The sequence below is a fragment of the Arachis stenosperma genome, chromosome 7, assembly GCF_014773155.1.
Source record: "Arachis stenosperma cultivar V10309 chromosome 7, arast.V10309.gnm1.PFL2, whole genome shotgun sequence".
Classification (NCBI taxonomy): domain Eukaryota; kingdom Viridiplantae; phylum Streptophyta; class Magnoliopsida; order Fabales; family Fabaceae; genus Arachis; species Arachis stenosperma.
In genome coordinates this window covers 90,661,675-90,715,030 of record NC_080383.1, presented here as the reverse complement: position 1 = coordinate 90,715,030, position 53,356 = coordinate 90,661,675, and the positions used below count along the sequence as shown (strand labels likewise).

The following is a 53,356-nucleotide window of genomic DNA, read 5'->3' as shown; positions in this document are numbered from 1 at the left end:
AGTTGAGCACCACATAAAAATACTAAATCCATCAATTAAAACAAATACAAAATCAAATCACAAAATAAAAATGTCATTTTGTATAATTTTAATATTCAAATCTTTTGTATTATAAATTATTTTAAATAAAATACCTTTTAAATTTACTTTAATTTACACCTATTTAATTTAATTTTACAAAATATAACAAATTTTAATATTTATTATATCATCATTAATTTATCGCTGCATGCGAGTCTCATTCTAGTAATAATAATAATCGTTGCCATAATCCAATCTTCACCGAATACTATGTTGCTCATTCTCATTCTTTTTGCTTTAATTTTATAGTCAATAATGTCATCGTTGATGTTGTATAATTTAGTCATAGAAAATAATTATAGTTTGGGGTGAATCTGATCTAAAATGTTTATAATATGATGGATATAGTATTGCTACTCAATACATTATTTAACCTAAGTCCTTTTAAAACAAAATACTGTGTACACATTGATCATTCAATACAATCAAAATATAATCATAGCAAAAAGTACCTAAATATTTTTTAGTTTTATTTTTTGTTTGACAGAACACAAATATTCTTAGTTATACACCGAAACTCGATGGTTGATACTTAATACTTAATACTGTTTGAAAAGTAGTGAGATTGCTTAAAATATATAAACATCATATAATATACACTTTTCAAACCAAAGCAAAAAGAATTTACTTACATTTTAAAATTAAAAAAGTAATTTCCCAAGCATATAATGTAGGACGGTAAGTTATCGAATCAAACCGAAATTTATTGCAAAATCGAACTGAAATTGACAATAACCGAATAAAAAATCGAAAAAATTTAGTTTTTTTGATTTTTTTTTTCTAATTAAACCGATCGGTTCAGTTTGGTTTTCAGTTGATTCGACAGAAATCGAATCGAATCGAAAAAGTGGCTTAGTAATGTAATGTTTTATGTTTAATTGTTGGAATGAGTTGAAATTGTGTTGAATTTGAATGTAATATAATGTTATTTGAATTTATTGATTGTTTTGAACATCATTTTATTTCACTGAGATTAATTTTTTATTAGTTAGAATTTAAAAATCGAAAAAATTGACCGAACCAAACCGTTTTTGGTTCGATTCAGTTTAATTCGATTGTTGCACAAACAGCAAATCAATTAGTTAGTACTCTATAAAAATCGAATAGATCAGTTTAATTAGTTTTTAGTCCAAAATCAAATCAAACCGAACTGATAACATCTTAACATAATGTTAGTTAGAACTTAGAAGCATTGACCTTTCCCTGCATTAATGAGTTGCCCGCTCTTGGTTTATTTAACTTGAAATGCCACCTATCAAAAACGATTTACCGAGAGAATTATGGATCTATGACTTTTATACACACTTGTCAAATCTCCCTCTCATTTTAGATAATTTGATTTGATTTGATATGACTTACTTTCTCATCCATAAAATTAAAGCACTCTATGTATGGTTAAGGACATTTATTTTTTAAGTTTATGGATCTCTAAGGCATACTTTAAATTTTGAGTATAGATAAATTTATGTTAGTCTAAGTCTACACACTATATAATATTTAAGGGCAATGACTTAAGAGGAAGGTGTGGTTGCCCTTCATGTGGGGTGTGGTTCCAGGTTGGTAAAGCTGGTAACTCACGTGCTAATAATATTAACGACCTTCATCGTATTCAATAATGTAATATATACTAATTAATAAGTTGAAAAATTTTCAAATATATGAACCACATATGTTTGTTTTTCTATTCTTTAATATATATCTACATCATTCATCTGCCTAGTCGCTTTCTTTGAGCAGAATGAGTTAATAGCTTCAATACAAAATTTGAATTTTGATAGAGGTTGAAGGAGATTTAAGATTTGAATTGGTTGATTTATTTATGGATGTCAGCAGAGTTTAAGAGGAGTTTTGATACTATGATAAAATTGTGAAAGAATAAGAAAATAAGAGAGGAAGAATATTATATTTTATATTTCTTGATTGATTGAATTGAACTGAAGTGTATTGTAAATTATAAGGGTAAAACTAAATATACATAGAGTATTGTCCTATGAAAGATAAAAATAAATAAAGATAAGATAAAGATAAGATAAGATAATAAATACTAAAATTGTAATTAAATTTTTGTATTTTGTTGAGTTGAATTTATAGGTCGTGAGACGTCTTTATTGTTGTCATGGACTAAAATAAAAGAGTGATTTAATAGATAGACAAACATTTCACTTGCATTTTATATTAACAATTTAGCTTCTTTTAGTTAATACAAAAACTTATCTTACATTGCAGACGAAACATTATTAGTAGACTTTTTTCAAGAGATGATTTTTTTTTTTTGTTTCACAAGTACATGTTAGTGGTTAATTGTTGGAAAATTTGCTAATTATTGTAATAAGAAATTTGCATAAATATATATTAGTCCACCACAAATAATTATTATTGTCAAGCATTTTCATAAAGAAATAGAAGTAGAAATTGATAAGATAAAGGTAAAATTAAGATTTAAACTTTTTTTATTTTATTTTCACTCAAACGTAATATTTAATTCTTTTATATTTTATAATATCAAATGTTATTTATATATTATTAATAAATTGAATTACTAACATAGTAATATAAACTCAAATATTTATGAAAAAACTTAAATATACTGCTAAAATTGATTATATTCAATACTCTTTTTTTTCGTTTCCATGTGAATAATACAACCTTTTGGGATAAAATACTAGGACACCAAAATTAGTTTTTATTGAATAATAATAGCAAGTATTCTTTCATACAATAATGAATATATAATGAATGATTCAATTATCTACCAAAAAAAAAAATAATGACTCGATTATATTATTTATCTTTTTCTGATTGTATTTATAAAATATCAACTATAATAAGTGTATATTAAAATCAACCACTAATAAAAAATATATATTATAATATAAAATATATATTAAAAATAAATTAAATTATATATATTTATACATAAAGATATAGTGATTGATTTTAGTATATATAATAATATTTTTGATAAAATATAATATGAGATTCAATTGTAGGTATGTAGCTGTTTAGTGAATTAATGATGGCAATGTATCAAAAAGTGTTTTAATATCATTCTGTTTTAAACATTGAAATCATCACAACAGTCAGTCTAAAACTCTCTTGTTTTACAACAAGATTGAAATATATTTAGCTTTTTTGTAGTTGTTTATTTATTTTTTTGAAAAATATAAGTGGATAAGTATCGAAATTATCCTAAAAATTGTAAAAAATAAAAACTTTAGTAAGTCAATTTTTATCCGTTTAAAAACACAATTAGTTGCAATTATTATGACTTAAGACTCGAGTTAAGTCAGATATTAGTGTTAACGTAACAAAAAATGATTTTCCTCAGCTAGATTCACGTAACAAAAAATGATCTATAGATTCTAAGTTTCTAACTAATAATATTATTTTTTTATAAACTATATTTAAATTATAGCAATACATACATATACGTTGTTAAAATGACCATTTTAACCGTAAAGATATTAAATTGCAATGTTTTAGTATTAATTTATTCAGCATAAGGATAAACTTAAAAAAATCGTTAAAAACAATAAATGTTAAAATACTTAAAATCAACTTTGATTACCGCAGTATTGAACTAGCTATTATCGAAAAATGTACATATTATAGCTCAGAAAATTACTAGAAAACCCAAATTCAAAATGCACAATAAATTAATAATAATAATGCTTAGAAGTTAGAAGTGTAGAAGACAAGAGAGAAGGGAGAAGAATAGAACTATTGAAAAAAGCAAAGGCCAGTAACCTAAAAAACTAAAAAAGTGTTAGTGCCAGCTAACACGTGGTTCAAATTTTCAACTTTTGAGAATCCACCACACATCACATAAACAACTATGCATTTTACCGTTCTTTTTTTTTAATCAATAATAGTATATAATAAATATTAAAAATTATTATATTTTATATAATTAAATTAAATGTATAAATTAAAATTAAATTTAAAAAATATTTTATTTAAAATATTTTATAGTATAAAAGTTTTAGATATTATAATTGTATGTATAAAATAATATTTTTATTTGATAGTTTGATTTTTATATTTATTTTAGTTGATGAATTTACTCTTTTTACGTAGTATTTGTCTTCTTAGTTGTTGTTAGAGTTTTTACTTTTTTTTTTGTGTAGGTTCTTGTAAATACATGTTCTTTATGAATTGTTGAGTTATATGCACTTTTTATTATGTTGTTTGTTCCATATTTGCAAGTATATTCTTCTTTTGAAGATGTATTTTGAATTTGTATGGTTTTCTTTCTCTTTAATCTTTTGATGGGTATGTGATATTCGTTTAATAATATTAGTGTTGGCGAAATTGGTTCGTATAATCAATGAATAATTTAAATTAACAATAAAAATAATGTCTAAAATAACTAAAATAAATAATTTTTTTAATATTATCATTTTATTTGTTGTAATGGGTGTTATGTTCAGTGTTTTTTATTGGAACAAATGTCTTTCGTAATAGTCTATTGTTGAAAACTTTTTTTAAGATTAAAATCATTTACATTGACTTTAAATATAAGTGTGGTTGCACAAATTTTTCAATTGGAGTACTGTTTCAATGTCATTACTTTTCTGGAGTGCCATTAGGTTTGAGCAGTTGTACCCAATATTTTTTTGATTCGCCATCAAATAGTACAAAAGTTGTTGTACAACTTTTATCTGAAACCTTTAATTGAATTTTGAATCTAAAATAAGTATTGGGTTAGTAATTTGATAGATAGGATTATGAAAAGTATATAGAATTAACTTATTGTTAGATATTGTAGTGTTTGATTACATATGCCAAAATACAATTATATCCTTTTTCATATGCTTTCTTCTTACATTTTTTACATTCAACATAATTATTTTATCTCCATTGAGTATGTTTGAGATGTTGTGTAGTTCGAAAATAAAATTTTTGGGCTAAATTTGATGTTATTTGAAGGAATAGTGATAAGAGACTTATATAAGTAGTTCAAATAGTATAGAATTTGAATATTTATAATGTAAAATTTATTATGATTAATAATATTATTATGACATTTGTAATATGGATGTTTATTACATTAAATGAGTTATTTATAAAAATTAATAAATTAATTATTAGAGTTATAAATTTATTTTATTGTTTACAACGGTAAGATATAATAAATATAAGGATATGAATTTAATGTCTTTGTAAGTTACAAATTTGATTAGATACTATTAATTTCTAATTATTGTCGTTGGTAATTATTGTATTATTTTTTGTATATATATATATATATATATATATATTTTTTTTTTGCTGATTTGGAAATAATAGATGATTTGGCAAAAATTAAGTGGTTGATTCTAAAATTTTGCCAAATAAACAATAATAATGACATGATATTAATAAAAAAAAGATATTTTAAAAATAATATGAGTAAATTTATACATTTACTTTTATATATTAAAAATAAATGCTAATAATTAACTTAAAAAAATATCGCATAGTGTACAGTTTAATACATATAATACAGTGTAGTTGGACTAATTTAGTCACTAATCTTATTAAGTAATTAGTTTATTTTAATTGATGAGCTGAGTTGAAAATATGATGAGGGATGTAATTAAAAAAATTGAATTCGTTACGTGTATATTAAAATTAGTATTAAAAATAAATTAAATTATACATATATTTATACATAAATATATTACTGACTGATTTTAATAGTTATATTGGTGTATGAATAGTATTTTTATAAAAAGATATATTCTTACCAACAAATGCTTGAAGAATTATTACTAAAGATATTCTTAAATAGATTAAATAATAAAATACTAAATAAAACTTTAGATAAAAGATAACATGGCATACATAAATGGACAAAAAGGAAATGGTCATATGATGTTTTTCTTCACCATCACTCAATTGGCTTTTAACTTTTTTGGGTCAAACAAAAATTGAATAGTCCACTAAAGTCTTATTAAATAATTGGTATTAGCATATACTACTATATACTCCACAGAATTATTATTTATTTCAGAAAACTATATTAATTTTTTTTATCCTCGTCCATGTCTTCCATAAAGATTTTTAAACCCAACCCACATCCCGCTCTCACGCTTGTTCCCCAACAAACATTGCAAGGACGCTCTTCTTGTTTGTGGTTTCTGACTTTTTCTGAGCTTTCTCTCTCTCTTCAATGGAGGTGGTGGAGCTTGCACTATAGACACCCAATCAGGTCCTTCTTCATGCATACAAATCCATTGTCTTTCTTGCAACATCTTGAGAATCTTTGTCTTTCAAGAAATGTTACGTTCTTGAACATGTTTGTGTTTCTGGGTGACTGGGTTTGGGAAGGTGGTAATGTTGCTTCAATGCTGATTTGGGTTTTGATGTTTAGTTCTTTATGTCTGATGGGTGTATGATAAAATGCCTCAGTAAGAGAAGGGAAAAAGTAAAGTCTGAGTCTTGATTTCTTTTCTTTTCATTTCTTTTCTTCTCATTTTTTGACTGCAATTTTTCCCATCAAGTGAAGAAAACTACTAATCTGAAGCTGTAGAACCTGTGATGCTGAAAAATAAGATTATATTTGTATATAAACATAGTTATTTCTCTTCTTACAATGTGTGTATTTTTTCTGGAATGTATGCTTTTGCAAATGCAGAGGAAAGTTGTTTGTCACTCTAAAATTGATTTGGGGTTTCTTTTTCTTCTGCTCCAACACTTTACAAATGTAATTTGCACTCTATATTGACCTAGTTCATTCTATTTTTGTAATGTGCACTTCTTCTGCATTTGTATTAGTCATTCTATATCTAACTTAAAGTTTTGCCCCTTTTTCTTCTTTTTTTTTTTCATATTTTTTTTTTCATTTTTACGTTATTCTAAGTTTGATGAGATGATTTGTATTTCAAAATATAAGAGAGTTCTTATATTAACTAATTACTTTATTGACACAAAATCAACAGCATGATGGAAGCTTAAATTAGGCACTGATCTTAATTGTTAACTAGTCTCACCATATTGCATCGATATGCTGTTTTTTTAAATCATTTTTATAACATACCAAATTCAAAATTAACTCTGTTCTGCATTTGAAAAGATGGACCAGGAGACTGCAAAATTATGATGAATTGAAGTGTATTCCTTTGATGCTAGGTTGCTGGTCAACTTTAAAAATCTGATCACTAAAACAGACATATAGATTTTTTTTTGGCTTTCCTGTTTCATAATTTCATTTTTCTGTCACAGGATTCACACATCAAGATTTTGTGTCCATAATTTCCTCTGTTCTACTGAATATTGTCGTCATGAAGAAAGAAAACAATGTAACCAGGAACGTTGGAGACCTCCCTCGTCGATTGACTCGAGCTCAAGCTGCTGCATTTCTTGCATCTGGGCAATTGCCTCCTTCAAAGGGGGTATCACAACAAAAAGAGAAGCAGCATGTAAAAGGCAATCCAAAAAGAGCAGTTTCGGATAATTCATGCCTTCCACGTAAAAAGAGGGCTGCTCTTCAGGATGTGTCTAACATTTTCTGTGAAACTAAAGGCAAGGGCTGTTTGAATGCACCTAAAATTCAGGTTGCTAACTTGCCATGCATCCACCATTTCCTGTTAAAATCTCAACTGTTTGAATTTAACATTTCCCTTACTTATGATGCTAATATATCCCCTGTAACTTATTTTCAGTCTAAGAAAGGCAAGCTGGATAAGGCTGGTCCAAGTGGTGTTTCCAAAGTACTTAAAGAGAAGAGTTTGCCCCACTCAGGGCTTAGACCGGAAGATGCTACGTGCTCAGTTAATAACGCAAACAATGCACTTCTTCTTTTGATTTCTCAAAAGAAAGGTACTCCCCCTTCCCTCTGGCAACAAGACTGCTATAGTAATATGTTGGATCCCGGCATATCATAATATACTTTAGAGTTGGACATGTCTGCCCATTGCTTAAATACACCACCTTAAATCATAAAAGGATAATTGAATCTCTTCATGAGCTTCATAAAGGAAATCATTTTTTAGTTAGTTGATGCACTCTTTTTGTGTGTTGTTTCAGATGTACAAATGGCTGCAGCCGAGAAGAGTGGCGTTTATGAACTTCTAAATGTATCAAAGGGACCAGATATCACTAACATTGATGCGGATTTTGAAGATCCCCAATTGTGCAGCTTCTATGCGACTGATATCTACAAAAACTTGCGTATTGCTGAGGTTTGTGAAATAAATGCCCTGCACTTATAATAAAACAATCTTCTTCTGTCCAATACAGAAATCTTGTTGTCTCTACTAATGACTTGCATTGGAAGTTACAAGAATATCTTCATGTTTATTTTTACTGCCAGCCTTTTCCTGTTAAGGGTTTTAGAATTTATTCTGCATTCCTAATGTAAAAACTTTGCTTTGAATTTGCAATAGATAGTTTGATTTTTGCAGCATCTAGTCAATTGAAGAATTGCTTTAATACTTGGTTTCCAACTCATTTTTGAAAAGTAAAATTTGTTAGTTTTGAACTTTCCATAACATTCTTCTTGTCAGCTGTTTCATAAAATATGTCAAACATTTATTTTTCAGCTATCGAGAAGGCCTTATCCTAACTACATGGAAACAGTACAGCAAGATATAACACAAAGCATGCGTGGGATACTGGTTGATTGGCTTGTAGAGGTTTGTATAACTTTCTAATATCTTTAAGAAGTTCAAACTATCAAGTGTTCACTGAAAATAGGAACTTAGCAGAGTCTGTGAAGTCACTGATGCTGATTCCTTTCTTGCATGCTTGTAGATATTAACTTATTTTGTTTTTATTCTTTCATGTTTTTCTTTTGGTTCAATTTTCCTAGTCGATGCAATATGAATGCTGCTTTTAATTCACATTTAACTTTGTTATCAGGTCTCTGAGGAGTATAAATTGGTCCCGGATACTCTTTACCTCACTGTATATCTCATAGACTGGTTTCTCTCTCAAACTTACATTGAAAGACGACGACTTCAGTTGCTTGGCATAACCTGCATGCTAATTGCCTCGTAAGTTATTCGGGTCAGCGAAGTTGACCTTTTACGTTCTGATTCTGTTAGCATTCCTCTACAAGCATATGCATTCATGTTCGTTGTGTACTTGTATCATAAATTATTGTTGTTTCTATGTTGGTTATTGGTCTTTCAAGGAAATTTAGTGTCTGTTACTTTGTTGACATTAAGATTAGGCTTTCAATTCAACAGTCCATATTTTGTCTAGGTATATCTTTGAAGCATCCCCATATGAAAATGTTTTTGTTTTTGTATGATTAAAGGAAATACGAAGAAATTAATGCCCCACGTATTGAAGAATTCTGCTTCATCACAGACAACACATACACAAAAGAGGAGGTACGCCTTGCTTTTTCAAGTTTGAACTAGTGTGATTAATGGCAAAATACAAAATATACGCTCAAATAGTAAACTGCAATTTCATTCCTATCCCAACAAGAGAACTTAGAATATCAAGCCCATCTACCATATCCTTTGTGGCTTGAATTCAATGTATGTTGTGGAGCCTTATTATCAAAATAACTGGAGTTATTGCATTGATAAATAATCTGAATGGCAGGTACGAAAAATGGAGACTGAAGTGTTGAAGTCCTCATCATATAAACTATTTACTCCCACTACAAAAACTTTCCTCAGGTATTTGTTAACATATTTTTCATTTAAATTTTTTTTTTAAAATAAAATAAAATGTTATGTTGAAACCTCATTCAATTGTCCGTACCCATCCTTGGTTTCGTAGGAGGTTTCTTCGGGCAGCACAAGCTTCTTACGAGGTGAAAGATTCAACTTTGACATGGCTGCTTGGTCTAGAACATGCCACATTGTTTTGATTTGTGCATTACTAATCGCCTGCCTAAAAAATTGCAGAGCCCGAGCTTCGAATTGGAGTACCTGGCAAATTACCTTGCTGAACTAACACTTATGAACTATGGTTTCTTAAATTTCCGTCCTTCTATGATTGCGGCATCTGCTGTATTTCTTGCTAGATGGACTTTAGATCGGTCAAGCCATCCATGGGTATGTGTTTGTCACTGCTATTTCCCTTACTCACATTAAGAAAATCTGACCACCATTTTTCTTTTCAGAATCCAACTCTTCAACACTATGCCTCTTATAAACCATCAGACTTGAAAACCACAGTTCTTGCATTACGGGATCTACAGCTGAATAGCAATGACTGCCCTTTAACCGCCATCCGCACCAAGTATGAGCAAGAGAAGGTATGAAAGATTAGGAATTGAAACTAGCCGAACCTTCTTGGCTTTCGTTTTCATTTCTTATTTATACTTTTTCCTTCACATTATAGATAGATAGAAACAGAAAATGCTAAAAATGAAAATAGAAACAACAGGCTGTATTTCATCTCCTTGTTTCAGGACATCATATATATGAATCATATGTACTAGTAAGTAACTTGCATGGTGTTTCATTATGAAAATTTCTCTCGCAGTTCAAATGTGTAGCGGCTTTGTCATCACCTGAATTGCTTGACACACTGTTCTGAAGCTATAGATAATTTACAAATCAAAGCAAAGGACCCTTAAGGCCTTAACTGTAACAGAGATATGTGCACATCAGAAGGAAAAACACCTTATTTTGTTAGTCAAAAGCCTTCTCAATCAAGACTAATCTAATTCTCCCTCCAAGTTTAGTTCAAGTGTTCCTGTCTATATTCTTTAATATCTTTTTGTATATACATTTGGTGACCTTTTGTTGGGATCCTTGCTTAAGTTGTCTGACATTGAATGAACCCCAAGGTCACAATCACAAGCATGTTGCATAGGCATGTTTTGAAGTAATGTAGCAAAAAAAAGGGGAATGTTTTGAAGTAATGTAGCCAAAAAAGGATTGTTCTTGTTATTATAGTGTAACAATGAGATTCTGAAGCCCTAGTAATTAGGTCCTCTGAAATTTTTGTCATAGTTGAGGATTATGGCTACAGTTCATTTCTGTGTAGGCAATCAAATGATGAAATGCATATTCTTGCAGGTTTAGTAGATAGTAGATACCCGGGTTAATTGAGTTCTTAAATACAGAATTTCATTTTTTAGTTATGTATGATTCTTTTTTTTAAAGGTTGAAAAAAAAACTATTTGAAAATTTTCAAGTTTTTGTTATGTAGGATAAGATTTTCCCTGAAAATTGCATTTCTTTTCGTGCACTATGTAACTATGTTATATGCATTGTGTTTTGATATCAAATTTAAAAATTTGTAGAAAAAGTCAATACAAAAAAAAAAAAAAAGTTCAGTGCACAAGTATTTTGCGTTAACGTATGGCCTAAAGAAAAATCGCACTTAAAGAAGATAATGTATAGAGCTTAACTTGATAATAATATCTTCCGTGGATTCAATTCAAACCATTTTTAAGGTGATTAGATTTTATATATATATATATATATATTATAAATTACAAATTACAACTAAATCAAATGGCATCCCACAATTTACATTTTCCAGTGGTAGACTCTATTTTAGAAGACTTTGACTAATAACTTTTAGACTCATGGTTGGACTAGAGGATTAAGAGAACCTTTAATTCACTTCCTCTTTGTCATCCTAACAAAGGCTTATTTATTTCAACTTTTAAAACCATGATTTTTTTATGGATAACATAACAAGAAACCATTTGTGATATATATATATATATTTGTGGATGTAGTGTGGATGAGTAAATGTAAGTATATAATTATTGTAAAATAATTATCTCTTATTTGGTTAATTAAATATAATAAGCAACTTGGAATCATATATAAGACAATGGTAAACTATGATAACAGAAACATCCAAGTTTAGTAAACTAAAACCGAAGTACAAGGTTATGTGATAAAGTAATAAGGATAGGTAGCTAGGGACAGCAACAACAGGTACGTTCCAAGCAGCATTCACAACTCTCATAGCAGCAGAAGCAGCAACACAGGGTAAACAAACTGAACCAATCAAAATTGAATCACATGTCAAAGAAGGAATTGAAGAACTGAGAAGTAACACAAACCAAAGGATGAAGTAACACACCAAGCATAGAAGATTCCTTTCTCCTCGTGTCGCGTCTGAACATGATCATAATACGACATCTGTTGCTGTGCTGGTGCAGATCCCCCTGTCATGTTCTCAAACACAGTTGAATAAGAAGATGATGATGATGAATAATGCAATTCATTTTGGTCATGTATTTATAATCACAACTGCACAAGCTAAATAATAAACACTTATTATGGTTGTTAGTTAGTTAGTTAGAAGCTTCATTCACTCTCAATTAAGTAACATATATTTAAAAAATTCAGTTCTTTATGTAAAGTAGTTGTGTATTAATGAATGATAAATCATGATCAGGTAGTTGCTTTCTTGTACAATTCAATTCTAACCCTTAATTCCTACCTAAAAAGAAACCTCAACATTCAACCATACAAAAATCAAAATGCAAAATAAACCAATATCCACTATTCTTTCATTCAAATTCATGTCACTTATATTAATATAAGTACAGCTGGACAATAACCGTCCATCATAACTATATCCATATATATATGATACCAAAGTATACACTGTTCCGTGCTTATATTTATTGTTGTCATTTATCAACTGTCATGTTTTTTACACTCCTTCATTCAAAGTTAAAAACCATTCATCAGCAAGAATTCATCATGTGAAGTAACTTTCAAACCCGAGGGATATTTGTGCCGTGAGAAATTCATTATAGAAGATCAATTTTTTATGGAAGTGGAAAAATGTTTCCCACTGCAAATTATATATTTCCCTTGGTCCAACTAGATTTTTGTTTTTTGGGTCAGAAACCAGTTTGTTTTTAACGCACCAATAATTAATAGACTTCCGAATGCTCTGTTCATGGTCCGTTTTAGGTCAATATCAAAGTTCTACAAAGATTCAAAAAAAAAAAAAAGGAATAGCAGCAAAACGTGATCGATTTATTAAATTGGACTTCAAGTATAAATAAACTTGAATTGATCGAGTGTCAGCTCACTCATTTGCTTAAACAAGTGTAGGGGGTTTAAATCCCGCCTTGTATATATAACAATTTATTAGTCAGTGACACACCTATAAATGGAGCTCAGATCCGTCGATTCCTCTTTTTTTGGTGACTGAAATAATCTGCTTAAATAGAAGAACAGTGCATCTATATGCTGATTCCTTTAATTTGTTGGAAGGGGGGCTATTAATTTTTTTTCTCCCAATTTTAAACAAAGTTGGTAATCTATAACATGTATAATAGAATACAAATACTAAGTTTATGATTTGTTCATAACATAAACCATATCATTAATTAACAAACATCATATATACCAATAGAATAATAATCTTAAAATATACTTAAAAAAAAAACAGAATACAAATATACAAACAATCCAAAGCGGAAGTCTATGTAGTCTGTCTATAATATACACTCTGGATCTTATATATTTACTATCATATAACTATATATATAGCTAATTTAGCTAACTAAACTAGATTATATTCTTCTAAGTTGAGCAGTACGGTATACCTGCAATGTTATGTGCACAGATATATAATTAGAGGCATATATAATAACAATAATAAGAATCAAGCTCTCATCATGTTTGGCAAAAGTAATTAACCTTAGTGAGCCAAGCTAAGGGGTCTACTTTATCATGAGTCTTATTCTCTTGCATGATTCAACGAACATCCTAAAAAGAAAATACAAGAAACCAAAGCAGGTGAGAAATGAGTTATTTAATGAGGAAAGAAAATAATGAAACATGGGATATAATATAAGAGGTGGTAATTAGTAATTACTCCCAAGGTACATCGCCAACTAACATCCAATCACCGTCTTTGTCCTCATAAGTTGGCATATAATTATCCATCACCTTATTCTCATTACCTACACATACAAAAACACTCATTTACTCTCATCAATAATACCAATAATCGCGAATGAGTGATAGCTCAAATGACATAGTCTCTCCATACTCAATTAAGAGGTTGCGGATTCGAGTCTCCTATCTTTAGTAAAAAAAAAAAAATTAATACCAATAATCATCATCATCAATGAATCAAATTAAATGAAAACGTACAAATAATGGTTGAGCAGCAAAACATGGTCTCCAATGCCTTGAAGAGCTCTTCATAACTCTCATACACTTCAAGATCCACTTTTCTTAGATATGGTGCTCCGTCCACACCCACCTTCACGCCACACTTTCTGTTTGCCCTCATCACCGGCGGCCACCCCACCATCTGTGCCCTGCACGTGATGTCATCATACTAATTCTCCTAAAATTTTAAATTCATAATAACATACAGTATGAATAATTATATTTTTAACACATTCAAATAATAATTTTTTTACATAGTTTTATATTTTTTTTATTTATCTATTATTTTTTTTAGAAATTACTAAAAATTGTTCATACTATGACATAATATTTTTTTTTAAATTTAAACTGATAAAAAAAATAACATAAATAATTATATCTCAAATAATAATCGTATTTTTTCATCGCTTGCAGCTCTTATCACAGTATCCTAACTTAAAACAAGCTTACTTGGGATGAAGAAGATCAACGGTGTCTTCCTCCGGAAAGCGGCGGCAGCGTTTGGTGGCTCCGGTTTGAGTACCGGGAAGAGAGAGGCTGAGCTTGAAGTCAACGTCCAACATGGCCATTGGCGCTTTGTGTAAGTAAGCCAAGTACTTTTTTTTTCTTCTCTTCTTTTCTTTTGGGGTTTGGAGAAACTAACTATACCTATATATAATCACACATTATTCTTTTCTATTCTTAAAAAGAAAAAATTCCAAGCAGAGAGAGAGAGAGAGAGAAAAAGACGAGTATTCTAATTAGGGCCAACACAAAATCAAAAATCTAATTCCCTGTTCAACCCTAAAAAGGATATAATTGATGGCATAGAAGACTCAATTCATTGATTAGTTTTTCTTATTACAAAACAGTAAAAGTGTAATTGTACTAGTTTTTGTGATTAGTCTTTCTTCTACTATTAGTAAGATATGTTCTGTATTGATTACTTCTATTGTTGAAGAAGCATGGCTAGCTATGGCCTTATATATGCTCTCTATTGATTTATCATATACAAAAAAAAAAGCGGGGAAAATATGAGATGAAAAAGAATATAGTATGAAACAAAGAAATTACCATATGCATGCATTTACCCAAGAAGTATTATGAGGCAAATATATTATGGTGGATGCTCTCATCAAAACGCATAAAAGATTTTTTTGTAAAGACGCTTATGTGTTACATTATTATTAGACGTATTAATGAATTGATTTTTTTTATGTGGCAAATATATTAAAGCACATGTTTTCTTATTCCTTCATTTAAATATGCATTATATTATGGATTAGTTTGTAGCGAGTATAAACAAAAATGATGAACTAATTAATTAAGTATGCCATCTCTTATTTATATTAAGGGAGTCACTCAAATAAAAATGTTTAAAATATCTTTTTTTAAAAACGCTTTTTAATAATTAAAATTTAACTTATATAATTGATTAAATTGTATTATTTTTGTCAAAATTAGACCAAACAAACTGATTTGACCGAAAAATCGATAAACCAAATCTTGAACCAATTTAAATTTATATTTTTTATAAAAATGATTATAATACCCCTATTATAGAAAATGACTTAAAATATTTCTATTATATATTTTAAAAATTTTAAATCCTAATCTTTCTCTTCTCTCTATGCCATCATTAAATTAGAATTTAGAATTTTCAAAATTAATATATATAATAAGAATATTTTAGACATTTTTTATAATAAAAATATTATAGCCATTTTCTATAAAAAAAAAAGAATATCAATTTAGATCGATTCAAGATTTGATTTATCAATTTTTTTGTCAAATCAGTTTGTTTGGTCTAATTTTGACAAAAATAATATAATTTAATCAATTATATAAGTTAAATTTTAATTATTAAAAAGCGTTTTTAAAAAAAGACGTTTTAAGCGTCTTTACGTGAGTGGATCCTTATATTAAAGTTACATAACCAAAATAGAGTTCTTAATTATATATTGGTTAAAAGTATTCTTATAATATATTTCATCCTCATAATAAATATTCTTTTAAGAATAATTATCCTAAAAAAATATTCTACTAAAATAATAATAATAACTTTTATCAAGATAATTCTGAAACGACTATGTGCATCCTTTTGTAGCTTTGTTATGCGTGTGTAGACATATTATAAAAACTTACCCGAAAAATTAATGAACCATATGTTCTAAAATCCGATTACGGAAGTGACCTCATGCAATGAATAATACTACAATAATACATAAAAAAAAAAAAGAACAGTTCCTTTCATTGTATTGTTATTCTTAATTCTTAATTATCGATAAACTAAATTCGTTGGAGAGAGACATTGAGAGCCATGCGTGCACCTTAACGATCGCCATTGTTCGTGCATGTGTTTATGTTTAATTAAAACTTATGTACTATACTAGCTACTCTACAATCTATTAGAGTTAGTTACTTGTGTTTAATTTGTCTATGTATTTTCTTAAATATTTTTTCTTTTTTTTTTTTCTGTTTTTGGGTGAACTTACAAATTATCTGAATCAAATAGTTATATGATTAACTTAGAGGTATCGTTCTTTGCAATCTTAATCATCAAGTGTTCCCCTTGCAAGAAACAAACATGTAGGTCAACTTGTATTATTTCTTTAATTTGAAGATTATTATTATTTGTATAAAATATGTACGCATCAAAAACTATAATTTGACAAAAAAAAATATAATGATTCTATTACACTTTTATTCAATCTTTTTTATTAACCGATGGCAAAATTATTTAAGAAACTTAGAATGATATAACAAACTTATTTAATTCTTTCGTACGTGGATTCCTGATTGTATATTAAGTTAATTATCTAGCTTTGCATTGTTTATTTAGGTCCAGTTTGGGTAAATAAAAAATAAATATAAAATGTATGTCAATGTATATTTTATTGCTGTTTTTTTTTTATTTTTTTTTTACTCTTATTAGAACTGTCTTCTCTTTTATTGAGGTCAAGAACTTGCTATAAAATCACATATGAAAAAAATAAAATTAAAACTGAAATTTCATACCACAGTTAAATACAAATTTAATAATAAAAAATAGAGTGATAAAATGATAAAAAAATACTTAGCAAGAATAAATACAGCCGGTTGTTCAAATGCAATATTGTCTGAAAATTGTGGTGGAGGATCAATACTTCCATCAGATGAATCATTACGTAAAAATTATAAGGTTTGGAATATTGCGTGAGAATGATGGTGGAAGGCCAGTGCTTCGCGTAGACTTTGCGTGAAAATGGTGGTGAATGATCAGTATTTTTCACAGAGTGAAGAAGGAAAGTAGATTTTTTTGTTTTGAAATTAATTTTTTTTAAGTAAGTAGTAGAATGACTTATCAAAAAGTAGAGAAGTCATATATTTCTACTTCTTTACAAAGCTGCAAATTAACTTTTCGCAAAGTTAAAAGCTTTTTCTAAAATAATGCCAAACACGCAGATTATAACTTTTCATAATCCAAAAATAAAAAAGTAGCTTCTGCTACTTCCCAAACGATCTCTTATTCCTCTTAAAGGTTCTGAAAAGGTGAAGTAGTCATCAAACTAATATTATTAGAGATTCAATAATTTAAATATTCAATCGAAGTTTAATAAAAAAATATTTATATATAAAATATATAATTTAAAAAAATAATTTTTATAATTTATTATTTTAAATTAATTAATCATTAAAAGACTATACTATTATTATTGATTTGCTAAAAATAGTTTTACCTTAAATTGAATCCATTAGTAACCAATTATCAATTAACCCAATTGAATTGGCAAATTCAGTTAGATTCTCAGAATCATCCTCTTTTTTAATTTATAAAATTTTGTATTAACCAAATTTATATATACCAAAATAATAATCATTTTAGGGGGTTGGCACATTAATTATGAGTAATATGATGAAAATGATGGGTGGTTGAAAATTTGAAGGTGTAATTTTACTTACTCCTATCATATTGAGCAAGTATTTTGTAACAAAAAGTTTTGGCAGGAGATTAGTTTCCTAAAACTAATCCGTTTTTGTTTTCCATTCCCCCCTCTTGTAGATGAATGACCCATCCGTCTGTAGAATAAATCATGTAGTACAATATAAATATAATTATTTTTTTGGTTTTTCACGGTATTTTCCAACCCGACAGGTCAAGAACTAATTTATCGTGAATCTGATCTTTATTTAAGAGTTTATCGTTGGCGATAAATTGCTACATGCACAAAATGAGATTTGAACTTCTGACACTTGTTTAAGCAGACGAGTGATATATTGATATTTAACACAATAATATCACGAACTATTTTTTTAGTTTAATTAGTTTAATATTTTAAATTTAAAAACTCTAATATTTTTTATTCTTCTCATTTAAATTTAAATAATTAACTGAATAAGCTGAAAATTGTGTGCAAATACAAAATCAAGACTATTAATCACTTTTACTAAAACTAGCATATTATTAACAAATATGAGGCAAAACCTTTACCAAAACGATTAGGAAATATAAAATAAAAGTAAAATATTATTTTGGTTCGTCTAAGTCAAATTTTAATTTAATTTTTAATATTTTAAATGTTTTATTTTAATTTTAAAAAATTTTAAATGGATTCAATGCTATTCTATAGTTAAATATGACTTGAATAATTAATGAAAAACTTTTACATTAATAACGTAACCATTGATAAGTAAAATTTATTTACATACTAAAATTGAACGTTATATTAACTTTTAAATATGCTAACTATTTGTGTCAAATTTAACTGTAGAACATCATTAAACTTATATAAATTTTTTGAAAATAAAATAAAATTTAAAATATGAGCAATGCTAGGAGGCCAGCAACTTTTGTGATTGGTAGTCATCAAATAGCCATCAATAATGATTTAATAGTGTGAGATTGGTGTGAGATTTCATCTAATGGCTCACCTTTCTCTGCTAATTACATGTTGACCAAAAATCAATAAAATTATTGGCCTCCTAGACTTTTTCTTAAAATATAATCTAAACATAGAGACCAAAATAATACTTTACCCAATAAAAAAATTGGTTCCGGCAAAACATTTACCAAAACATTATATATATAATTCATTCTTAGGTTTTACAATTCATGCATCAAACTATATAAAAAAGTTGCTTCCACAAATATAAACAAAATGAAACATAAAATTGTGATCTATGATCATTAAAACGTGTACCACATAATAATAATATATATAAAGTAGAAAACCCTAACTTATTTAATTTGTTTTAATTTTTCACGCCTTCTATAAATCCCTTTAATGATCCTTTTGGTTGCAGACCAAAGCCCTTTGCATCTGATCTCTTCATAATCCTCAGACGCTTGCATGATTCAATAAACATCCTGCATGAATAATATATAGTGAAAATCTAACATATTATTACTTGACAAAAATAAAACATAGTAAAATATTTCTTATGACGTTAATTAATAATTATAGTAAAATATTTTTAAACAATAATAATTGCTTTTTCCTTTTTCAAGGAAGAGACAATAAAAATGATGCTATATTTTCAGTCTCATTTTGATGTTACGAACATTATAATGAAGAATTCACGCATGTCGGCCATGTAAGTGTGGTCCATGAGAATCTTTTGTTTATGTTTGATATTAACATGATAATAATGATATATAAAGTAGAACTTTGGAATTGATTAGATCTATGGACAACTTAATCAACACGTCTATTCAAATAATTTCGTACTGGCAGACATCAAAATGATTTTGCCAAACTTATTCTTCAATTCAATTTCATGGAAGATGTATACTACGGTATCTATCACTTTGTACCTAAGTCACTAAAAAAAATAAATAAATAATATTTAATAAATTTTATATGATTTATTTTTTATTTTAAATATTTTATTTTTTACTTTAAAAGAGAAGTTAGACAATTTAAGCATCATAATAATTAAATGCACCATAGAGCTCACTTTCATAGAATTAGATAAAAATGGCAACTCCTAAATTATTTTTTTTTTTTGGTGAAAATAATAGAGTTAAATAAAAGTATATTAAGAAATTTAGTTATATATATCACTTATATGTAAGTAATCATTCTAAATAATAATATGTGATAACTAGCTATCCAAGTATCTCTATTCTCTCATATATCATGTAATGTAAAATATATTTAAGAATAAGTATAAGAAAATCTTTTTTGGCCCTTATTTTTAGAAAGTTTAAAGTTTATATTAGAATTTAATATTTAAAATTTAGAATATTTAAAAAATAATCACCATTAATATAACTTTTAATTTAGGCATGAAACTAGGGTTAATGGTAAAGTGGACAGTATGCTTCACCGAAAAATTCCCTATATATAATTTACCAATTATATCCAGTCTTACATGACACGCTAGTGACTTTTTGTCTCTCAGAAAAAAAAAAAAAATCAATAGATGCTCCCACTAAATTATGAATCTATCAACACCTACCAAAAGAAAATATGTATGCACATAAATTCCTAAAGCGGTTTTATTTTGTTGGTTGAAAAAAAGATATATATATATATATATATATATATATATATATATATATATATTACTGGAAATATCACAGTAGATGATGGGTGACAATGCAATTACCATAACTAATGGATCATCAGTAGTGCCTAAACTCTTTTTCAGAGTGTCCTTTTTTCCTAAAATTTCAAATTGAGTGATTTAACAGATTATAAAAAATTTGATGGTTTATCATAAATTATCTATCGCAAAAAATTAAGTGAATAAAAATAGCTAAATAAACAGTTATAAATATCATTATAAACTAAGAAGTAATATATGTTTTTTAATTGGCTGGCTGTTGTGTGTAACTGTGTATCCTATTAAAGTAATAAATCTCATCAGTTTGGCATATATATATATATATATATATTAAAAATATTATTTGTACAATAAAATCAGTTACTAAAATTAGTTATCAATATATTTATATATAAATATATATGTGGTTTAATTTATTTTTAATATATATTTATATTATAACATGTATTTTATACTAATAACTGACACGTAATATAATTCTATATATAGCTATTTCTAATGATATTATTCATAATTTTATGAGCACAGTAGACAAAGTTGAAAATAAAAAGAAATTAGTAGAAAGACTTACTCCCAAGGAACATCTCCGACGAGCATCCAGTCACCATCTTTGTCCTCGTAAATCGGAACTTGTTCACAATTCTCCGCATCTGTCAAACCGTTATATTTTTCACCAAACATTAACATCTTGTATGTGTTGCTCCTAATTAAATAAAAACTTACATGCAGTTGTCTTTATATAAAATTTATAATAAAAAATTTAATTAAACTTATCAAATTATCTAATATTCTCAAATATCATCAATTCACACAAAAATAACTGTATATGAATTTTCAGCTCGTAAAAGAGTACTGACCGATTCCATAGGAAGCAAAGAGGTTGTCCAAGGCAAAGGCTAGGTGGGAGTAATCCTTGTGCATGGCAAGATCAATTTTACGCAAGAATGGAGCACCGTCCATGCTAACCTTCACGTACATTTTCGACGACGTCTTCTTCTTCCGGTAAGAGCACACCGGTGGCCACCCCACCACCGCGTTCTTATTATTCCTCTCCGTTGAGGATCCATTTTCCCCACCATCAATCTCCGAAAACACCCTCTTCTTCGATGCTGATGAATCCCCACCGGGAAGACCCAATCTTAGCTCTGTGATTTCAAGTCCAAGACCTTCTTTGGCCATATCTTTTTTGAGGCTTTTTGGTGAACTGAGAGTATATATATGAAAGAAAGAGGGTATTAATTAATTAGGTTGTTGTTTATGACAGGTGAAGTGGTCGGTCACATGAGGAACAAATGAGTGTAGTGTAGGGACATAGTTTGTTCCCTCTTAAAGTCGCCGCACACCAACTTTGATACATTGGACAACATCCTACCGTTATTTCTTCTCTTCTCATTTCCTCACATTTGATCGTGGCCGTTTCATTTGCTGACTCAGGGGCACACCATGTGATTCCCTTCATTCAAGCTAAGCTGCTCTCATTTTTTCGAACAATACTTTTATTAATTATACTATGAAAACTCAGGTGGAGTTAACTTCACGTGAAGTTGATAGTCGAGAGCTGTTAGATGAAAATTTAGTCAAATCATCTAACGGCTCTCAGTTATCAACTTCACGTAAAATCGACTGTACCTGAGTTTCCACCTAATTATATATGTGCACTGCCATCTTTAGTTCTATCAAATGCATTCCCTTCTATTAGGTTATGCTTTAATCAAATTCATTCAACTACATACAATATAATTGATGGAAATTCAAAATAATCTCGCGGCCTATATACCTATACCTTTTATAATAAATATCATTTTCATATTAGCATCTTTTTAATAATTATACACGAATATTTAGTAAAGAATGTTTGGTGTGCAAATATTTAGTAATTCTATTTAAATATTGTTTCAAGCTATGATGCAGACACTGAGTATACGACACAACACACAAATTTAATATATATATATATATATATAATATTTTTAGATAAATTATAAGAATATTTTGATATTTTATTGATATTAAAATATAAATTAATTTTTTAATTATTTTTAATATTTTTTTAATTATATAAAATATTTAAAATATTTTTTTAACAATTAATAATATATATTATTTCTAAATTTATTTTAAGAATATATGATAAAAATAAAGTTGGAGACACTGACACATAATGGTATTTAAGTTAGTTTAAGTGTGTTTAGAAAAGATTTTTTTCATTAAAATACAATTAAATACAAAAAATATGCGTATCGAATAAATATCGATAAATATCATATTTAAAATGTGTCCAATACACGAATACAAAAAATCAGAAAAATATCCATATTCGTAGTTTTCAGAATATATATGATTAGATTGGGTTTCACCTAATTATTATTGTTAATTAGTTAGCATATGTATATATAGCAATGGCATGGCATATATATTAATGTAAGCGAATGTGATGGGATAGAGATACATATAGGGAGCAAAATAATGAAATGGTGCAAGAAGGTAGGACCCAAAGGCAACAAACAAATTTCTATGTGGAATGTGAAAGATCACAGCAAATGATGAGTCAAAGTCGACGATCCCTAGGTCTATGAGGGAACACATTGGGACTCATCAAAGTTACAAACGCGTACGCCAGGTATAGAATTTGCCCAAACATATCATCCAAACCAACAACGTTACACATTCCCACTCCTTCACATACATATAGTACCTACCTACCTAGCTAGCAAAACCTTCAATTTTCATCAATATTACGACTTATTAGGGTTTTTGCTTTAGTTTGTTACCAACACGCTATGAAATTGAATGGTTGTATGTAGCAAAAACGTAACTAGATAGCTAGCTACTTTAACTTCCACCAAACCTATTAGCTAACTAAAGTTTATCAAAGTTTGGAAAAAATTTTAAGTGTACTGCCATATCGGTGTTTGAGTGATTTTTAATAATTTATTTTAATTATAAAAAATATATATAATATTTATAATTAAAATTAACGGTTAAAAATTACTAATATATTAATATGACGGTATACTTAAAAATTCTTCCAAAGTTTGAAATATTGAATATATTATTATTATTGCCAAAGAAATAACTTAAAGTTTCATTTATATTATATTTGTTTTGAAGAGATGTTCCCATAAAGACGCGTAAAATATATTTTTGTAAAGATATGTACATGTCGCATTATTATTTGACGTATTAATGAACCGGTTATTTTTTTTTTGAATTTCTTAACAAATTAGAATAAACCCTTTTTTTTATAACAATAACAATAAACCCAAATTTTTTTAAGGACTTAATTGTATTTTTAAATTTTTAGAGATTTAAATGTCGACAAAACAAAAAGTCTGGAATATATTTATCTTTTTATCAAAAAATTTAAAGATATTTGGTTTATATTGTATAATTCGATCAGATCAAATTGGGTCTAATAATTATAATGCAGATAATTAGATTTATTATTGTTGCTATAATAAACCAATTTTATTCTAATTTATTAAAAAAATAAATTATCAACTGATTTAATAAAAATGTCCAATAATATTATGTGAACGTCTTTAAAAAAAATATTTTTAATGTTTTTATTAAAGTGATTTCTTATTTTAAACATTTGATACCACATGGTAGGTCAAGACATATAATGGGTAGTGCGCCTTTTATTTTATTTTATTTTTTTATCAATATTATGCATTACTACTTATTATTCTCTTCCATTATAACTCCTGTTATTACTCTAATGTGCTCTGTGTACAAGACCGATCGAGTAGGCATATCCTATTATTCACATCGTGGGTTGATTTTTGCACCATGCAAATTTGATACGAATAACATGTGTTTATAATCTATTTTTAAAGTTTATTTTTTCTGACAAAAGACCTTTTTGCAAAAAAAGAAAAAAAAGCTTAAACATGCTCATGGTACTCTTGTAAACCTTGTGTTCAATAAAATAAAGTTTGGTAAGGTTGATGATAAAGCTAATTTAATTAAGCACCTTCACATAATTGTATTGTCAACTTTAATATCTTTTGTCACCGGCAATTTTTCCATGCTTACTTTTATAATTAACGTCGCATTCTTATTACTACAAAAAAGGTAGCCATCAATCAGGTTTGTCTCGGACCAAAAGTGAAATTTTGTGTAAACGCATGCGAATTTGATGAAGATTTGTCTAAGCAAAAGCAGCGAGGTAGCAAGGAATGAATAATTAAAGTTTATTAACATTTAATGAGGACCATTGCTTAATTACCCTTACTATTATAGCACTGTACCTTCTTTAGAATAAAATAAATAAATATACTATATTTAGGAACACTTCAATTTGGCATCATTAATTAATTTGTGTACGTAAAAACATAACCACTTAAACTGTTGTAAAATAAATAAATAAGATATAATAAATATAAAATAAAAAATGTAAATAGAAGATTCTAATATTAATATTTACTAATATAATTATTTTATTATAAAAGTAATTAATATATTTGATAGTATTATATATGTAGTAACTTATACTCAAAAGAGAGAAGAAATAGAATTTTGTACGAGAAAAAAAAACTAAGAATATTTCTATTTAGAGCAATACTAGGGGGCCAGCAATTTTTGTGATTGTTAGCTATCAACTAGCCATCAATAATGATTTGATGGTGTGAGATTGGTGTGAAATTTCATCCAATGGCTCACCTTCCTCTGCTGGTTACATGCTGGCCAAAATTCAATAAAACTGCTGGTCTCTTAAATTTTTCCTTCTATTTATATTACTTTTGTATATGTGTGTAATATTCTTGAGATTGTTTCTCTATTTATAAGAGTATAAAATTTACTTTTCAACTTCATTCAGCATTAGAAATAAAATTCAACCGCCCATATTAATGAACATCTAATTTGATCTTATCACAACATAAACTAAATTTTCAAGTTGAATTAGAGCCACTTAATTTCAATTACAAATTGTCACACTTCATAACTCCAATAAGTAGTAAGTAATATAAAACTAAAGCGCATGTTTAACTGACTAAGTCACTGATTATTTCATTTAATTTATGATTGGAAATCACAAGGCAAGATCCACTGCCCCCAGATACAATAATGTGCTTCAATTGTAAGACGACCTTCCAGATTTCATAAGTCTTAATTAAGTATATATAGCAAGATATTAATTAATTACTAATTAATTTATTTATCATATCTACTTTTCATCATTGTCTTCTTAGTACGAATGAAATCATTAAATGCTTGTCTTCTCTATCACTCTTCTCAAGAACATATAGTATCTGTATATCTTGTACCTAATTGAAACTTAATAATAATAAGATGTAGAATTAGATAGACAACCATGCAACTGCTCAAAACTAACACATGTATAAATGTATTTGAAATCTTTTATATATATTGTTAAATTAGAGAATGATATTATTAAAGGAAATGTCCCTTTCCAACGGAGCATATGTCTCTGGAGAAGGGGGCATGAGATTCAAACCATAGCCCCACACGTGGTGCAACCACATCATTCTTCTAAAGTCATTCGAACATAGAAAATTAACTAATGATTTTTCTCATCAAAGATGGCAGACTCTACTATTTGATTTTTTTTTTCTAAAGCGATTACTCTTATCAAAATTTTATAATACACTGTATTTAATACTTACTGTAACTTAGGTTTAGAAATGTTTTCTAAATACCAAATTTGATTTCTAATTCAAATGTGAGCTACATGCGAGAGAGAATAATGCACTTCGACATCAAGCCTACAAATTAAAACAATCTTAGACTTTCCCCTTAATCCACATGGAACAACCACCAACCTATGATTGATCTTTCTTAATGAATCAGGAAACGTTGGTGCCGTTGTTTTATAATAGGGTAAAGTATTAAATTAGCCTACTTGAACGTAATTTTATTTTAGTTTTTAAAATTTAAAGTGTTTTATTTGAATTTAAAAAAGTTTTATTTAGTTTTAATATAGTTTTACTGTTAAGTCAAAGTTAAATAATTAATGAAATATCCTACATGATAGTAGTACAAGAACAAAGTTGATAATTTAGAGAATAAATACAAGTTTCAATGGCACAAAATTAACCGTGGACGCATCAATATATTTATTTATTAATTTTTTATAATTTAAATGAAATATTTTTCATAGAATTAAGAAAAATGATAAATAAATGTATTGATATATCCACAGTTGATTTTGTGCCTTTAGAGCTTGTATTTATTCTCTAGATTATCAATCTTATTCTTGTATTGCTGTCATATAGGACATTTCGTTAATTATTTAAGTTTGATCTCACGGTGGGACTAAATTGAAGCTAAATGAAATTTTTTTAGATTTAAATAGGACACTTTAAACTTTAAGGACTAAAACAGGATTACGCCTAAACATAAAAGAACCAATTTAATACTTTATCCTTTATAATATAAGAGAGTAGTTTCGATCATTGTAAGATATGAGAAATATTAAGTGGATAAATTATTTTTTATTAGTCTTTTTTTACTTCAATTGATTTTTATTAGTCCAATAAATTATGGGAGTCACTGAGATAAAGACGCTTAAAACGTCTTTAAATAAAGATGTTTTTTAATAATTAAAATTTAATACATATAATTAATTAAACTATATTATTTTTGTCAAAATTATATCAGATAAATTGATTAATTTGACTAAAAAATAATAAATTATACCTGCTTGAAGCGGTCTAAATTAATATTTTTTTATAAAAAATAACTATAATATTTCTATTATAAAAAATGACTAAAATATTATTATTATTATTATTATTATTATTATTATTATTATTATTATTATATAAATTTTAAAAATTCTAAATTTTAATCCTTCTCTTTTTTCTGTGCCGTTATAGAATTAGGATTTATGATTTTCAAAATTTAAAAAATATATATAATATAAATTTTTAATCATTTTCTATAATAGAGTTATTGTAGTTATTTTCTATAAATAAAATAATTTCAGTTCAAGATTTGGTTTATCATTTTTTGACAAAATCAATTTGTCTGATCTAATTTTGACAAAAATAATACGATTTAATCGAATATATATTAAATTTTTATTATTAAAAATATCTTAAAAAAAATATTTTAAACGTCTTTATCTAACGACTCTCATAAATTATTAGACCAACTTATTTAAATTTGATTATTAAAATGATTTGAAAATGTAAAATTAGTGATAAGATATACATGCAAAACACGTTCTGATTTGAAAGGTAAGTATTATGGTATTTTGATAAGGTGTTTGGTTATGTTTTTTGTTGGTTGTTGAATTTAATCTCTTGTTTTAATTGGATAGAAGATATGTTTTTATTTAGTTTTCGTGCATGTTAGATGTTTTAGCGTGTCTTTTGTTAGAATGAGATTTATTGTTTTAATAGCTAACTCAACTTATATATTTTCGTTGAGCTTTTGTATTTTATTTTCCGTTTGTAGGAATTTTTTATTTTAATAAATAAAATAAATATAATAATTACTTAAATAAATAATTTTAAAATTTATTATTGAAATCCGTCATCCTCACTTATTTCGTTTATATTGTGAATGAAATAATTTTACACGTATTTTGTTTACATTGTAAATGAGATATGTGTAAAATTATCTTGTTTACAGTGTAAATGAGATACAGTGAGACAAATTTTCAGCAATTATAAAAGAATGTCTAATTTTGACATTCTTCATATTTATTTCATATCTTCTTCTGTTTTGTTTTTCTCTCAAAAAGAAGGCAACAATGGCTAGTAATAACGTATACATCGTTTTGTGTATTTATCCTATCGTCGTATAAGAAATAGCGACAATAGGGTAATATTTGAGTGTGAGAATCCGATTCTATTGCGCACTCAGCGTGTGAGTTCGTTGTCCAAGTTGAAGAATTTGATTTTGAGTAACCTTGGTGGCACATAAACGAGGGAGGTCGAAAGGGTGGGGTATAGGTTGCTGGCACTGTTGGGTAATGGAGTTTTCCGATTTCGACTATTTCGCCTTCTAGAAGACGAGCATGTGCGACTCATGTTCGACATCCATGGAAGAATCATGGTAGAGCAAGTGATGGAGCTTTCTACCGAGGTTGGAGATATTGGTGGTGATGATTTTGTACACTCGACCTATGTACAGGATGATCGACCTCTCAGAGCACCACCCATGTATGTCATCATTCTAGTGGCGGACATGGAGATAGGTGAGGATGACTCTGACGAAGAGTACGCTGTCGATAGTAGCAATAGTGATTCTTCTGAGGGGGTGATGACGAGAAGTTTGTATCGGAGACACATACTGAGGAAGCTATATGTGCGCTATGTTTTGCCTCCCCCCCCCCCACTCAATTCTGGCGCTATCAGATGTACCAAGTCGCTATCATACGTTGGATCTAGACCTCATGTATAAGAGAACTCTGTTTTTCAACATGGGAGAGGAGGATTATTACAACCTAGACGATGGGGTAGAGTTTCGGGTCGGCCACATATTCAAATGCTGAGATGTAGTGGTGCAGGGTGTGAAGAACTACAGTATTCGACGGAGTACAGAGTACCGAGTGATCGAATCGAGCCGATTAAAGTTCTATGTGCAATGTCGTCAAGCTACAAATGGTTGTCCATGAAATCTCCGTATTGCCCTTCGACAGAACCTCAGATACTGGTGAGTTCAAGTTTGATTGAAGCGTACTTACTCATTTACAGTTGCCATATATTAAGTACTTTTGAACCATGACGCTTAAACATGGCTGTTTTATTTCGTCAGGGAGGTCCGGAGGGTTGGTGGAGCGCACACTTGTTTAGCACCAACCATGTCCCAAGACCATCGACAGCTGGATAGCAGTCTCATCTATAAGGTCATCTTGCCGTTGATACAGTCCAACCCCTCCATCAGTATTCATGTCCTGCAAGGTGCGGTCCGACAGAGTTATCACTTCAAACCCTCCTACAGAAAAGTGTGGATGATGAAGCAGAAGGCAACTACTCATATCTACGGGGATTGGGAGGAGTCATATAACAAGGTGTCGAAACTACTTCAAGCGCTACAGAGTTGTTTTTCGGAAACTATTCGTGAGTTACGGGCAGTACCGTACTACGATGGGCACCTTCTAGTACGTGATTGTAGCATGTTTGATAAAATATTTTTAGCTTTTCCATCCTGTGTTGAGGTTTTCAAGCATTTCAAGCCATTTGTTTCCATCGATGGCACACATCTGTATGGTACCCCCAATAGGATTCTCGTGAGCGCGTAGACCTAGGTGGTATGCCACGTCCTGCAGAATGATAGTGACCTCACCCCACGAAAGATGAAACACGTGGGTCTCTGGATGCCATCGCTCTATGAATGCCATAATAAGGGCATTGTCGAATGTGAAATCTCTGAGAGGCACCATGTCGTCGAATCTAACCTCCCTCAGAAACGGGACGATGACGTCGGGTGGAGGAAGGGTATGACTCACTCGTTGTGGTAGTAGAACGCATTGTTCTGAAAATCGAATCGGACCAGCCGGTTCAACTAGATTAACCGAAAACAGTCACTAGACCGGTCCGGTTAAGCTCGAAAACCGACTGGCAAAAAACTGATAAAAAAATCGGTTGAACCGGTGGTTAACCGTTAAACCGTTTTGACCGGTCAGATTTTTTGCGATTTTTTTTATCTGACTACTCTCCCAAACGATGCCGTTTTACCCATTTAGTTTTTTTTTTTTAAAAAGGAAACAGATTCCTTCTCTCTCAATCTCAACCCTTAAAAAGGAAACCCAATAATAAATAACCCTAAACCCATTTAACCCTAAATCATAATCAATGAAGCCAAATCCCAAATTCAATCTTCAGCACTTCAGCAGCAACAACCAGCGGCAGCATTAACGCCAGCAGAGCTCTTCTCCTCGCCATCGTGTTTCGTCTCACTCTCACCGCGAACTTCTCTCCATCGTCACTTCTATTTCATTGCACAGCCGTCACCTCCTTTCACCGGGACCTTTCTTTCACCTTGGTGGAACGCTCGAGCAGTCGAGCTTCTTCCCTTATTTCTCGAGGTTCTCTCTTTTTCTGCTAAGTTTCTTGATGAGGTCACTTTCTCCAGGTTCTTTCTCACGCGTCAAGCCTGTCTTCAATCCCTTCTGATCCCGAGCTCAGTTCCCCTCTTCCATCACCGTCACTTGGATTCCTCCTTCGCTGCTGCCAGTCTTCAATTTAGTTTTACTTGTATTTGTACTTTTATTTAGTTTCTGATTTCTAATTCTGAGTTTGCTAATTTCTGCTTAGCTTGAGTTTATGAATGTCCGAGTTTGTAAGCAGATCCCTACCCTGCTTTAGTTTTCATTTTTGGGAATTAATTGTTATTTTTTTGGATTTGATTATGTTGATTGTTGCTTGTTTGTCTGGGTTAATTGTTATATTTTCATTGTTGTCTTCTGCATTTAATTTTTGTTAATTGCTGTCTTCTGTTTTTTAGCCTTTTTTATATTTTGTTGAAATGAATTAATCATGTTTTTGTGATTCTGTTTTTGTAAGTTTTAAATTATGTTTTTGTTCTATTTTTAATTTGTTACTGCAATTTGATTTCATAGTTTATTTGTTTGTTACATATTATGATTATGTTTGTTCCAAATTTAAATTATGATTATGTTTGCAAATTCAATGGATAGTGGTTATTTCCGATTTGTTTGTTAGTTTTGATTATTAGGTTATAAATTGAAATTTTAAATTTTATTTTTTATTAGGTTAAATTTTATTGAAATTTAAATATTTAAAATTATATATTAAATTTTTGATAATTTTATTTAATATTTAATTAAACCAGTCGAACTCCGGTTGAACTCCAGTCGAACCATTGAACTAGTGAACCCGTTATCTTACCGGTTTATTGACCAGTCCGCTTTTCGCAACATTGATAGAACGCGAGGCCTCTGAAGAAAAAATATATGTTCACAGTTATCAATAAGTAATTTTAAAATTTTTATTGGTTCTTTTAAGTTTAACGGTCTTTATAATATCACTAAATTTTTAAATAGGTTTCTATAATTTTTTTATTAAATTCCTGCACTGTTTTAAGTTTTGTAATTAGATCTTTTCAGTATAAAAACATTAAAGTTAAATAAATACTTTTTTTATAAATTATTAAATTTATAATTAAGAACATAATCATATTTTTTAAAAAATATTATTCTGTTAGTTTTAATATATTTGACACAAAAAATTTAATTATAAAATTAAAAAGAGTATAATAATTAAATTAAAAAATATAAAAAATATAATTATAAATTTGACGAAATTAAAAGAAATAAAATAGAGTTCTAAACTAATAATTATGTAATAACAACCTAACACGAGTGAAATAAAAGAGAGTTCCAAATTTCTACCAGTGACCTATTTCTAGCTATACAAACAATATTCTAGTTCTTGACGACTACCCTAACAATGGCTACATACATACATATAACTATATGGGATTACATAAAATTCAACAAAACAGATTGCAAAGTCGGCTGTCCCGGCGTAATGCTAAGTCTCGTTCAGCCTGTTGATGTCTCTATTGTCACTAGTTGCGCGCGCCATTGTCGTATTTATCGATTATATAGTAAGAAAGGGATAAGGAGAAAGTGGTTGAAAAGTTTAAACTTGTGTCCGGTCAAACGCGGTCAACGAGTTGTATATACAGTCGTCGTTCAATTTTATCTCGTTTATACCGTATGTATCTCATTTATAGTGTTAATGAGATATATATGTTTTACGTCCACGTGTCTTATCTCGTTTACACTGTAAACGAGATACGTATAAGATCTCGTTCACAATATAAACGAGATAAGAGAGGGGACGGATTTTGGTAATAAATTTTTAAATTATTTATTTTAATAATTATGATATTTATTTTATTTATTAAAATAAAAAATTTCCATTTGTAGTCCAACAATTCACCTAAAAAACGTTTATAAAATTTTGTCTCAATGTTAGGTTGTCTAGTACAATTTATGCACTTTTTTATTACGAAAGTGACACGGTGACGTGCATGTGTATGTGTTTCGAAATTTTTGAAACATTACCTTTTATCTAGAAGACCGAAGTAATGGTAAGAAAGAATGATTCAGGAAATTCTTATCAATTAGGATTTAGTAACTTCTTTTACATTTCAAGCTAGCACACCATTTCGGACAATAATTCTTTATATAATCATTATATTGGTTGAATTTAATTTCTTCCACTTCTTTATAATTTTTGTCCAGCACTAAACTAAGTTTATTTCTTCCGCAATCTTGCCAATGTAACTCGTTTCACACACAGAAGATCATACCCATGCTTTGCCCGTTTATTATTATTAAGAAAAATTTTAAATTTAATTTATTAAAGAGAAAATTTCAATCCCCTTCCTTTCGAGATGTTAAAATGATACTTTCCTCCTCTCTATTTTATAAATGTACATTCTTCTCCCTTCTAACTTTTAAAAAACTTCCTCTTTAATCTATTTTAAACTTTTTAAGTTAACTAATGTTAATTTTATCTATTTTTAAAGAAAAAAATTAATTTCTAAAAAATACCCATTAACAAAAAATTTATTTTTTATCATTAAATTTTGCTTATTAAAATATTCTTTAATAAAGTATTATTTTATTGATTAAATTGAATTTTTAAAAAAATTTAATAATTATATTATTTTTTCTAAAATACCCTTCAATAATTTTTTAATTATTAAATTATAATTTTACCAAAATTTTTGTTAACAATTTTTTTATATTTTACTATTAATTTTTTGATATTTATATATATTATTTTAACATTAAATAAAAAATTTTAGTAAGATTATTTCTCAATATCAATATATATTAATTGTTATACATATTAACGGTGGTAAGATTTTTTTATTTAATGTTAAAATAATATATATTGATATAAAAAAATTAATAGTAAATACAAAAATAATTATTAACAAAAATTTTAGTAAAATCAAAATTTAATAATTAAAAAATTATTAAAGGCTAGCTATCTTAGAAAAAAATAATTTAATTATTAATTTTTTTTAAAAATATTCTGGTAAAAATACAATTTAATCAATAAAAGAATAATTTATTAAAGAGTATTTTGGTAAGCAAAATTTAATGATAAAAAATAAAATTTTTGTAAATAAGTATTTTTAAACTAATTTTTCTTGAAAAATAGATAAAGTTAATATTAATCAACATAAAAAGTTTTAAATGGATTAAAGATGAGGTTTTTTAAAAGTTAAAATGGAGGAAAATGTACATTTATAAAATAAAGGAGAAAAGAACGTCATTTTAGCATCTTGCAGAGGAGTGAAATTTTCTCTTTATTAAAAATAAATTAAAAAATACCAACGACAAATGATCATATAAGGTCGTCTTAGCTAGGTCCACACAAGGACTTCAATTGCCTATTAAGGTCCAGTTACTACTATTAGGCTTTAATAATTATGCTAAATCATTATCAATGCCAAGAAACAAAAGAAATTCGTCATTATAATTAACAAAGAAATCAATATCTATGATTGACGATAATATAAAAAGTCGATGCAAATATGACTTCTGCAACTATAGACTGCCTGATTATTCATATGTTTTGATTATAAATAGAATAAGTATGACAAGTTCAAAGAAAAAATGGTAGAAAAAGTAAATGAGCCAAGTACCAATTAAGTAGCTAGTTCTGTCAAAATTAGTTAATAGTAAGAAAAATGAATCCCAACAATGAAATTGGAGATGCTCGAACGACAAAGCATTCATGAGTCCTTGACATCACATGTTGACAAGTAATGCATTATTATCATCTTATGGTTGAAGTCAACTGTTCCAGTGAGTGAGTATGTCACAAAGTTTGTTCGATTTTGTGAGGAATGGGCCCCGAATTGGGCCTGGGGTAGGTCGATGATTGTGGGCCCACCATTTCTTCCTTGAATACAAGATATGCAATATGTGTTCCTAATTTTTTATTTAACGGGTTTACTGTTGGTAAATAATTTGCTATATATATTTGATGAAATTTAAATTCTTAATATTTATTTAAGTAAATTAAAAAATTATTTATATTCTAATTTAAAATAAAGTCAGGTCCAAAAGAAATTAAAGTCCATCCAAAAAGGTAATATTACCTACTTTGATCAGATTTTATATAGATCGGACACGACGAAAACAAGTCAACCCTATTTATTTAAATAAATAATTAATTTTTAAAATATCTCTTATTAATTAAAAAGTGATATCTCAACAAATTCATAAAAAAGAGAATATTTATCTATCATTAAAATTGTTCTAAAATCTGATTATCTATTTTATTATAAATACATTGATATTTTTAAGTATATTTTAGATCCAATTTATTAAAAATTTATTTAAAATTCTTGCTAATTTAGACATGTTCTCTTGCCGCTGCCTGAGAAGGTGTTTATACCTCACGGCTTATAATGATTTATTTATTAATTTTTGGTGTGCATAGAGTAATGACCAAATATTTATAGAACAAATTGTGCAACTTTCATTATAGTTTTTTATTTTTGTTATGCTAGTGATTGTGGGCTGAGTTCTATATTATAGTCCAATATTTACATCAATCGTTAATAAACTTAACTGGATTGTAAACAAAAAAACTAAACTGGACTGCTAAAAAAAATTGGGCTTTTGAATATTGCATGAGACCCATTGTATAAGAAATATTTGGATAGCAATATAGAATCAACAATTTGATATCTTGACAAAAAACAATTTGATATTGTCCCCAGTAAATTCATCATGCAGAATACCAAAAAGAAAAACTTCACATGCAGCTACAGCAAAGAAAACATGTTGAGATGTGAGGTGAGTAGTTAGGATATGTTTGTTTTCATATTTAAAGGAAGGCACAAATTTCGTCGGACATGACTAGAAATCATGTGGCTTTGTCCAGGTTTGAACCCTGTTGTTCATCCTCTTCAATTTTTATTTTTTTTATTTTATTAATTATTACAAAATACAAAAAAATGAAATCACATATAAAACAAACATGAGAAGTGGACGTGTTGGAATAATTATCTGGCATGACTGCATGCTTTTCAGTTTTCATTTTTTTTATTGTACACGCTAAATAAATTTTATTATTGAAAAACAAAAATGAAAAGTGGACGTGCCGGAGTGGTTATCGGGCATGACTAGAAATCATGTGGGCTTTGCCCGCGCAGGTTCGAATCCTGCCGTTCACGCCTCCTATAATGTACAAACAATAACCTTATATACAAGAAGCTAATAAAATTTTTATTTCTCTTCATATTCTTTTGTTCACGACAACATGACAAGTTCAGCATAATTATTGAGTTGTAATTTGTAAACCACCAAACTAAAGGGAAAAAAGAAAAAAAAACTTTAGAATTTAGATAGACAAATTGAATGACATAGCGTGGCGTTATTGATCATTACCCTTAATTTGTTAAAATTATAAAGTTATATTTTAGGATGAATGTAGTAAATATGTTAAGCTCTGCTAATTAAGCAACCAACTAATGTATTAAGATTAATTAGCAGAACCCAGCCAACTAATATATTAAGATTAATTAGCAGAACCCAGCTTCAAATAAGAAACATTCTTCCCAAGTCCCTATAATTAATATGAAGTATTGGATTGGATGTATGCCTAACTAGGAATAGTACAAGGTCTAAAAACCGTATATAGGAATTGCAACGTGACTCAAAGTCACGAGAGACTCAATTCATATCTGTCACTGGGACGACCAAGTCGTTTACGTAATTCACACTTCTTCTTCTTGGCTTTCATTACCGACCTAAAGCGCAGCATAGCTTTGCTCTTTTAATTCCTAAACATACGCTCTTAATTTCCTCTCTTTCTTTTTTAATATTAATTTTGCTTTTGCTTTCATGAAAATAATAATCCCATTATAGTAGTTATGGTAGGGACCTAGGAACTCTAATATAAGGTTAAGAATAGGGGTGTATATGGGCTGGGCCACACCGGATTTGGCTTAACTTAGATCCGGTCCGAAATATAGATCGGGCCTAATATTTGGATCTTAGACCCGATGAAACCTACGCACATTCGGGCCGGGTGAAAATCGAGTGAAAACCGGGTCTTTAACATGTAAAAATCACCTAATCTCCAACTTTTATTTCACAATTCACATAGTAAAATTTACTTAAAAAATTATAACAAGTACTAACCATTCTCTAAAATTAAAGCATAACCATAATCAATACTAATATTGTCTAACACCAAATATTTAAATCAATACAAATAATACAATATTATGTATTAGTGTAAAGTCTTATACATTTTAAACATAAAATATTAACTTATAATCTTATAAGTGACTAATAATACAAGATATTAAGGTTTACAATATTTAAATTCCACATAAAAATAGCCATCATCCAACATAAAATATTAATTGTGTATGATGACCAGGCCATCGAGTCGAGTTCGGGTGACCCGAGATATGGTCCGGACCCGACCCGAAATAATGACCGAGTCTATTTTTGAGACCCTTATCCGACTCTGGACCCGATAAAATCACACTAAATTAGTCCCTAAAATGTTCGGAGTCAGACCGAATCTTTGAGTCGGGCTGGGCCATGTACATCCCTAGTTAAGAATATAAATATGTAGAGTTCCTAGGACCTTGTATTAATATTAAGGTTAAGAAAAGTATTAGAAGATTGATATTTTTAGTGTAAAAAATTAGAGAAATAATTAATATATATATATATATATATTTATTGATGCAAATATAAAATAAACTATATAACTTCTCATTTTAAAAAAATGAGAACATTTTCCGCAAATTTTAAGGGTTTAACATTTAAAAAATAAATTAAAAGGTACACTTTCGTTACTAAAAAGTGAAAATAGTTAAATTAATTAGGTCTACATGTTGGTCACTGATCATTATTGATGAGTTTATATAGACTTTTATAATGAAAATTAAATAATTAAGTGAAGACTTTGTGGGGGAGTTCGCAACTGTGAACATTTCAAGTTTATCCATTAATTTGGAAGAAGCTCTTTTGACGAAGCGAGGGAAAAAAATTGTTTCTAGATTGGATAATTGTTGTACCTTATTATCCTGTTGATAGTGATATCCCTTATTAAATTATTATTTAATTAGTTAGTGTATATTTAGTGTTATCTTAGTTTATATTATTTACTTGTATATACTTGAAATTGATTGAATGTTTATTTATTTCCCTGTATCGTACGTTCGTTGTAACATATTGATTGTTTAAATCTTATGGTGGTGCCGTGCCCTTTGGCCTGTAGTATATATAATGATATTAACACTTGTTTTTTTAATTGTGAAACATATGAACAGTGTAAATTAAAGTATGTTATTTATAAAATATAATTCATTACAAAAAAAAAAAGTTTCTGTGCATACAAAATATATATTGATTGTCACGATTAAACATATTTTGGTATAAAATTATTCCTTACGTCTCTTAGCAGAACTCATTATTATTATTATAAATTAGTATATATTGACTATTCCAGGCAATTATTATGGCAAAATGTTTCTAGAAGAATTATCATGGTAATGACTCATATAAACGGACACATACAATAATGCAGAACATTTTTTGGTTTTTCCATGGCCCGAAAGCAACTGCACCAATAAATGAAAGCATCGAAATATAGGATGATATTTGAAAATTATTAGATGAAAAAATTTAAAATCAGTAATTTTATTAAATTTTAGTTAATATATAATTAATAAAAAAAGTGAGTTATTAGATAAAATTTTACATTAATTTTATATCATTAAAATTATTATTAATAATTATATAATAATTATAAATCACAAAAATTACTGATTTTTTAACATTTTTTTTATTAGATTATAATAATTTAATTAAATTTATTAAATTATTTAATAATTTTTAATTATTAAATTTATATAAAATTAAAATTTTATTTTAAAAAACATACTAAAATTCAGAAAACAATACAAAATAAAACACGTTAAAATAATTAAAGATAAAGTTGAAATCACATCGATATTTTGATGTGTATATGTGGTGGACTTCGCTATCCTTGTCTGTGCATGCAAATTTCAATATTTCCAATTTTCCATCCCATCCCTGCATCCATCAACCGTCACATCCTCATCCTAGTTATTGAATTCATTTTTATTAAGGGTGAATTGAGATTGAATTGGATGGGATTAGTCAATTAGATAGAAGCAAAATTTTGATTCGATCCAAATTAAAATTATTGGATTAAATTGAATATAATATCTATAGTTTTTAAATTTAAATTCGATTTGCACAGATCGGATCACATAAAGAGTATATGTATAAAATATAAAATTTTTTTAAAAATTTTTTATTAAAAAATATCAATAATTTTTTTAACTATTTTAAATATATTTATTTTTAAAGTAATATTAAATATAATATTTTTAAATAATAAAATAATATAATATAATATATAATAATTATTAGTTAAAATAAAATATAAAAAAATATTTACTTATTTATTTTTATAGATCAGTAGATATGTTGATACATATATAAAATCTGCAATTCGATTCTATTAGTGTGTAGATCGGCTCTATATTCACAATTTCGGATTAGATTCGGATAAACACTGTGAATATGCAAATCGAATCCATGAATACTCATAATTCTTAGGGAGGTGCTAAGTAACCAATAATTTTTTGAACAATATGAACACCCACTAATAAAATAAAAACACACTATATACCTCTAAATTATCCACCTAAATCATAATATTAAAATAACTATTCATATATCTAGTGAAATAAATATCCGATATATCTATTATTTTTATATTGTTACCAATATTGTTAGATACCTATACTTTTTTTAATTCTTATTAATGAACGAGCGATGATGATTATTTACAAATTAAAGATGAAATTTTGTATGTAATTATTTTTATATAAAATTAATAATTAAAAGTTATTAAATAATAATTTAATCAAATTTATCAAATTATTTAATAATTTTTAAATATCTATTTTACATAAAAAATTAAATGAGTTTTTACCATTTTCAATTAACTTAGGTTAATTAAATAATTATTTGAATGGTTCGCTAGCTTAAATAATATACTTTACTCAAAGAGAAAAAGGATTGTTTTTTGTCTTGTTTAGGCATATGATTTCAAGTTTATCTATACGCATCGATTTGCTTTTTAACAGTATGTTAATATTATTATCCAGAATTACACGGCTAATGAAGGAAAAGTCTTGATTAAGCATGATAATTAAACGAGGACAAAAAAGGCACTACACTAGCATAGTAGCATGATTTATGACATCTATATTAATGTAATAATAAAGGAAGAGGGGTCAACACTATTCACTGTGTTTGGCATTAGAAGAAAATACACAACTTATTAATTAAAGTAGGGGCCACACGCTATTAACGATGATGCCCCAGTCAGATCAAGTTGAACTTTTCCTTGAACTCTTTCTATTTGAGGTGCCTCCCCCATGGAAAAGAGTAATTGGAACTCTTCATCAGTTGATCTGGATGGATCCCATTTGAAAAATTGCATCTGATCTTTTGGTTTGGACTTTGGAGTCCCATCCATCTCTTACAAGATTGAATGAGTCAGATAGAAAACAAAAGGCCATGCTTTGGTAGCAGCCACTTGTTTGTCAGTTTATTAGAAAACAACCTTCTTAATATAAAAGAATTTAAATACATAATAAATTAATTACTAGATATTTATATATTTTTAATCTATGTTTTATATTTTAATATATATTTTAAATAAAATTAATATTTAATTTAATTTCTAAATTTACACGTAAATTTTAATTTAATTTTTTAAGTTTTAGTTGTCTTTATTTAATTTTTAAATTTTGTAAACGTAACTCACATTAATATATAAGATAATTTTCAATATTTAAATATTAATGAAATGTGGACATAGATTATCAGATATTACGCTGAAACTTATAAAATAACGTCGTTTTAGTTTTGGTGTTTAAATAGCCTAAAAATATATCCAATCACTTATTTTGAAAAGAAAAATTTTAATAAACATGTCAACATTCTATTAATATCTATGTATAAAATTTTTTTCGAGGGATTAACATGAGTCATATCCGTATGCAAATTTGGTGACCAAATTAAATATCTCTTTAAATATTAATTTAATAATTAATTTTTATAATTTAATATATATCTTTGAATGATTAAGATCTAAATATACCGAAGATCTGAGAACAGAAAATTTCAACCGGAATTATTTTTTCAATTTCATGTTTTAATTATTAAATATGGAGTTTTGTTATTGTTGTTATGTATCTTGATGTGTTATGATGAAGGAGGCCTACTTGCCCAATTCATACTCATAGTAGTGCCATAATCTTATCTGGCTTCTTGGCGAGCTAGTTGTTTGTGAATTGTGAGTTTTCAAGTTGCGGTTTACTCTCGTTTACTTGCGGCTATGCAAGTTGCTCCCTTCAATTATTATTCTGACGACTTTGCCACCACACCTAGCTGAGTCATCTCTAAATAAATAGTATCTTTTAAGTAACTCTAGATTATATGTTTAAAAAGAGTATATTTTGATATGAAAATAAGGAGAGTAGATTCTCTCCATTGTTAAAAGAAATTGAAAGTATAAAATATAATTTTTAATTTTTTTATCATTTTTTTATATTTATTTTTAGTTTTATTTATAAAATTAATAATAAAAAATTATACTTTATTTTTTCAGTTGTTAAAAAAAAATTGAAAACATCTATTTCAAAAAAGAAGATGTAAAGTTAAATTGCTCGTATTTTGAGTAGGGGGGAACTTTGGGTCTCTTCAATTCTTTTTCACAGTGTATTTCAGTTAACGAGTGCCGGTGGAACTAGACCCCACTTCGATCGCTTTAAGCTTATCATACGCCTCTTCGCATGTCACTAGATTCTAGACCCTCTAGGGCTGCACATGGATCGGATAATATCCGCATATCCGCGGTAATTATCCGCATCCGATCCGAATTTTGCGGATATTATCCGATCCGCAGAGTCATCGGATCGGATTGGATCCGATCCGCACTATGGTCGGATCGGATTGCGGATTTGGCAGTGATATCCGCGGATCCGATCCGCAAATCCGCATATCCGCACATCACATATAAATAGCATAGCTTAAGATAGTAAACCCTAATGTGATATGAATTTTAGTATGTTATTTTATGAATTTTATGATATTTTGTTTTTAATTTTTTATGTTGTACTTCAACTTAGAATAATTAAACTTAAATCTTGTGTTATTATTTTGTTTTTGTTATTCAAAAGAACTATTATTGATAATATTCTAGAAGTAAATAGGCTTAAACAGATAAAAAATAAATTTTCTGGATATTTCTTTGTAAAAAGGCCAAACAAAATCTTAAAATAAATTTTTTTAATTATGCGGATATACCCGATATCCGATCCGATCCGATCCGCAATTATGCGGATCGGATCGGATCGGATCGGATCGGATCCGACCTAAAAAATTGCGGATATCGTATCCGATCCGATCCGATAAATGCAGTGCGGATCGGATAGAATTTTAGGCCATATCCGATCCGATCCGATCCGTGTGCAGCCCTAAGACCCTCTGTGTATTTTTTACCCCACAGCATTCCTTAGTTAATTAGTTACCATAGGAAAATTTATATATTAAATTTTAATTTAATGTCTAAAATTTTAAATTTTTTTATTTTTAATTTTAAAAAATTTTAAATTTCTTATTTAATCTTAAAAAATTTTAAATATATTTATTATTATTTTATAATTAAATTTAATATGAATAATTAATAATATATAGTTTTGGTACATAAATGAAATTAATTTATCAATAATCATTATATAATTTTTTTATTTTGAAACATGTATAATTAATTTATAGAATTTGAATTTTTTTACAAAAAAATTCATAAAAAATATTACAAAATTTTTTTTATTATGTTTTTAATTTATAGAATAAAATATAATTTTATGATAATATTATTAACATTTATGTCAATTATTTTATTAATTAGTTGTGTTAAAAATAACTATAAGATAATATAAAATTTATTTAAAAAATATATATTAAAAATATTAAAAATTAAATTATAATTTAATTTACTAAAATAATACTTTACCCGAATTAAAATGACGGAGGAGGGATATTATCTCATGATACCTTGCTTGCCCAGGAAGCGTTGACACCAAAATTGTTTGGTGTTTCTAGAACCCATCTATGTTATACTGTAGACAAGGGAAAGCTAGTAGCTACCGTATGGAAGAAGACGGTGGAAAAAATTAATTTAATATTAAATATTTTATATCCTAAAATGGATACTCTCAAACAAAGGAATCTGCAGGCCCACAGAGAAGGCAACATCCTATCACCTCACCTCACCGCTTCAACAATCAGCAAGCGAGTATCAATTATTTATTTATGCCTTTATTAATTCATTAGAATTCTAACCATGGAGCTTAAAATGAGAAGAGAAACCAACGGCAGTGAATTAGTTGCAGAAACCGACATATGGCATAACTACTAGCTAGTAGTACTCTGCTTTGCCGGTAGCCAAAAAGCTTCTAGAAGACCCACCTTTTTCTATTTTTGTTGCTATTCATTGAAACTTATCGCCAAGCAAGCAGCATGTGCGTCCCTCTCTCTTTATAAAAATCACAATCATGACCACATCACCACACACCATTACCCATTATCCTCAAAATATATATATACATATTCATTTCTAAATTCTACTCCTCAATCCACTCTCTTTTCTTCTCTCTCTATATTCCGATCCCCACACACACATACACTTGTTTTTTATTCTGCTACCATGGAGCTTATTTCAGCTCTACCTGAGGACGTAGCCCGAGATTGCTTGATTCGGATCTCTTATCAAAACTTTCCAGCAGTTTCCTCTGTCTCCAAAGCCTGGAATACCGAGATCCAGTCGCCGGAGTTTCGCCGTAGAAGGACCGCCGCTAATCAAACTCAGAAAATACTCGTCGCCGTTCAATCCAGAGTTGACTCCGACGACAAACGTCGAACCGGCTTGCTGGTCAAGGCAGCAACGAACCCGGTTTACCAACTCAGCGTGTTGGAACCCAAAACTGGTAATTGGAGCGAGTTACCACCCGCACCGGAATTGCCAAACGGGTTACCCATGTTCTGTCGTATAGCCGGTGTAGGGTACGACCTTGTTGTTATTGGCGGGTGGGACCCAGAGTCCTGGAAAGCTTCCAATTCAGTTTTTATCTATAACTTTCTATCTGCCACGTGGCGACGTGGGGCCGACATGCCCGGTGGGCCCCGAACGTTCTTTGCGTGTGCATCGGATAACGATCGTACGGTCTACGTTGCTGGCGGCCACGACGACGAGAAGAATGCACTGAAATCCGTGTTGGCGTATGACGTGGCACGCGATGCATGGGCCGCGCTGCCTGATATGTCTAGAGAGCGTGACGAGTGCAAAGCCATCGTTCGGGGAGGACGCCTCTGCATAATTGGCGGCTACTGCACTGAAATGCAGGGCCGCTTTGAGAAGAGCTCAGAGGAGTTTGATGCTGCCACGTGTCAGTGGAGCCCAGTGGAAGAAGAGTTCTTGGATGCTGGCACCTGTCCTAGGACTTGCGTCGATGGCGGTGATGATGAGTTGTTCATTTGCCGAGATGGTGAGGTGGTGGTCTTAAAGCGTGACACGTGGCAGACGGTGGTAAAGGTGCCGGAGGAAATACGTAATGTTTCGTATATGGAGCGCGGGAAGGAGCATTGTTGTTAATTGGATCCAGTGGTTTCGGACAACCACATATGGGTTTTTTGTTGGACTTGAAGAGTAGTAATTGGGCCAAATTATCGAGCCCAGAAAACTACACTGGCCATGTCCAATTTGGTTGCCTTTTGGAAATTTAGGGTACTGTATTATAATGTACTTTGTCTATGTAAATATGAAGCAACATTTTTGTTTCCTATGGTTGCTTAGCTTAAGGCAATGGACATTTTCCGGTTAATTTTTGTTTGGCTTACAAAGAGCTGTATTTATATCTATATAGAGTGCTCGTTTTGCAATACAAACTTTACCCTTCTTAATATGTAGTTGGAAATAGTGTTATGTACCAACAGAAAAGAAAACTACGGCTATTGCTAATACCGTAATACATGGTGACAAACATTCTAAGTTAAAGTCGAACGTTTATGACTTGTATTGCACGTCTTTTCTTCTTCACTCAACAGTGGCACATGGATAGGCATTAAGAAAAAAAGCGTACATCAAGTTGGTTTTGAGTTCGTGTTTCCTTACTAAATTGGAATTTGTTCTCTTTTTTGTCCGAATTATCTGTAATGTCGTAATCATTTGTAGCAATGATCTCCAATGGTTCAACTTGGAGAGACCCTTTTGTTAACTGATCCTATTACACAAGTCTAATACCAATATAATTAAAGGAACATACCAACTAAATAGTATAATGTTGACATTACCTTCCCAAATTGAGAGAGCCAGCTACGGCCATGAGAACAAGTAGGAGGGGATTGAAAATGGAAGCATAGAGTGGTCCTTTCAAACGTACGCACCACGTTATCGTAACCCATGCTACTCCAGACGGCACCACTCCCTAGTACAATTAAAAATTTAGGCACTAACCCAAAAATTATAACAGATTAGATTAGTTCGACAAAAGATTCAACGAATTACTCATTTTAAGTAGTTTTGTTGCATGTTTGGGCGCCATTATTTTGTTAAAAAAAGATATTTTTTCAATGAAAAAAGATTTTTTTTTATTTTTTAACGTGTTTGTCAAATTTCTAGTAGTAAAAATAAAAGCACTAGTAAAATAAAAAAAAAGATCTATTTTGAGAAGCTGTAATTTACATCTTTTTTTAAAAGATCTTTTTTTCTTAAAAAAAAGATGTTTTTCATATAATAAATAAACAAAAAAATACTTTTATATTGTTATACCCAAACATAATTGATAAATAAAAAGACCTTTTTACATGAGATATCCAAATATAAAATTACTTTTACTTTTCTATAAGATCTTTTAAAAAAAGATAATTCGAAAAAAGATTTTTTCTTAAAAGCTCACCGAAACAAGCCCTTAATCTGTTATGGATACTACATTAATTTGTATCTTTTGCCGTTAAATTCTTGATGTTGAAATATTTTATAATTAAAAATTACCTCCATGATCAACCAGATTGAATATGAGAGCATAGCCAAGAACAAGTATACAGCCCAAAATTTGAGTACGGTGTGAGTCCACGTGGTGAGTTTTTGTTAGGTTAATATGGGTTGACCAAATGTGAATGTTCCCAGGTTGCCACTTTCCAATCTGAAAAGTGAAGATACATACACACGTACATAACGATAGAGAATCATAGATATGATAAACGGAACGGAACTAGTGAGTAGTGAGTATGGAGATACCTAAACGAAATGGCTAAGAGCAAAGTAAGTCCAGGGATGATGTTGTATATGGCTAACAGCATTTGTTGGGTTTGCTAAAGCCACTGCTTCAGCCAACCCCCGAACTTGCAATTTACGAATTGAATGTCATTTACGTGTTTAATAATAATCATGCGCTGTGTCACATTGAAAATATGTGAAATAATAACACACACGGTGACTAATTTTTTGTATAAACAGAGTTAACGGTATAAATCGCTTCATGTTAAAAGTTGCTAATATGTTTGTAGTAACCTAAAGGGCTAAGGATTGGAATATTATATTCTTTTGTATTTATCACACATTTTTAAGTACATTAATCTGGGTGCAGCTTGACCAATGGCAAACCAATGACAAAAGGGTGCTGCCAATGATAAACGACAATGAAAAAATCTGTATTAATTTGCATTAAAATTTTTGAAGACATCAAACTCAGACGTCAAACACCAGTGAATTTTGATTTCCAGAATTGCATAGAGCATTTATTTACCAATAAAAGAAAATTTGGGAGCTGGTAATGTTTTCTCATAGATTGAGCACGAGAATGGCACTTCATACAGAGAAGACTGAGGATTATGTAATGCGAATCCAATGAAAGAATTTAAAAGTAATGCAAGAGCCACGAAGTTATTATTTTGTTTACTTGCTTCTCATGCACCGCACAATAACCTCTACAAATTTCTTATACATGTGCTGCTTCATATACATGCTCTGCACCTTCTTTCTTCCTTCTATCCCCATTTGCTTCCTTGCCAACTGGTTTTTGAGTAAAAACTGGAGATTCTGTGCAAGGACTTGATTCCCTTGGTGTCCAATGGGATGAAGAAGGCCTGTAACATTGTTCTCGACGATCTCCTTTGTTCCCCCAGCATCTGTTCCCAGAACCTACTCAACAAAAGTCAATAAAACAGTTTATCACACTGATTTTAGAGCACCTAAGCATTTTAATCTTGATAAAGCAGGTAAAAGCAAGTGGCAATCATACCGGAAGCCCAAAAGCCATCGCTTCTATAGTCACGCGTCCAAATGTTTCTCCCAGGCCCTATACACAAGTTTAGCAATTAGCCACAGCTTCACACATCAAAGGATATTTCTGTAATTCCATCAAGAAGGTGAATTCTTGGGGAGATATTTCTTGTATTTAGCCCAATAATCAAGTGTATTTATACAATTGCACAAAAATACACCTAGAGGCACAAAAATACACTTAGCATTACCTATTTTTATAAGTTAAATAATTTAAACATAACTACCTGAGCGTTTATGACATAAACATCAGCAGCAGAGTAAAGCGAAGCAACCCGGGTTGTGGCTGGAGTCCATAAAACTGATTTGGAGGAGTTCGGATGCTGTTGTAAGAAATTTAAAAGACCTTTAACATAATCAGCCTTGTTACTCTTGGATCCAACAGAACCAATAAGAACTTTGAGAGATTGTTCCATTGTTCCTTGGTTGCTGGACAAAACCTGTTTTCTGAGGAAGTCAAGATTTACATAATTAGTACAAATGAATACAAATACACAGCCATAAGTGGTAGAACTTTATTTTGAGATTCAGCAACCTGCTTAAAGAATTTTTGGAGGCACCTTTCAGAACCGCATCGCCATCCTTCAACGGCGGTAACATTTTTCTGATACGACGTCTTCGAGCCAGGGTTGATAGGCCTTCTCTTATATTCAGTTTTCTCATCTTCTTATCATCTGGCAATTGTCTCGGTTCCTCTATTACAGAGATTGCTGATTCAAGAAGTAATAGCTGGCCCTTCCCAGGGTTGATGCTACTTAGAGATATCACAAGCATATCATTTTCAGTCAAGCCCATTTCTTTTCGGACTAAATCTCGCAAAAGCTGCCTTTTTTCAGTCATCTTCTCAGTACTGAATGAAGGAGTGTTCAGTGTAGAAGGAAGGCCAGCTACAAATGCCAGTTCATCATTAACAGATAATGGAACTAGTTCAGGGTGGTATCTAAGCTTTATGCTTTCTTCTTCACACCACTTTTGCCATTGTTTAGATTGTGATTCAGAAAGGAAAACCAACATCTTTACTCTGTTCAAGACATCTTTTGAGCGATCAAAGTACTCTCGTCGATTTTCCATAATCCACCAGGCAACTTGGCTTGCACCGGCAGGAAAATGCTCAATATATTGTTCTGGAAGCAATTATGAAGATAAACGTTTTCAATTAAGTTTGTAAAGAAGAGGAGAAGAGGAGAATTATAATCTAAGTGAGGAATTATGAACAGAAACATGAGAAATTATAATGCAGACACAATAATCCATTCGTACCAATCCATGATGCGCACACAGCTGATCCAGCAATGACAAGATCAGCCTTCATTGCAGTTTTGAAGCTGAAATCCGCTTTGTCCTCAAGCACCTTGATTCGTCTTCTGGTAAGTTCTGGCATCAAACCACCCTTCTTGCTAAGCACAACTGCTGAAACAGTGGCTCCACAGCTCAGAAGTTCTGTTGCCAACTCCATCATTGAAAGTGGTGCTCCAGTCATGGAAAGCTCATGGAATATCAAGATGAATCTTCTGGACCAAACAAGACGTGCAAAGTCCCCCTTCCTGTTACATGTCCCAGATCTCTTCTCAGGACTCCATTCTAGGATCCTATCCTCTATTGAGCCAAATGGACCAACAAGCAATCCATATGTACTGTTTGTGTTGGGAATTTCTGCTTCCTGCTCTTCTACATCGTTATTCTCAACTTCTGATTTTGTTTTTCTCCTACCTCGAGCTTTACCTCTTGAAGATCGTGCTGATCGTTTGCTCTTCTTCTTCGAGCTTGTCCTACGACCAGAGGGAGCACTACCCTCTTCTTTCTTGGCCAAAGCTACATTTACTGATTTATCATTCCATTCTTCATTTCTAAATGTCTCATTCATGGCAGATATGGAATTATCTGTAGCAATCAAATCTCTACGCTGACTCTGCTCAGCATCTGAATCAATATCATGTGACCTGCCTCCAAAGCCTGAAAATTCCTCCTTCTTATCGCTATGAGCCCATCTGGACTGAACAAAAAATCCAAGGTAAGCCCAGAGGGTAATGAGAAGCAACCACAAGAGCACACGATTGCTCCGCAACCACAATGCACCACCTACACTAGTCCTCCCATCCCTTCTTGGTGTCCGGCTGGAATTCAGCCGCCGAAAGGTTGGGGAATTTCGCGGGGATGATCTTCCAGATAATGTTGATTTAAAACTTGCCGCTGACCTTAATGAAGACTTTGCTACAAATTCCCCTCTATTGTTCATTTCCTCCATTTACTACCCTAAACTATAATCCTGTTCCTATCACTAGACAAGCCTCACCCTCCAACTTGTAAATTCGGAATTCAGCTAAAATCCTCTTTGGATTCTTGAAGCCCGAGAGGCTCTCTGAATTCAACACATGAGACACACAACAAATAATATAGTTGAGAGCAGTTTAATGCGCATTTCAAGATTCCTAAATCCATATGGAAGAGATTACTAAATAAACGAAGGAGAAAGAGAAAGAACCGAAAATAGTGTTAGCTGTTCCTAACTGAAATAGGAAGTGATTACCGTTTGAAGAAATGTAGAAAGCTGAAAAAAAGCTACTTAAGCAAGAAAAGGAACACAAAGCGCTATGGCAGAGAAGAGAAGAGAGATTACATGGATTGCTTTCAAGATCTGTGGTTCAGCTTGAACAGTGATTCTTGAAGAACAAGAAGAAGATGAAGCTACTTCATCGCTTACACTTATTATTACCAACAGAGTGTGAATGAATGTGCGCTTCTGGATTGCAATTACTCTCAACTTGAGAGAGAGAGAGAGAGAGAGAGAGAGAGAGAGAGATGAGCAGCACTTTCAACTGGACGAAAGCATGATGATTGACGAGAGAAGACTCTCAGAATTGCAAGAGAAACAAGAGTCTCAGTCTCAGTGCACGTGCCTCATACACGTGTGATTTTCTAAACCGTTCGATCAATCGGAAACCTTGATTTTGGATTTGACCCCGAGTCCCATAGCTCTGACTTTTGTCATCTGTTTAAACCAGTATCTATTTTCTATTAGGATTTATTAATAGTGGTTCCCAGTTCCATTTATAACACCATTTTTTTTTCATGTCTAACAACTTGACATGTTTTTAAATATTTAAGAATATTCTATCAGTAATTAAATAACTCATGCATAATTAATCGCTTCTCGTAAGCCTTCATTATTTTCATTCCATTCTTTAGCTTAATAAATAAATAGATATTATCATAAAAATTTTATAATTATTTTTATATAAAAATATTTTTTTATTATTAGATAAAAAATTGTAAAATTTGATTTTAATATGTTATAAAGTATTATTTTTTTAAAGTGTGACTAATTAAATAAATAAAATATATTTTTAACACAATTTTTTATAAAAAGATATTTTTAATATATTCGTTTTGCCTAATAAATATATTATTTGAATAGGATAACATTTTTCACCTCTTCTATGTTTCTAGATAGTGTAGTATTATTATTATTATCCATTATATAAACCGTAATAAACATTCCTAAATATTCCACAAAAGAAAAAAAAAACCTTTGATCACAACGGCCGAAAATAAATTTCTAATTTTAATTATTAATTGTCAAATTTTTCAGTCTTTATTGCTTTGGAGGAAAGAAATTCTGAGAGAATCAGAAAGTGGATGAATATTGAGGATTCAGGACTATTACCGTCATTTGACGTTTTAAGGTACAAATAGTGACGGGATATTACGTTACGTTCACTCACCGACACTGCAAGTATTTAAGTCAGGCCAATTATCAAAGGAAAAGTATGAGGAGCCAATGTAGTTCCTATACAATATATACAATGGGAATATTTTTGTAATTAAAATCAAATGATAATTAATATAATTAATTATTATTTATTTCAAATTTTAAATTCAACCCAAATAAAGATTTCATAATGTAAAACTAAAAACTGCCAACCCTCTCCTTTATTTGCACGTATTTGCTTCTCAGACATTTTCATCTCTCAACGGTGCCGTCTCGCAACCCGCAACAATCGCCATCACGCATAGCCTCGGGAGACGCTGTTGTGCGCACCGCGAACGCCCGAGCATCACCGTCGCGCAGGTTGCGTCGTTCACACAACCCTAAACCTGCCAGTCGAAAAAGCCCCTCCCCCCAGCCGGCGACGTTTTACCTTCCGACATCTTCTTCGTTTCCCTCTTGGACTACAAAAAGTCAGTATAAAGCTATTGTTCTACTCTATAGATTATGTTTGTGTGACACCTAGGGTTCAGATGTTCTTTGATTTTGGAAACCGAGCACCATGGAAACTGAGCTCAGCACTGCAATAAGGGGTTTTGCAGCAGGAATTTTTTGCTCTTCTGCAAAGCCTAGATCAATCAGGGCTCAAGCTTCTTCTGGTTTTTCTTCTATTGCTGATTCATTGATTTGTTTGGTTTATTAGATATATTCTGAGATTTCTATAAAGTTAATCATTGATATGTGAACTATGAAGTGGTTGATTTTGATTTGCATATACACATGTATATTTGTTATACGTGATTTTCATTTTCATAGTTAGACTGCTTACTTGATATATGATTTTGGTGTTGAATTGTAGCAAAGTTTTTCTATTTACACCCTTCTTGTCTATGTGAATGTATACTCATTTAGGAATATTTGAGAGATTTCCTTAATAGGACTCATTTCTTTAATTTTCTTCTTGTTTAATTCTTGCATAATGTTAGATTAATGATTATGGTCAACCGAAAAATAGTTTGGCTATGTAATTTTTCCAAGTACAATTAGGTTTTGCAAAATCATGTTGTGTTAATATGTAGTATTATCTAGTATAGCTTCTTTTTTTACATCTCTTGATTTGATGGGTCCTAATATCATAATATGCAGAATTTGCATATTGTGAAGAAGCTTATGCCTCTCAAAAAAGTTTCTTACTGAAGTTGTATTGCAAATATATCCTTGTGTTTGCCTTATTTTGGTTATGCTGATTCTTGTCATGTGTTGATGTTTCTCTTTGTGCTGCTCGAGAAACTGGTTGGCACATGACATATGCTTTGTTTTGATGCTGGTTTGATAATAAATTCTCTCAAAAATGGAGGTGCACTTGTTTACAAGGCATGACAGCATGGTGATAGTGTTGTTCCTCTTGATTTTCTGCTCTTGGATAATCATCTTTGTTTACTATTTCCTCTTATTTTCTCCACTTTTCAATCACTTAATAATGTTTAAGCTCCATATTCCAACAATTGAGATTCATGTTGCAGATGGTCTAAAACATTAATGAGATATCCCAGGTGATTATTATTCCAAAAGGGAAACTCTCTTAGACAATTTTAGTGACCAAAATGGCAAAATCTTCGAATAATACATTGTTATTCTATTAACTTTAGTGATTTTAGCATCTTTGATGGTAACTTGTTATTTTTCATTGTATTAAAAGATGGAGGCAATACTGTTGACTTTGATCTGTTGTACTTATTTTATTTGCAGTAATTATGTAGCTCATTATATGAGTTTTCCCTTAAATACAGATTGAAGCAAAGATTTTGTATAAAAGATTACTCAATTACGATAAAAATCGTCAGAAGAATAAACAAGGTGATTATTTTCGACTTTTTGGACAAAACGATGGTCTTATAGATCAATATGGAAAGAAGTTGGGCAAAACTGTCCCAGAATTGCAACTTGGATAAAACTTTGGAATTACTATCTGGTATTTTTGCATATTTTTAGGATTTAATATCTTTCTATCTATTTTGTTGTCACATTTAGTATATTTTCATCTAAATACAGGGATGGCTGCATTGCGGTCACTTAATATTTCAAATACAGGAGCTACCAGTGAAAATGCTACCGTTCCTTCTTCAAGTCTAAGAGTTTCGAGAATTGGGGTGCTGTTTACTTTGAATTCTGTCATTGGAAGATCAGTAAAAGCCACAGCCACCTTTTGGTTACAATAGACATAGTCCAATCAGTAAAATAGTCCGGATGTTCATTTTACCAAGACGAATTGAGAGCTCAATAACAAGTTGTAGAGGGATTGAGATACATCATGTACTATATACTTTAAGCCATTTAAACTAAGACGGATGTTCATTTTAGTATAATTACGGATGACTCTATCCATTCTAAAGTGGATGGTTATTTTGGATATACTATTTGTAGTATAATTTATTAACCTGTTATGTTAATATAAAAAAATTAAAAGAAAAATTGAAATAGGCTGGATGTTCATTTTTCTAGGTAAGTTGATGGTTATTTTCATTCTAATTTGGATGCTTAATTTATTTGGATTGAATTTAACATAATTTTGCCTGATTAGAAGACTTTATTAAAAATATTGT

The 53,356-nt window shown here is 29.7% G+C and overlaps 4 protein-coding genes, 1 non-coding gene and 1 pseudogene across 5 annotated transcripts; 3 read left to right on the top strand and 3 right to left on the bottom strand.

Annotated features, from left to right (window-relative positions):
• Positions 1–6,086: 6,086 nt before the first annotated feature.
• Positions 6,087–11,061, top strand: LOC130941525 (cyclin-A2-4-like). Its single transcript, XM_057870065.1, has 12 exons — positions 6,087–6,274; positions 7,288–7,619; positions 7,728–7,884; positions 8,092–8,246; positions 8,607–8,699; positions 8,926–9,059; positions 9,326–9,401; positions 9,622–9,698; positions 9,802–9,835; positions 9,930–10,079; positions 10,148–10,282; positions 10,513–11,061. Exons 2-12 carry the CDS (start codon positions 7,347–7,349, stop codon positions 10,564–10,566), a joined length of 1,338 nt encoding a protein of 445 aa, XP_057726048.1. The 5' UTR covers positions 6,087–6,274; positions 7,288–7,346; the 3' UTR covers positions 10,567–11,061.
• A 2,592-nt stretch (positions 11,062–13,653) lies between these two features.
• On the bottom strand, positions 13,654–14,755 carry LOC130940185 (auxin-responsive protein IAA11-like). The gene is made up of 4 exons (XM_057868253.1): positions 14,586–14,755; positions 14,115–14,284; positions 13,834–13,921; positions 13,654–13,724 (listed from the first exon to the last, which is right to left on the bottom strand). Exons 1-4 carry the CDS (start codon positions 14,702–14,704, stop codon positions 13,679–13,681), a joined length of 423 nt encoding a protein of 140 aa, XP_057724236.1. The 5' UTR covers positions 14,705–14,755; the 3' UTR covers positions 13,654–13,678.
• A 4,379-nt stretch (positions 14,756–19,134) lies between these two features.
• LOC130941501 (auxin-induced protein 22C-like) lies at positions 19,135–21,906 on the bottom strand. The gene is made up of 3 exons (XM_057870033.1): positions 21,521–21,906; positions 21,235–21,313; positions 19,135–19,461 (listed from the first exon to the last, which is right to left on the bottom strand). The coding sequence occupies exons 1-3, from the start codon at positions 21,840–21,842 to the stop codon at positions 19,347–19,349; spliced, it is 516 nt and encodes a 171-aa protein (XP_057726016.1). The 5' UTR covers positions 21,843–21,906; the 3' UTR covers positions 19,135–19,346.
• Positions 21,907–35,731: 13,825 nt separating this feature from the next.
• On the top strand, positions 35,732–35,813 carry TRNAS-AGA (transfer RNA serine (anticodon AGA)). Its single transcript has one exon. It is a non-coding gene; the product is annotated as a tRNA-Ser (tRNA).
• Positions 35,814–43,116: 7,303 nt separating this feature from the next.
• Positions 43,117–44,588, top strand: LOC130941070 (F-box/kelch-repeat protein At1g80440-like; annotated as a pseudogene).
• A 1,877-nt stretch (positions 44,589–46,465) lies between these two features.
• On the bottom strand, positions 46,466–49,892 carry LOC130941810 (uncharacterized). The gene is made up of 6 exons (XM_057870409.1): positions 49,665–49,892; positions 48,308–49,406; positions 47,583–48,171; positions 47,275–47,494; positions 47,007–47,063; positions 46,466–46,906 (listed from the first exon to the last, which is right to left on the bottom strand). Exons 2-6 carry the CDS (start codon positions 49,290–49,292, stop codon positions 46,661–46,663), a joined length of 2,097 nt encoding a protein of 698 aa, XP_057726392.1. The 5' UTR covers positions 49,293–49,406; positions 49,665–49,892; the 3' UTR covers positions 46,466–46,660.
• Positions 49,893–53,356: the final 3,464 nt, after the last annotated feature.

What these genes read in the sequence shown, in the direction of transcription:
- LOC130941525 (XM_057870065.1), top strand. Translation starts at nt 7,347, where the DNA reads ATGAAGAAAGAAAACAATGTAACCAGGAACGTTGGAGACCTCCCTCGT. An exon ending in TTTGATTTCTCAAAAGAAAG is followed by an intron (nt 7,885 to 8,091) that starts GTACTCCCCCTT and finishes GTGTTGTTTCAG; the next exon opens with ATGTACAAATGGCTGCAGCC. An exon ending in ACCTGCATGCTAATTGCCTC is followed by an intron (nt 9,060 to 9,325) that starts GTAAGTTATTCG and finishes GTATGATTAAAG; the next exon opens with GAAATACGAAGAAATTAATG.
- LOC130941501 (XM_057870033.1), bottom strand. Translation starts at nt 21,842, where the DNA reads ATGGCCAAAGAAGGTCTTGGACTTGAAATCACAGAGCTAAGATTGGGT. An exon ending in CTTTGCTTCCTATGGAATCG is followed by an intron (nt 21,314 to 21,520) that starts GTCAGTACTCTT and finishes ACGGTTTGACAG; the next exon opens with ATGCGGAGAATTGTGAACAA. An exon ending in GTCGGAGATGTTCCTTGGGA is followed by an intron (nt 19,462 to 21,234) that starts GTAAGTCTTTCT and finishes TTATTCATGCAG; the next exon opens with GATGTTTATTGAATCATGCA.
- LOC130941810 (XM_057870409.1), bottom strand. Translation starts at nt 49,292, where the DNA reads ATGGAGGAAATGAACAATAGAGGGGAATTTGTAGCAAAGTCTTCATTA. An exon ending in TGTGTGCGCATCATGGATTG is followed by an intron (nt 48,172 to 48,307) that starts GTACGAATGGAT and finishes AATTGCTTCCAG; the next exon opens with AACAATATATTGAGCATTTT. An exon ending in CGATGGCTTTTGGGCTTCCG is followed by an intron (nt 46,907 to 47,006) that starts GTATGATTGCCA and finishes TTTGTTGAGTAG; the next exon opens with GTTCTGGGAACAGATGCTGG.
- LOC130940185 (XM_057868253.1), bottom strand. Translation starts at nt 14,704, where the DNA reads ATGGCCATGTTGGACGTTGACTTCAAGCTCAGCCTCTCTCTTCCCGGT. An exon ending in TTGCTGCTCAACCATTATTT is followed by an intron (nt 13,922 to 14,114) that starts GTACGTTTTCAT and finishes TTGTATGTGTAG; the next exon opens with GTAATGAGAATAAGGTGATG. An exon ending in GTTGGCGATGTACCTTGGGA is followed by an intron (nt 13,725 to 13,833) that starts GTAATTACTAAT and finishes TTTTCTTTTTAG; the next exon opens with GATGTTCGTTGAATCATGCA.